This window comes from Argopecten irradians, chromosome 11 (assembly GCF_041381155.1).
Source record: "Argopecten irradians isolate NY chromosome 11, Ai_NY, whole genome shotgun sequence".
Taxonomy (NCBI): domain Eukaryota; kingdom Metazoa; phylum Mollusca; class Bivalvia; order Pectinida; family Pectinidae; genus Argopecten; species Argopecten irradians.
Window position 1 is genome coordinate 38,271,953 of NC_091144.1, and position 72,089 is coordinate 38,344,041.

General features: G+C 34.2%; 1 protein-coding gene across 1 annotated transcript; it reads right to left on the reverse strand.

Moving 5' to 3' along the window:
• Positions 1–4,725: 4,725 nt before the first annotated feature.
• Positions 4,726–27,321, reverse strand: LOC138335497 (G-protein coupled receptor dmsr-1-like). The gene is made up of 2 exons (XM_069284611.1): positions 26,828–27,321; positions 4,726–8,843 (listed from the first exon to the last, which is right to left on the reverse strand). Exon 2 carries the CDS (start codon positions 8,451–8,453, stop codon positions 7,194–7,196), a length of 1,260 nt encoding a protein of 419 aa, XP_069140712.1. The 5' UTR covers positions 8,454–8,843; positions 26,828–27,321; the 3' UTR covers positions 4,726–7,193.
• Positions 27,322–72,089: the final 44,768 nt, after the last annotated feature.

Sequence of the window (72,089 nt, forward strand, 5' to 3'; positions counted from 1 at the left end):
GTCAGGAATGATATGCTACTTTTATCTTTTTTTAAGTTTATATACCTTTGTTCATATTAATTAGTTTTTTTGTAGAATGTAGTTTACATTTTATCTTAAATACGCCTACTTAGTATTTTTTCGGGATTATTTTGTTTAAGTTTTGCTTTTTTCTCCGTGTTGAGTGTATGTATATCTGTGTAGGTAATCATTATTTATGTTGTAGAATGATGTTAACATTTGATGTTAAACTCAAATACTTTATCATCTGTAAAAAATCTGTAGTTATTAAGCCTCAGAACAGTAAACAGGGTCTCAACTGGATATCTTAAAACTGTTATTCTGTTCATTGCTGGTTCAGATCTTAGTCATTTTAGTAGCAGTTGCTTGTAAGACAACAAATAGTTTAATATGGATTAATGAGGTAAGTTGACGATATTATTGAATCATCCATATTAATCATCTTTCATGTTTAAAATATTTTGGAATTTGATAATTTTAAGTTATCTTTTATTCTAATATTTTGCTGGCTTTGCTTGCAAAATTTTCACATGATTTTAACGTTAACCGATATTCCTGCATGTTTCCGAAGATTTTAAAGATACTCCACCGCAGACAGAGCATAAATGATATTCATCATTTGATCAATAATTGATGTTTAATCGTGTATATGTATGCCTTATTATCACACAAAAAATAACATAAAATAATTCATTTCGCCGTTGGTGCATGCGCAATCATTACTTCATTCTACATAAGATATAGTGCCATATATTTTTTCGGGATGCAATTATTTTTTTTTCATATTTTTAACTTGATGTAAAATTAGAAGCTCAAACTTTTCAACGGTGGTAATGGTGTAAAATAAGTAAGTTTTGTAACTGAAGAAAAATACAAAATTGTCTGCTCCTGTTTTTGATAGTGAAAAAATACCATTTGTCAGCGATGGAGCATCTTTAAAAGACCTTAATTAGCAGTTAGTAGTTTTAATGTCTGTCTTTTGTCCATAAAGCCTTCGTATTGACACTGAATAAGAGCCATAGTAATCCCAAGATGTGTTTTGTAATAGGTTTCTGCAAGTCTGTAACAACATCTAATTTTAAACAAGCCACAAACTAGAAACTATTAGTTTCGAAAAACACTTACGAGTGTGAATTCAATATCATAATGTGAGAAAGCAACATAATTCTGGAATAATGAAATTTCGTTCACACGCAATAGAATGGCTTTCCCTGATAATGATATTGATTTAAAGAGCACTACATTAGTTTATTTTTTGTTAGTGCGTCGAACAAACCATACAAAACAATAACATAAACATTGTTATCGTTGTAACTGTTGCAATTTATGGGGCGGGCCTGTTATTCATGGAGCAATGTTTGTCACACAACCAGTGGCAGTTTAATGTGTGAGTGACATTTTGATGTCTATCACGACTAATACATGTACACCGTGCAAGCCCTCATCTTCATCAGATATTTTCGATGACTACTGCAATGTGCACACTGACAAATTCATAAGATATCTCGAAGATTACAATACGGTTTGTACACTCACTGTAATCTTCATAAGATATTTCGATGAATAACAAAATCTGCAGGCTCTCATCTAAATCAAATATTTCGATGACTTGTACGATTTGCACGCTGTCATCTGCCCAGTAAAGTGTTCCAAGTCATTTTCATAAGATATTTCGATGACCAGTACTGTGTGCAGATCGTCGTCTTCATCATAAATTTTCTTCATAAAAGATTCATCGAAATATCTGATGAAGATGACAGCGTACATATCGAACATACACTGGTTGTATCATAACCATCCTTAAATATGCTCCACCTCCGACAGAGCATAAATGAAACTAATCATTTGAACAAAGTTCACAAAGTTTTGTTTAATCTCGTTTATATATGTCTATTTAACACAAAACATATAATAAAATAATATATTTTGCCTGTGGTGCATACGCAATCAGTATTTCATTCCATATATGATATAATGACACGGAATTTTTTCGGGATGCAATTTATTATTATTTTTTTTGTATTTTTAGCTTAAAGTAAAATTAAAAGCTCAAACTTTTCAATGGTGGTAATGGTGTAAAGTTAGTAACTTTTGTAACTGAAGAAAAATACTAAATCGTTTGCTCCTGTTATTGATAGTGAAAAAAAAACCATTTGTCAGCGATGGAGCATCTTTAAATAAACCATTCTTCCCACTGTGAGCAAAATATATTTAGATTTTAAGCCTGATATGATTGTCAAATATCTAAATTAATGTAGCTCGGGATTCGTTATCCATTCTGATCAACTGCTACGTAAAGGATTGTAATTTTAAGATTCTGCAGGGATTTAAAATCACGTATAGATACCAAGCCTCTACGGCTGTAGCGTAAGCATTGTGATGTGTTTCGGAAATAGCCCATCTATGTATGTCATCCGTGTACAACTGCAGTTGTAGACTATTGTCGGTGTTCGACATCTTCTACATCACTGAGATATGGGGACAGACGTCGATAGTGCAAGAAAAAAAAACAACGAAAGTGTTAACCATAACTATTACAATACACAGTAAACATGTCTGGCTTTTGACGATATTCGTTCATATTGTTTAGCGTCTTAAGATGTTGAGCTTGGGATTGAGATTGGACAAATGTTAGCTGTACTGTATAGTTCGTAAAGGAGGAGTGTCTATTTGGGCCCTGTAGGGGTCAATGCCACAGGAGAGCCCAAATTGACATCCTCTTTTCAAAGAATTTTGCGATTTACTGTTAAGGAGTTGTCTTTGTAGCATTTGAAAGCGTCATTCAAATGGCAGGATGAAATGTGTAAAAGATATGATTTGGATAAACTTAGCGATTTTGGATAAATCTGCGAAGTACAGTGAACTAATTTATTTTCGTTGAGCCCAATTATCGTTGATTATAATGTATTTTTTTCGCTAGAAGTTAAATTCGCAGAGAATACCTTATATAGTATATATAAGAGAACAACCAACTAAATAATTTTACATAGACCACAGTGTTAAAGCTTGTCAAAGTTTTGTAATGTATTATTAAAACAAAGGAATTTTAGTTAGTTATTGTGTTCTATAGTTAAAGTCTAGGTTCTCATATTACCATAAATAGAAAAAAAAGGTCCTTCAGCTCAAACTCCAAATAGGGTAGACATGTTGAAATCAGGCGCATTTTGCACTGAAAAGTCCTGAAATCCTAATGTTTTTACCTATTCATTATCAAAATTGATATTTTGAACCTAAATCTCAATTTGAATTTCCAAATTCATCTCAGAGTTATCTAGGAATAATTACCTGCCAGAAAACATTTTTTTTTCCTTTGAAATTAATAATTAGCTAGCCAATCAGCGGCCAGGTTAAAATTCTATCCAGGGCTCAATCTTGTATACACAGGGGCTATTTCGAAGGTCTTTTTTTCATTTAGTTGGTTGTTCCCTATAATGCTGATGGTAGCAGAGTGGTACTCATATTCAATCTGAATACCTTAAAATTATACAGTATATGATATTTGTTTGGTAGAAGAGTAGTTTCCATTAGTATATTTATAATGTATAATGGTTAAGGAGAAATGACTTGTATAATGTCAATGTTTGAAGTTACAGTCTGTTTGTATTGCTATATATTCAGTATTACTGTGTGTTGAAAATTCTTCCTTTTGTCTTTTAAAGAGTTACATCCATTGCGGTTGAATATACATTGTATATGTTACGTCATTATTTTTTTTATTTTGTGGGCAAAATTCAAGTTTCGCAATCCAAAGACTCTCGACATTCGTTCGGTTGGTTAGCAAAAGTTATTCGTTCGGTTGGTTAGCAAAAGTTATTTTGTTTTCTCTGAAAAGTATGACGTTACACTCGCAAACACATGACGACACCATCAATATCAACTCACATGGGCAGATAGTTTGTGACATGCAAATATATAATATATGGCGTGTTTAGCCGTCATAAAAAGTAGGTGGTTTTGGTCGAAAACGAAAGGCAAGAAGATTAAACCCTTATGGATTTGTTTGTTTATTTGATTAATTAACGTCATATTAACAGTCAGTGTCATGTAAGAACGGCCTCCCATGTATGTGGAGTATAGCGTGCATGAAGTGCGAGGTGTGTGTTTTGGGAGACAGCGGTATATTCGTGTTGTGTCTTCTTGTATGAAAACTAATGACTTTGCAGTATAGGGTAAAATGTTGAATACTTAAACAATTTGTTCTCTGTGACCACGAAATCCAGGGCAAGTAGAAGTATCTAAGAATACGTTACGCCTCAGTCTTCACGACCAGACGCATATGTAGTATTCCTCTTCCAGGATCGTCTTAAATGCATTCTACTGATATCGTTATACATGTACTCTGCCATTCAGTACATGTGTACTTTTGTTTCTGGTATCTATATATGTGTATGTAATTACATGAAGATAATTTGGTTAGAATACTTCATTATCATAGTTTTTTCATCGCAATAACAAAATTTGTTGTTGGGTTTATATTTTGTTGTTACCTCCGTACCTTTACGGAACTTTAAAAAATATCAATTTTTGTTTCTTTACATTATATTATAATTTCCTGCTTATTGTCTGCGGGTTTTGCGATTTTTCCCAACCAGAAGATGTCTAATGCGGGCTATCTGCCAATGTGGGCTATATTGTACTTTAAGTCGCTGTTTGCGAAAGGTAAAAAGACAAAAATACCTTCAAAATTGCTTTTACAATAATAACAATATTTGTAAACTCATACAATCAATTGAATTATGACTTTAATTTCAAGATTACATCAATATTCGATTCATTCTTTTCTTTAAAATCAATAATATAAATACACAATGACTAGGACGAGGAAAAACCAATGCATTTATCACTGACATTCGGACGGTAATACTCACCAGAAATTTATTGCATTTTACACTAACACAAATACTTAACATTTGTAAAACAACTTTTTTCGCACCTAATAAATTTCGCGATATTTTTTCATGAATGTGTGAATTGAAAATTGAAAAGAAAATACATTGAAATACCTTTTGATATCATAAAGAATATATCTATTTGCGATATACACTTTCATGGATTTATTTGATCGCGAAATGCGCGAAATAAAATCACATGCAAAAGGAAATAGTTTTACAAAATATTTATTTTAGCGGTTTATGTAACTTGCATTCTACAACATGATAACGCGTTTGACATTGTTTTTCTACAAATTATTACACTAGCTTAGTTAAATGACATTTTCATTAAAATCGGAGAAGAACTAAAGCGAGCACATTTTAGAAAAGACTGAGCTGTCTTAATTCAGAGAACTCCTTTAGATTGCTATTTTATCCAAATTAAGATAACATCAACATCAATAATCTGATGCAGAATTAACGGCATTGTTGATTTTTCAGGGGTTACTATCAATGTCGTTAAATCTAACACTGACCTATATCTTAGTATAACTTAATTTCTGTCATACCTACGGGTGTAATACTGGCTGGTCTAGGGCAATAAACTCATGCCGCCTGAGGCTGTGTTGCATGGCTACCCATGCAATAAAGCCTCGTGACGTCACGATGTCAACAAAATTTCTATTACCTCGGTAAAATTTTAACAATTTTTTCAAAACATTTACTGGTTTCACTATAAAAGATGCAAGCAACGGAATTTTTGTTAAAAATATCACATAAATTTCATGTAAAAAAATTGAATTTCAGCCGTGGATTTCTTCGAATTTATTTCAAAATGGCGGGATATTATAGTTGTAAAATTGAAATAAAACGTCGAGGTATGAAAGAAAAATACTCTTTCATAAGTGGATATAAAGGATAGGGATATTCTATCCTCGGGATCACAAAATGTTGCAAAACCCTCGGCAAGCCTCGGGTTTTACTGCATTTTGTGACCCTCGGGTAGAATATCCCTTTCCTTCATATCCACATATGAAAGAGTCTTATAGTATTTCAGGAGAAATAAACTGACCAATTAGAGGCATACAGAGACTTCCATTTAAGATCATATATAGAGAGCTACGCCTAACATCAATGTCACACAGTGTACCGTTATTTTATTTTTGTAATAAATTTACATTAATGGACCACACCACCTTCATTCAAAATATTCATTTTTAATATGATAGAATCCAGGGATGGATGGATAAAACGACAGCCATGATAGCCCATGGAATATCGAGGATGCGCTAGCGGTTATGCATTGGCTTAGCTACATTTCCCATGCAAATCTTAAACTCGTTAGAGCTAAAGCTAGAATACAGATCTTAGGTATGATACAGCTATCCAACGTATCTTACGTCACTGGTAGTATTTACGTTTATGGTAGAATTAAATACACTGGAAAATCAAGTTTGCAATCAATTGCTTTGATATAACTAGTATAAGGCCTTAACAGAGTTATCAAACACTGAAAACATTCAATTTTAGCATAATCTTAATTTAGCGTTTCGCAAAAAAAAAAAAAAATGTGTTGAATGAAATTAACGCTAAAATATTTTTCTGAATTATGATAACAGTTACTATTACATGCATGCGCCAATTCCATATTATGTATATCATATATGTTAAAAAATAGTTTTGAGATGAAATGCAATTGCGCCAAAATAAGAACATGTTCAGTATCTAATGTATCGTATAGAGTTAACATACATATTTTATTATGCAAACTTGTATGGATATAAATCAGTCTGATTAATTCCAGATATTCGATTACACTCAACTGGAACGCAGGGTATCGGAGAATGATCGAAGACCTAGTTTTCATCAGATTGGAACTTAAATAGAACTAACGCCACAATGTTATACTCAAGAAAACCGGTATGTGTTGATCTTAATCATGATGAAAATGCTAATGGACAGATCTACACTTACAACTAAGATAAATATCAACCCATATAGAAATAGCACACGAATTTCAGCTGTCTTATATATATCATGAGTTAATAATGTACCATCATTTAATATAGTACACATATCTCTGCCAAAACAGCTAGCGTTTTACTCCAGAGATGACACAAATTCAAGATTTAGCTATAGTGCAACTATCGTTCTAGATATGACTACCAATATTGCATGAAGTATATAGTGCATCGAAGTTTACGAAACAGACCAAAACCAATATGAAAAGGCAATATTTAATAACTTGGGTGGTTTGAAAGCATACCAAGAAATGAAGACGTTTTTGTGAAATTTTTCCTTTAGCGCACGTGCGTACGAGCGTCACAGTTTGGTCGTGGTCGTTGAAAGTGAAGTGTTGGTTGTTGTTGGTGTGCATCCGTTTTTCTCGGCAGTCACCACACCAAGTTTTCGCCACCCAGGTCTCCTCTCGGGTATACAGCTACAGAAAACTTCAATAAAAGTCTTTCGAAATTGAGTACTCATGCCGCAGTACAGGACGAAGTTGATTGCATTATTGCAAAGAGCTACTATGTCAAGAAGATCTCCCAACGGCATATAAACAGACTCAAAGAATCCTTCGATAGAGCTGCTTAATATTGTCAGAACGCCCTGTGGCAACTCTGTGATGAGAAAGAGCACGACCACCGCCAGAAGCATTAGGGTTGTTCTGTTGTGCTCGTTATGTTTGTCCGAATCGTCCTTCTTGCCTTGATTCTTTAGAGCCATCCGACGTTTGTAGGCGCGATGCATTGCGGTGATCAGAAGAAGTGTCAGTAACGTTAACATTATACATGGGACGAGTTTGATCAGAAGTGCCTGTGTCCAGTAATTCACCGAATTTATTGTAGCGAAAACTCCGTCTTTCCTCACTTCCAGCGAATAGATTGCTTCGCGGTTTCCGCCACAATCGTAAGTCGTAATTTCGTTTGACATGTAGTTAGGTATGCATATAATGATTGTGTACAATATAACGCACAATACTGCTCGCTTGGCCTTCTGTTGGTTGCAGTACAATGCTCCTTTTGTTGGAAACCAAATGAATATAAAACGGAATATGGCTAATTCTATAGTCAACCATATCGCAATCGTATGACACACGATGCTGAAACTTGCGTGGAACATAAGAAAACAAACCCATCCGTATCCTTTCGTCATTGGAAACGGAAGCATCGGGTCCTTCAAGATGTAGAAATGAATTGCGAACGGGAAATAGTCCAACATTGTGAATAGATCCGCCACGGCAAGCCATGTTAAAATATAATTTGTAGATGTGATCATTTTTTTACGGGTAAGTACGACAATATTCGCTGTGTTAGCCAACATCCCGAACAGACAAACGAACACACTAATGTAGCCATGCACCCTAGCGTAGTGAACACTGAACTCTTCCAGTGCAGTCTTTGCAGAGGAGTTAGATGCCATGAAATTGGGACAGTTGGACTCGGCAGATCCGTTCGTCAAATTCCAGACTTCAGTTGACATAATTTCAGTACTTCCAATCAATGTCAAGTTTGCATTGTAATTAATCATTGTCCTATTTTCGGTATAGTTCAGCATTGTCAGATTTTCACTGTAATTCATATCGAAGTCTATCTTATTTCAGTAAACAGAAGGTAGATACACTGTAAGGACCATTTTCCTGGAATGCATTTAAGAAATAAATCCTTTGGAATCGTAACGTGTATGTATAAATGTGTCTATGTAAATAGATGAGGATTCATTATGAATTGCACTCTGTAGGTATTGTAACGTACAGCGACTTTCTTTGAGAAGAAAGCCACTTTCGAACGGATTGTCTTGTCACATCCAAGCTATTGCATCATTAGAATTGCATCACATATCCGCTCTATTCCATTCGATCACAGCATCCACCAAGGTTGCATCGTCTCATCATCAAACCAAATGGCACCATTCCAGAATTAATGTACTCTTAAATGCTTCGTACATTGAACATCAGTCTGAGTAATAAGCCTGCAAAAATGAAAGAAAATCAAATAAACAAACAGCACGTTTCCTTATCTTTTCATCATAAAATACAAAAAATTGTCAATTATTAACATTCATCAAAAGTAACCTGAATATATAATTGAACATCTAACGTAAAATATTCCGGTCTAACGAAGTAATGAGTATTAAGATAAGCATTCTAATTTGCTAATTTTGCAATGAAATCGCACATGTTTTCTTTCTATAACAAGCATGATTAAACGATTTCTGGAGAGGGTTTGGTAAAATGTACCGCCTATCTGCTTGAGCAGCGCCTATATTACTGTCGGGGTTGGTGGTGGTGGTGGGGTGGGGATGGGGGAGGGGGTTGACTTCCCCACACCATTAACGCTACTCATTGAAACTGCCTCGAAACCCAGAGATAACTGACGGTATCCCGGGGATTCCGTAAAATGTTCACTGACAGGTTGTCTGATCAACCATAGCGAAGCGGTCGGTGCTTTTCTCTAATGCTTATCGTAAAGAAAACATGGAATTGGCATCAATGCTAATTGACCTGGAAGTGATGTGTATTATCGAAGTAACAACATACACACTCCCAAACAACAAGTATCATCTCGCATCAAGCCTATTTTATCTGATAAAAGAAAATGTGAGATAATGCAAACAGAATTTTACTTGTCTACTTGTGAAAGGAGAATAGTTCCTGCGAGATATAGTAGACTGCGTTGAATTGTGGAGTAGATAAATTTCTTGTATATGTATCATATCTGTGGATAACAGACAGACATCTACGTTAAAAGACGTTAAAATAAAATACCAAGAAAATAAAAACCTAAAAAACTCCGTCAGGCATAAACAGGGTTATATGTTTAGCTTTAGATATAAATGTCCACTTATTTCAATAAAATGAAACGTCCATGGCAAAACAATGCAAACGCTTTCATTCTTTTACACTACAGAAATAAAACATACACGGAAGCTGTTTTTTATTGTTTTGTTAAATATAGGAATTCATGAGTGTTCAGCAGCAATATTTTCGGGTTCGCGTTGTTGATGCAAATGAATACTGTAAACAAATTTTCTTTCGCGTGTTATTTAGTTTCGCGAATTTCGCGAACCAAGTAAATTCGTGAATTATTCGTGAGCGTATTTCCGCGTATTAACATGTACATAATTGATTTAGACATTTCAGGACATATCAGACATTTATTGAATCTGCGAATGTTAGGCTAATTTTCGCGAGCTTGTTTTTAATGGAAATTTAGTAGCCGCGAAAAAAAGTCGGTTTACAGTAAATGTTGTTTAGATAATTTGTACATCGAGAGCTCTTTCTCGCCCAGAAAATTATTAATTCTTTACGCCCTATTTCAGAAAAGTAACATTTATAACAAGATACTAATTTACGTTTTGATAAACATAAATGCTACTGAATAACTGTGCGATTATCATATCTGTTAAATTTGTATTAATTATATGAAATATCTTCAATAATTTCACAAACTCAAATTAATGAATTATAATTTTATATATCTAAATGAGTTCAACCACGAGCTATACCCACTTCAAAGTCTAATTAGCTTTAATTATGTTTTGTAAAAATATAAATGATTATTCTATGTGTATGTACAATTGTTTCGAAAACTGTTGACAAATTGTTCTATGACGATTGCATTAGAAAATAAATGGGTAAATTAGAGATATTGATGATTACCTTATCCAAAATTGCCCTTTAGTTAGACACAACCACTGACAAAAGAGATTATAATTTAGTAGGTATCAACCAAAATAAATGTTGCCGCCAGTAAAGGCGACTGGCAGCCCTAGAATACATGTCTTTTTTCTTTACAAGTGATATATCGCCTGTGTTGTAGATAATAAAAACCACGTGATCATTGACCACGTGACCTAGGTTTTCCCGATAATCATTGATCTTGTGAGCTTTTCATTTCTCTCTATCCATTGATTCACAACAACTTCTACAATTACGCTATAAAATAGTTGCAAGAGATTTTACGAGAAGCATCTACCGTTCTTAACGGAGACCCAGCCGAAGTGTAATCCTACTCCCACTGGCGGTTGATACTTACAGAGGATAACATCTACGGAGAGATATGTGTTTCTGCCTAAAATGTTTGTTTTACAACTTTAGATTTGCTAAGTAGATATACAGTTTTGATGTCAGTATCTACCATTGGTATCGCTTGTCTATAACTGTAAACCGCACGACCAAATGGAATGCAGTTCTCTTTTGATTGGAGAAAATGTTTCTTTTAAAACATATATTTTAGTTATTTTTATCCGAACTGAAGCATACCGCTCATTCAGTAAATAAGTAAAGCAAGTTTCTTTTGGCATCCGCCTGACCGACACATTAGTAAGAAATGGATGTATGTATGATCCAGTAGATATCATCAATACAGATTTTGTACTAATCTTTTATGTTTTCAACCCTAAAGACGCAAGTGAATCCGTCCGATTCTACGGTTTGGAACAGTCTATTATGAAATAATAGGTGGAAATTAGTAAGTTGCATACCCAGTGATATGGTCTTGTCATTACTAGATAAAGAAATCGTACATGTATATAAATAAATAAAAATAAATAAAAAGTAAATAATACATGACATATCAAGATTGATGTATCATGTTAGATGTTTTCAATATGTGATTGATAAATTTGTGCCATAAGAGATATGTTACTTCTGAATTGAATATTTCAAACACACTTCAGAAGAATAGTTTTTTCATCAAAGATATTGGTATTTTGTTAAAGATATATTTATTCGTTTGAAGTGAAACTAGAAGAGGGGTAATATGTATTTTATGTCTATGTAAATACAACACTGATACAATCGGAAAGTTAAAGAAAGATGAAAGCGCGCAATATTTTAAAAGCGAACAAAACATCACTCAATACCGCATAAAAGAGAGAGACAGAAATAAACCCGCTAAGATTGTCAACGTTTTTTTTTTTATACATGTTTTATATTTATGTACGTTTCATCAATTCAATTAGTATTCGGTAATTAAACATTCTGCCATCATATAACCCTCATTATATCAAATCAATTCTCACATGCTATACTTTAGCATATGTAATATAGACTACAGTGCTTTTCCTTAGCATAGCCGGGCAGGAAATCCATTGCGAAGTCATGAGTTAAAAATTACGTGATTTCCGGCTTTGGGGAAAGTACGACAAAAAGGCAGCATGCGCAATATTTGCAGCACATTTTGACGTAGAAATTAAATGTGGATGCTTCAGTTGTTATATGATGTAAATGATATGTTGAATATTTGTTCATATTCATTGTAAGAGATATAATATTTATCACCAATGCCTGCAAATACACTTTGTATATCATATAAAATGAACATTCATTTATTAAGATCATATTCTGTATTTGTTTATTACAGAGGTAACTGCCCTTTGGGGTAGATATTCATTGTGACGTCACGTATTTGCGAGCGTAACGTCATACATCTTAAAGAAAACAAATTGAGTTTTACTCGCAAAATAATGACGTCACAATGTATATTCTGTAATATACTGCAAAAAAACTAAATATGCAGTACATCTATCATATATAATACCCGGTGTGCAATACACATATCTACTTCAAGAGCCTTTTAAAAGTCTATGATTCTGGTTCATTCGTAAGCAAAGGTGAGTTAGTTAATTGCGCTTTACGGTAGTCAACGTATGTACATATCAAACTGGATGATTCAAACCGTATTGATTCAACGACATACCAATTCAAATGATATTGATTACTCATGGCTATGCATCATATTACATCGCAGCAATCTCCAGCGTGCTATTTAAAGCCATAAGAATACAATATACACAATATTCTGACTTTGATTAAGGTAATCGTACAACAGAAGTCTGAACTGATTAATGCACAGCTGCTGTGGCTCTTTATAAACAAACTACAATCGGTCATCAATAGCCGCTGGTAGGTTGAAGATCAAAACAAACTTTTTTAGAAGGTCAACGAGGGTATGCGATTCTACATGCTCGCAGGGCAAATCTTGATGGAGTGTTTCTATTGTAGTGTATATCTGCCATGTCTTTGATTTTTTTAGAAAACGTCAAAGACGGTCTTTTGTATATCAAACCTTACATGTTTTAAGGGTGAATAATTACGCAAATGTTTAATTTCGCGGTTTGCATGCATTTAACTTTCGCGGGGTATTATTTTCACGATAGATACTATGTCTTACTTTTGACAACAAATTTGATACATGTACATAATCTTACGCGATGGGGGTTAGAGGAATATTCACGATCAAGCGACGTTTGTGTAATTAGCGAAAATGTTCCCCTCGCGTAAATTTCTACGTTAACAGTATGCACCTACAGCAAGTTTGTATAGAAACTAAGTTCTAGTTCTTAAAAGTCAATAGTATACCGTTGTGATAAAAAGATGTGTTGGTTCTTTGTAATTAAGCACTTCGATTGAAAAACAGGAAAACTATAAATATAACAGATGTTCATTTGAATTTTTGAAGTCATTAAAACATTGAATGTCATTTTATTTAAATCTTGGTGTGTTGCATACATTGGGTGTTCTGATATACTGTAAACCGACTTTCTTTCGCGTGTACTAAATTTCGCGATTTCCATTTAAAAAAAAAACTTCGCAACTACTAACATTCGCGGATTTAAAAAATTGTCCTGAATTATAATTTCCTTGGTTCGCGAAATTCGCGAAAGTAAATCACACGCCAAAAAGGCTATTTACTGTATCTAATGTTGCGCCCTAGCCCTGAAATCTGGTGAAGGTATTAGTATGCCAGAGCCTAACTGCTTATGTAAATACTGGGAATTATCATGGGTTTAGTAGTAACATCAATGTACAGTAGAGTGGTGATGTAAAAATTCACTAATGAAATAAAAAAAGCAGTTTGAGTAGAGAATAATCTCTAGCATTTATGTGGGCCAAAGATGTTATATGAATATTAGGTTTATTCTTGATAACACTTTGTCCTTTTAAAGGGATACTGAGATACGATTGAATTGACATGGTGAATATATAAAAAAGAATTCAGGGACCAACAATATTTCTGTCAAACTTTTGAGTTAAACTGTCACTTAGTCAAAGCACACAGAACACCTCAAACGATCACAATATATGAAAATATGATTGAAACAAAGGAAGATATGTCGAATATTGCATAACAATTAAAAATGCAATAAAGCAGTCGATGAGTTATCGCCGAAGGCCGCTGGTTCTAGCTAGACTGTTTGTTAATCAGCAGAACACGATAAGTATTGTAACCTAAAATCCCTATAATTGTTGTCTATGTCTTGTGCCTATGTGGTAACCATAAACATAGTCTTCGTTGCCAACATAGTCACCAAATACATTGATAAACTGTCACCACTGTTTCACAATCAGCAATAACGCGATACATATTGTAACCTGAAATCTCTATAATTGGTGTGTATGTCTTTGGTGCCTTTGAAGTAACCATAGCCATTGTTGCATACATAGTCACCAGTTTTTGACAACCAACAGAAACACGATGCATTTTGTTACCCAAATTCCCTATAATTAGTGCCTATTTCGGTGTTGCCTTTGTGGAAACGAGAGACGTTGTCTTTGTTGCATACATTGTCACCACATACATTGATAAGCTGTCACCACTTTATAGATTATCATTGTATACGACAGACCACGCTCGATACATCTTTAATTAACAGCTCGTATAAACCATTGATTTGATCTTCTATTGACATAGTAATGTTTAATCAATTCGGAAACAAAATGTATTTTAACGCCGCGTCCAATATTTGACTGAGTGAATGAATCTAACTCGGCCATTAACTATGAAAAAAAAGTTTACATACATCAAGCAAACGCTGGTAAATGGACCGGAACACGTTTTCAACCATACCGGAGAACGTTCCAGACACACAAAGGGACACCGGAAACTCTTTTGCTTCATTTTATTACGCCCATCCATTACGTTTCAAACGAAAAAAGTATGTAACCATTTTAGCGCGGACAATCTGTAACCGTTTGAGCTTAAATATTTGGTTAGATAGTATTTGAACAGACATGGTCTTGATGCGTTTGTCCGCTCAGTGAGCAATTAGTTTAAATAGAAAAACTACAGAATTACAAAATCAATAGTAATCGATGGCGAATCAGCTATTTCCGGCTTTATGTCCAGACACATTTGGTGGTGTTATTTTCCGTACATTTTCGTTGTCATGTAAGTAGATGCGTTTAGATATTAATTAAAACGATCCGGTTTGAGTACAATCCCTTTAACTTTTACTGTAAAGTAAGTGTTCAAGCACTGTAACAAGAGACTGCTGACGCCAAAATCAAACAGGATGTCAATTAAGCTTTAAGCATTGAACAATGTATTTTTCTGATGATAAAGAAGAAACGATGGTTATAATGATATGATGGCTCCACCAGAAAACCTGTCTGAGCGACCACCTCTGTATAAAGACAACCTACGTTATATAACATTTTCTTTGAATTACGAACAGCTAGTTTCAATACAATTTGCCCTTTTTATAAAGATCATCTGGATATAAAGGTTTTTTTTCCTTTTGGTTTCTTTGCTGATTATTATAGACAGGTTTGCGCCACTTTTGTACAACAATATTAGATGCTGTCAACCAACTTAATTTCGCGATTTGCGTTTCAAAGCATTTTCGCGGAGATTAAGTTTCGCGCTTTTGGAATTGAATCAAAATCCTTCAATTTTGCAAGAATTGTGGAAGATATTAATTCTCGAAGATAAACTTTTGCGAATTCATCTTAATGGCAAACTTCGCGAAAACAAATAACAAGCGAAAGAAAGCTGGTTTACAGTTTACTTTAATAGGTGATATATCCTAGTATACTGTGGGTTGATAACTTAATCTTCAAGGTTTATATTAATCATAGTGCACGCTTTTATCTACTGTATAGCGGATGGCAGGGCGAGGGCGTTATTTTATTTATAGTTGAGGTTTTCCTGAAATCTGTGAATTCAAAAACACCAGCGAAATACTATGAATTTCACTACTGTATTTAGGAATCGGTTTACGGCGAAATTAAAACCCCGCGAATATGTTCCGTTGACGAAACTGCAAAATATGCGCCTCACGAATTAAAAGCGCTATACAGTATCCAAACAGTGTATATACTAAAGCTTATTTCAAAATGCGATATTGAAAATGTTAAAATTTATCGTTTTTATGTTCACAAACGGCATTTCTTTCTCACATTTCATCAATATTTCTGCATTTCAATTTCAAGTCATGGGTTGTTTTATTTGAAAGACAATAACATCTAGCTTTATATTGCTGACCTAGTTAGGGTATATAACTTTAAGACTATATAACGGAAACACGTTTATAGGCTCTTCGACCCATTCCTTTTCAATGAAATATTGTTGTAATGGATTGACCTAGTTAGTTTGTGAGTTTCAATAGAATATATCATTTCCATCAACTAATTTAAGAACGGTTGACGCTTGAGTTGTTTGTAATTTCCGAATACCATTTCCGATACTTGATTTGATCTCTTTTCGGTGTAGAATTTCCTTACTTCCATTCAATTAACAAGTATTTATCTTTCCTAGATCATTGACGAATCTTGAAAAGCAGGAAACAATCATTGCAGGTTTCATATTATTATGTATTTTGTTTCAACATTAGTAAGATACGCGTTGTGAAAAAAAACACGACGGTTTTATTAACCGAATTCCGCTTGCATGTCATTTATATATTCAGACATTTATAGCAATAATGGCCCATGGAAGGCATTTATATGTTCAATAATGTCATTTGAAATGTACAATGAAACAAATGATACAATGTAGACATCACCATCTAAACGTGACTACATTTAAAGCTCTATGCAAATCCAAGTTGTAATCATGCCGCTTTCGTGTTTGATGTTTTTAGGCTATGATATAATTGTACGAATCATGACTTTATATAGTCTTTATAAAAGATATAATGCAAATATACATTTTAGTCAAACCTGTCTATAAAGACCATTCAAGCTATAGAAGAGAGTGGTCTTTATAGTCAGGTGGCCTTTATACACAGGTCAAATTGTGTTGAAATTGATCATTTGGAAACCTAGACAAGTCTTTTTAAGCAGGAGGTCTTAATACACAGGTTGAATTGTGTTGAAATTGTTCATATGGGACAATAGAAAAGTGGTCTTATTAAGCAGGTGGTCTTTATACACAGGTTGAATTGTGTTGAAATTGTTCATATGGGACAATAGAAAAGTGGTCTTATTAAGCAGGTGGTCTTAATACACAGGTTGAATTGTGTTGAAGACCCTGGAAAAGTGGTTTTATTAAGCAGGTGGTCTTTATACAAAGGTGGTCGCTAAGACAGATTTTGCTGTTTATTTACTTCATTTTTCATTTTTTTTTTCATATGGAAATAGTTGATGTGATTCACTTGCTATGGTACATTTGTATGTCAAACATCCATTCTAAAATCCCATGTTTGTCTGAATGTTGTCTAAACAATACTCAGTACTTACGAAAGCAGACATACCATCAAAGGATAGCCCATAAGGAGTGTCTACTTAGTACACGTGTACCTGGTCATAGAAAAAATCGTTTACACTTAAGTGTAAAATCAATTGTAGTTTATGGAGATATTTGTGTAAATTGAATAGTACGTTTGTTTGTTGTTCAAATTGAACATACATATACGTTCGGTTGTTGTACATACGTTGTTTCGTTTATCTGGAGTACAATTCATCCTATTGTTTATGATGTTTATTGTGATTCTAACATAATTTGTCTATTATCATGTAATAATTTTAAACTCTATAAATATATTTTGATATATATTTTTGAAATTGGTAGTGTGTTCATCAATTTTCTGCTTTCAATTATTTGTCTATAATTAATCTTTATTTTAATCTTGTTTTGTATAAATCTTTATATATACATATACATTTTTTTTTATTGGTGGTGTATTCATCGATTTACTACTTTTAATTATTTGTCTATAATTAAATTTAATTTCAGTATTTTTTTGTATAATATCTCTCTTTATATCCATATCTTTGAAACTGGTGGTGCATTTATCAATTTTCTACCTCTTGTTTAACTCACAATATTGCTGTTGTGTTTATACTGGCTTCATGTGAGCAGACGTCAAGCTATTAAATGAGTCGGCCACATGAAAGCAACACGCGGTGTTTGCCAGTGGTTATTGAATAAGCCCTCAATAGTCCTATGAAATAAACATCTGACTGTGTTCAATCTAATAAAATGTACGTATATGAAGTATAAATGTCTTATTAATAAGAAATAGCATTAACATGAATGAATTTATTACACGTATGATCATAAAATGTTTAGGTATTTAGGAGAAGGGCCTTCTGCCGTCGCCAGAGGGGGCGATCATTTACATTACATTTGCCATAAGTCATTCGATAACTGCAAAAACATAAACGTCATAATTACAAACCGATGTTCCCCAAAGGAATTAAACTCTAACATAGTGTAGTCGGTGTATTGGTAAAAACACCGATACAGTCACTGTAATATAATGTTTATCTATACAAAATAGTTAAAGCGTCGGCTACCTAGTGAATTATGTTTTTGGGCGCGGTGTCCGAGTGGTTAAGTTTTCCTCTACGCCTTCACTTCTGGATTACGAGTTCGAAACCCACATGAAGCAGATGTTATGTATTCACCGTAGGTCGGTGGTTTTACTCCTTAAATAAAAGAATACAAAAACCTCAAAAAAACCTTTCCACATATGGTGATGACCTCTGTGGCGGAGTGGCTTAGGTATCTCTACACTCCGATACGAGCGCATCTTTAAATATTTTGGATATGGGTCAATGTAGACAATTTTTCTGTTATTTATACTAGGTCCGTTAGGCGCTGGCTTTCTGGAGGGAACTAGGGCTTTCGGCCACTCTTTAAAAATCTGTTGTTACGCCCTAGATAATATAAACCAGACTAAAAACATTACAAAGGATTATTAGTTTAAAATTCTATTAACAACAAGGGTCATTTACGTGCCGAGTTTGTTGGTTGAGTGGACAGTCGGAGTACCTGGAGAAAAACCATTAGCCAGCGGTAATTACTTGGCAATTTTCCCATATGGGATTCAAACACACGCGATGTACACTAATGTACACCAGTGTACGTGCCAGGTTTGTTGGTGGAAGAAAGCCGGAGTACCCAGAGAAAACCACCGAAAATGGGTCAGTACCTGGCAATTGCCCCACATGGGATTCAAACTCGCGTGTGGACCAATGTTACAAGTTTACTTGCACAGCAAACATAACAGTATTCGTGTGATTAAATGCAACAGACACATTTAATCTCACACACTCGTATTATGTATACAATTTCAGCATCGATTTCACCTCGAACATCAAATGAAAGCTGCACACTTTTATACTTGAATTCTATTATAATTTCAAGCTGATTGATACGTGAGCTTAATTGTTATCTGGAATCAGTCCATTAGCAGGAGAACCAAATCCCATTTCTGTGTACCTCATTCCGAGGCGATTTAATTCTCTATCTGCAATAAACAAGTGTATGTGTAATTTAAAATCCTGTTGCTATGCTCGATGAATTTGTTTCTCTGTCTACAATGTACAGCTGCATGTATTGTTTCTCATTCTGCTGATATATACGAAGAATCTATTTCGCTATCTACAATATACGTCAGATGTAATTTCAAATCCTGTTTCCATGTTATCAGAATTTATTTCTCCATCTGCAATAAACAGTTGTATGTGGAATTCTATTTCTAATTCCAATTCCTATTACCGAATAAAATGAAAATAGTTCCACAGTGGGAGATACGATATAATATCAATAACAAAATAGTCGGCGTGGGATAATTACAAAAGCATGTTTGCATGTAAATGCTCATTTATTCCAACTGTATATCGGCCTTGATCACATTTAATTTACTACTATGTATATCTATTACCTACATTCTGTCGTTATGTAATATTTTGTAATCTAAAGCAAATGAATGACTGATTAGCACTTCTCTGTGATAGACCACTACATCGTATACTCGCAAATCCAAAGATTATCCATTCAAGAAAATATACATCAATGGAAAACATTTCCCAAACGAATATTGATCTCAATTACGATGAAACGCGATAACCTCATTGAGCACATCTTTACCTACCATGTATTTATCGTCAAATAACATGATACCCTTACGGTCTACCCAATGTTGATGGGAATGCTAACCCAACGCCCATTATTTAAACGAGGTTTGTCCCTGAAGCGATTTACCTACAAACCCCTTCGCTAAAACGTAACAACTACTGTTGAGCTGGACTTTTCTGCTTCAAGTTGTAAGGTCGAAAGTTGATTTTAAACAAGACACCAAGTCATTCGAGGATAATGTCAACAGTGCTATTAAGGACGCAGAAACCAAGATATATCTGTATAGCAACTAGGGAATTACATCAACAGTCAAATGAAAAAAAAGTTGACCGGGTATGAATAACTGTTTTTCAGTGCTTGAATAATTTGAATATATAAGTCTGATAAACATATTTTGTATATCAGCTATGAATATTATGTGTTTTGTTTAAGGTTCAGCATGAATAGTTTTTATGTGAAACTAAATGATATGAAACTAAAATCTTACCTGAGTGTACCGTGAAAGGATTTATAATAAGAGTATTTATATACATTTTGTTATTACTCTATAATATAATCTAATAAGGTTTATACTTATGATTAAATCAAATCGAGTAAAGAGCAAGATTTATCGAGGGATTATTTTCTCTGAGATATCACTCCGCCGCTGCATTAATTAGCCAATCAGATGTTATGTTACAAACGCCGATATCATGTGTGCGTTAGGATGATAACTTATTTGTTAAGCCAATGAAAATGCTTATTAGACATCAAAGCAAGATTTAATAATAAGTACACAAGTGAGTGTTTTTATAAAGAATCAAGTATTGCCATAATTGTGAAAAATATCTTGTGGAAAATACGTTTCGTACTAGACCAAATAATTGGCAGCACGATGTACATATTGTATATGAAGAAACAATTTTATCGATTTCGATTTTAATCGTAGAGTCTCAGCCAACGAGACCACCGAAGTAAATACTCTGATTATTCCCTAAGTCCCAACTATCTGGTTTTTATTATCTTGTTTACGTAGTTTGTTCCGAACAAAAAAAATAAACAACACATTTTCTTCAATGGTTTGTAGTTACGAGCGTCATGTACATGTTCAGGTGTACTATTAAACATCCTCTTTGTTCCGGAGGCTCAAATTCCACAAAAAATAAATATGAACTAGATAAGCTGTATCACAAAACAATTCGAAGAATTATAAACCAAAGAAAAAACCCAATAATGAAAGTAAACATGCTCATATACAGGAAAGAAACATGTATTTTTACAATAGTGTTCTAAAAAATAAAATAAAATGTAAAAAAATCATGGATCAATGTATTTTAAAGGAGTAAGCATTCATATTGATGCTTTTCGTCTGAAAAACCTTTTCGATTAAAACATTGGTTAGAAAAAATATGTAATGAACAAGCTATAAAAACAACAATTAAAATTGTTAGATATTTTAAAAGAAATGTTGAATATGGTGTTCTTCATTTGTAGAAAAGCATTTACAACAGTCTTAACACAGACACAATTTACTGGTACTCACATTATGTACTTCGTTTGAACACATAAACTCCCGGCTTGGTAATAGTTTTAGTATAACTAGGCGTTATTTCAGTGAAAATATCAACCGAAAAATAGTCTTCTCCGGCAACTCTTTTTTAACCATAGACACATGAGGACAAGCTACGATAGTGAAAAATGCACCAAATATATTACCTTTGCAAGGTAATGCGTTCTACGTTCAAGCAATATAGAATACCCGATGGTACTAATTAAAGTCAAGCGTATGCTTCAGCGAGACATCGCGTTAGCAAGAGATATACATCAAAGGATTTTTTTACTGTGATGTACAAGCAAATATCACTATCAATCAGATACTCTTAAAGTAATATAATGTACATAAATTGTTATACAAGATGAATATAGTAACCTTTTTTCTAGCTTACTGAGCCGCTCAATGAGATAGCCCAAGGTAAGCAAGGTCTAGAATTTCAAACTAATTAAGACAGTCATTAGCTGTTTTATGTCAGGTTAGTCAGATCATCGTCACTGGTGACATGCTTCAGTGAAATAGCTCTATAAAAAGGACAAGTGGTCCACTATTATAAGGGGTCACCCTATACGAGTATACTGCAGTCTCCCAAAACACACCCGAATTTCACACACATACCAAATCGCATACATGGATGGCCGTTCTTAAATGACCCTAGCTACATGTTCAATAGGACGTTACTCTAACTAACATACCTGAACCAACTAAGCGATATGCTTGCTCTTACAAGGTCCCTAGTTGTCCGGGAATACAACATAATGCTTACTTATATTGTAAGATTGTCTTTATACTTTCTGGTACTGTCCTGATAGTTTATCATGATGGAAGGGTTTTGGTTTTATCAGTTTATCCTATTAACATCCAGGGTAATGAAAGGAATAATGGTGTTCGAACTCGAGACCCAAAGATAAAGGACACCGCGGCCCCTTATCATAATTAAAGACCGTATACGTGTTCTGGAAAGCAAAATTTTAGTTGGTCAGTACTTGTCAGTGTTACTGTACACCAACATATTTTCGTGGTGACTTTGTTTCCGCGTTTGTACGTCACAAGACTACTGCGCGACAATTTTTGTTACGATTTAGATTTGTATATGATAATATTCTAAACATTCAAATCATTTTACTTGGATTGATTTTTAATTTCGGGCGAAATAAGTATGTTTACAATATGAAATTATATTTATGACAAGTTGATCTTGTGGCAATTTCACACGGTTAAGAAATGACATAATGGCATTATCCGATAATGCGATAACCCGGAAGTCGATACCCTGAACAAAACACAGTCTGGACGAAATTATCAGGGAACAGATTTGACTAAGTTCACAATTCGGACAGGTTTAACTGGGAACGCAATTGTCCGGTTTATTGATAATTCACTTTATGAAGTATTGTGCCGTTATGTTCTATGACTTTTATTATATATTTATTTGCCGACAAATACTTACGAAAGCAAATACAGATGTAATTGAAATATGCCAGATTTTATACAAAGAACAAGGTCTTCCAACCCGTTTATATGATTACAATTTCAAAAGTTATTCTAAAGTTATTTCCATAAATGAATTAACAGATGTGAAACACAATATCTTTGTGAGAAACTGCAACAGGTGCTTCCAAGCAAAACCGTATCGCAGCGTTTCTCTTCGCTTCAGATGTAAACCTTTACATTCTTAGGTTTTTTTCTCGCACCTTTTCATTTCTTGGTCAGAAGCAAATACACTCGGAATCTGACCGTCTAAATATACCACACTAATATAGAGTCCAGACTAAAGCTTCTTGGTCTTCATTTTCGTTCAAAATATATGAAGGTCTTTCATATACAAACGTGTGAAAACTATAATAATTGTTCTTTGTCTGGATCCTATGATTGTTTTATATACTGTAGAATTCACTGTAGAATGTTGTGTGTAATTTACATTCACGAATTTCGCGATGGAAGAAATTTCGAAAATGATGTTATATAATAATAATAATAATAAGCTACAAATGTGTATATAAAGAATTAATATCAACATTGCCTATATTGAAATATAGTTTCATTCTATTCAAATATCCCCGAAAGAAATCTTCGCGAACTTAGTTTGAAATGGAAATCGCGAAATTAACGGTCCGCGAAAGAAAGTAAATTTAAAGTAGTTCTTATACTCTTAAGAGTAGATATTATAATAACCGAATATAGTGTTGTTGTAATATTAAAATGTAAAATTCAATCTTAATTCTTCAAAAGACAACGCCTAGTGTATATATAGACAGTTCTACAAATAACTCTTATAACACTATATATTCTGGACAATAGATGACAGGTATTAGAGATAAGAAATATATGTTAAAATCAAAATAGATTTAACTAAGGCAATATCCACCGAATTTGATAGACATGTCTGATGTCTTCTACAGAAAGTGCGCTTAATCTAGTACCTTTGGACAGCTCTCGCAACATATTCCCCTTGTTCTATTTTTCAAATTGTCTACGCTGCAGTTTGACACATTTTGAGTTAATACAAACCATACGATACGGGGATTTTCAAAATAATGGAAGGGTCTCGATGGACATTTATTTTCAACAGATTTTAAGTGTTACATTCTTTCTTTTAAAAAAATGGTGAATGATTTATAGTAACATTAACGGCGTATGATAACCTGCCGAAGTGAATGAAATTTGATTCCTGTCAGAATGTTGATCGCATCTCGTTCTTTTATCTATCATCAGACATACTGAAGAAGCATGAGAGGTTTTAGACAGAAAAAAAACGACAAAAAACACCACTGCTTTAACCACTTTGCAGTTTTAAAAACTTTAAATTTCCATCCGTGACGAGATCTCCCTCGTTTACCTAGATTTGTCTATTTCTCTACAGGTTTTCTTAATAAATGTTTTCTAATTCAATTATTTCTAAGCATAAAAAGTAGAACTTAAATAATACCGCAACCTAATTAAAGTTACATTAATATCAATACCACATTCAAGGTGGATTTAAAGTAAATGCAATAATCATTAATTAATATTTAATATACTCACCTATATATCGTTTCCATTACTTTTTGTCGTACATTATATTAATAAGAGTATTAATGACCAAAATATAATACCGAATTCGCTATGTAATGATCGAAGTCTTCCTTTCCATGATAAACGGACTGCGATAATAAGTTACAGACTCTACGCCAGCATATTACGTTAAATATGTGACTGAAGCTAAAAAAACTTACAGAAGATAAATTTTGTGAACTACTGAACATTTAGTTGATGATATGAATTACAAACTGAATTGAATAGTAAATGTGTTCTGTTACTGCCACTAGAGGTTTATCTGTGAGAATAAAAAGTATCCTTCTGGTGGTTTGTATTTTTATCGCCATAATCATATCAACCCTTTAGAACGTTTGGAAACGTATTACACATTCTTCACTGCCAGATGCGTGTCTCGATCGTATTCCCATTACAACCGGATGCGTGTCTCGGTCGTAATGCCATAACTTAATGTCTTGCTAATATAACGTGTTATATAAACCATATCATCTTGCCTGCACCATACTGTAAAACAATCTACGTTCGCGGCGTTTAAACATTATTTTATTCATATAATAATACATATAATACAGTAAATAAACACATTTCGGGATCGGAAAACAAGCTTAATTTAGCGTTATCAAATCTATCAACAACATTTTCAGCGTGAATCTAGTTTCGCGATACACATTACATGTATTTATTTTTAATTAATCCAAATAAAAAGGTTAGGATTTTGGTAGAGGCGCACCAAAAAACATAGACACTAGGTTGTGTTAATTATTTAGATGCTGGTACAGTGTATCAAGGAAAATATTTCTATTATCGCCTGCGATATTCGCTAAAAATAATCGCACTCGAAAATAAGCTGGATTACAGTAAGTCTGTGAATGAGAAAGCGCTTGTACTGTGCTGTAACATCTGTTCTAACTACCGCTGTAGTATTGACGATTTTCAGTTCTAATCAATATATTCGATTTTGTATTATGGTTTTACTATTCTTTGTTCTCTTAGCACCTTCTAACAATATAATAGCATTGTCTTAAATATTTTCTGGGCAATTTTGTTTCATAATTGCCTTAACTGAAAGAAATCCTTGTATTAAGAATTCTTCATAGGAAAGCAATACTTGAGGTAAGGGAAACTCCTTAGGTTAAGGAGTCTTCCTTAAAACCAGTTAATTTAAAGGGATTTCTTAGAGTTAAGAAATGTTCGTGAAACTGGGCCCTGTTCGATAGGTTGATATTGTGATACAAAAAGGTTTCATGAAAATGGTCCCAGAACATACAATACAGTTTAGCGTGTGAGAATAGATAGTGAGTGTATCATCCGAATAGACATTTCACAGAGTGTCCCTGAAGATTCATAAACTGTCCATGACTTTTGCGATTATGACATTGAGTATCAAATCCAGAGAACATCATTTATTCATTTGATGTTACTACTCTTACGCTCAAAATAGGTTTCAAACCCCATTCAATACAAAACAAACCGCCCTCATTTTATTAAATAGCTTAGCAATTATAACATAAATGTTTGATTTCCCTGTGTGTATATAAATACGAACTAGGATAAAAAGGCAGTGTTAATTACTCTATTTCGGCTAGTAATAGCTTAAGCGTGCTGATACTATCCCTACCATAACACCAATTAGCTAAAAGAAACATTTAATAACGGTTTGATTCCTATTAATAAAAAAGATAAAGAGAGGCGAACCAATCCCAGACGGCTTGTACCGTTCGCTCCCCACTGATTTCTGATAGTGAGCTCTACACAGAAACACGAGTGTTTTATAGAGATTAACATGGTAAAGACTTGTATCTGTAAACCATATCGTTCCATATTCAAGCCACAGGAAGAATTAATACAGCACATTAAATGGTAATGACGAGACCTAAATATACCAAGCGCACAACGGCTAATAATTACCCATACGCCATTGTTATGTGATATATGGAGTCTGGTTTAGTTTACGTAGCATTACTAATTAAAACTCATTATATCGTTAAATTACAACATCGGATCTCATATGAGATAATAATGAACAACCACAGTTGTTACTTCATTAGTTTTGCATGTTGCTGTGGAAACGACGATAAGATTTTGGGAAAAATTATGTCATACTATTTTCCATTATATGAGTAGCAATGGTCGTTCCATGCCATGTCATGTGCGAGGAAAGCTGGAGATCCCAAAGAAAACAAATCGACCATTAGGGTCCAATCATCTGGCAGCATAAGTATTACATTCGTAATTTCACAATAGAAAAAGGTAGTTTTACGAATATTGATAAAAATATATGTGAATTTATAACTTACCTTACAATGTTTCAAGTTAACAGAATCCCAATGCAACAAGCCAGTGGGGCACTGCTGTTCTGATAAAGCATCTATCAAATGTATTGAAGCATGCTTACATTACATCTCTTTCTTTAACAACGTTGAAAATTCGAAATGAAAACGAGGTGGCGAGTTGCAGCTTTTAATACATACACAATACTCGCGTACTTCACCAATCCGGCGCCTCAGTATACCCGAGTCTCACTCAAGCTGCCTGTCAATCATTCATCGATCCCTAAGCCAATTAATTTGAGCTCGCTAAAACACTAGTATGTAATACAATCATGTTGCTGTTGTGGGAGGCTGTCGACGTAGCATCACGCGCCAGCACGTGCTTCCGTCAGCAGTTTTAATTACAGGTTTAATTGCCAGACGTTTTCAACTGACCATTCCTGTAATATTCAACCATAATGGTTGTTATGTATCAAACATATCATTGTGTATCCACACACACAGCAGAAGCCTCACAGCGTATCTACGATATTGACAGACCGCGTGCGAACGTGCTCCGTCTGCTGTCAATGCGCACGTGCCACTGGCTAATCAAAAGGGGAACGGTTTATAGCCTTTGCACGGAGTATTCATATCTTATAGATATTGCCTAAGGCAAATTACAAAAGTGATGCCCTAGAACTGTGACGCTACGACGTCAATGTATTGGAAAATATTCGAGTCTACATTTCCTCGGTTTATGTTTGTTGCTAATTTATCCAATATAAGAATTATCAGGAAAACGAGTCTTCATTTCCTTCTTCATTTCGTTCTATTTTGTAACACATTGTAAACAAATAGGATGAGAATAGTTCCTTCCTATCTTGCTTCAGCGATAGCTAATACCTAGTCCATTTTTGAAATGCAAATGAAAAACTGCCAAAGCCACCGAAATGTTAACGTTCATGTTACTTAATCGCTTGAAATTCATCTAATTTTCCCAAACAACAGGTGAACATATATGTATATAGTTGCATTCCTGTTGTACATTTGCTCTGTAACATTACCTAAGGATTTTTGCGTTTGGTTTTGTATGAACGTTATTGTGATGCGCAGGAATACATGTACCTTCAGAATGAATGAAAATGAGGCACAAATGAAGCACATATTTGTTTCCGAATTTTATATTTTTTCAAAAGTCAAATATATCATAATGAGAACTACTGATTCCAATGTAAATCAATATCTAAAATTCAACGTGAAATTATTTGAAATATTTCATGAACACCGGAAAAAAAATATGACGTCATTGTAGAACTCATTTTTGTTGAGCTCCGGAAATTAATACGATTTTCTGCGTTGGCTGTATTATTATTCAATCAGCTTTCTTGCTATTCGGACCGTAAGTTGCTTCAAACAGATATCAAATATATCATCGAAATTTAAAGTATTATGATAAAAAAACCCACATTTAATGTAAATATGAGAAATAATTGTAATTGTTTGGTGTTTTCTTGTGTATAACATCTGTTTTTGTCTGGTAATTTAAATGACGCGCGTTAGAATCATTTTTAAATTGAAGTAGTTATTTGAACAAAATATTGTTAAGAAGGCAAAAAATTTACACAAATTATGATGTATATTTGAGAGAATTTTTGACGAGTTTCTAATATTTGTTTTTATGGAACAATACATCTTGATTAAAAATAAACAAATATACACCATTGTTCATGTTAGGGAAATTAATAAATGATCTGATTTCCTAAATAAATCATACATTTATATCAAATCATATAAAATCTGACGACGTAATGATATTGACAAAGCTTTAGGAACCATTCTCCCCTAAACAGTCACATAAACACTTGCTGTAATGCAGTGCGGGGTTCGTAGTTTATGAACGATTCTCTGACCCCCTGATGAAGATGATGATGGTAAGGATTAGAATTCGATGATGATGATGATGATGATGATGATGATGATGATGATGCACTTAATGAGTTAAAGACGATAATCGATTTCGTATACCAAGATGACGATGACACCATTATGGTGGCGAGGTTTATTGGTGATGATGAGATATATTCTAATTTATGATGATGATGATGATGATGATGGTTATTATTATTATTATTTTTTAATTATCATAATTTTTTAATAATATGATGAATAATGATGATATGATGATGATGATGATGATGATGATGATGATGATGATGATGATGATGATGATGATAATGATGGTTATTATTAATATTATTATTTTAATTATCATAATGATTATAATGATGATGATTATGAGATGATGATGATGATGATGATGATGATGATGATGATGATGATGATATTAATGGTGATGATTATGATATGATGATAATATATATAATAATGATGATGATGTGATGATTATGATGATGATAATTATATTAATAATGATGATGATGATGATGATGATGAAACAAAAAGACAAAAAAGCCTCTGTTTTGTTTGTCTTAAATTAAGGACAGTTTTCTGTTAGGAGTTTATGAATCAATAAAGATAAGTTTTGTTTATTTTCTTTTGTCTTCATTTTTATTAAATGTTTTTTTTCTTGTTAATGTATCTTTGTGACCACCCCATTTTGCATTTTAATTAGATCAATTTGTTTTGAAGATATCATTAAAAATCTTTTTTTTCAAAACCATATAGAATAATTGAGTTAGTGACGCAAGGACGTAATTCAATTCAAAAGATTTTAACAACACTGTAAGCCATATTGGTCATCTTATCAAAGCCGTTAAGTTCTGATATTATCGTTAATACTTTAGCTGTAACGAGTGTGTTCATTTAATGCGTCTTTAAACGAAGTGAACATGTTTGTTTCATTACTAATTAAATTCAACTTCTTTACTTTTGCTTTTTAGATCGATGGCTCTTGAATTTTGGAAAGCAATTTTCTGAAGAGGAGTGGATCATAAATGAATTGAATAGCGTGTTGGTTTTCAAACTTTATTAAATTCACATTAATTGTTAAAATGCTTGGAAAACATTCCATATCTTTTCCATTCTTCTTCTTTATCATGTCCTATATTTCCCTAATGGATGTCTTTGAATGCATTTTTGAAACGCGAGGCTACCACAGTGCTCATTTACTTATCTTAATTGTCAAATTTTCTTTAGCTCTTAGAAAATAAATAGGTGTTTAGATATGATAAAGTGCTCTTATTTTTTTTTATTCTTTGAAAGTTATTTTCAGTCTTCAATAAACAATTTCTAGATTATTCAGATAATCGAAATTTGAATGCAATGATAGCAACTATTACACGTGCGATTGTTCCATTGCCGCGGGGAAAATTATCGGTTCAAATAAACAAACGTATCATGTGACAAATATATCACGTGGGCGGGCAAGGGGCGTGGTCCTTCAAGCGACATTGATAAGAAAAGAAAAACAATACAGGGAAATGAACGTATTGTAAGGATTTTTTGTTTGTTTCTTCATCACAGATTACAGCAATAGAGATGATAAAATCCCCTTTAACAATATCATTTGGACATGCATTTCCGATAACGGCATTTAGGTAGAAACCAATAATTATATTTCTTCGAAAACTCGCGGCAAATGATCTGTCGGTTTTTTATGTCTTTTTACATTTACTAAAAATGTGCTTCAGCGGGAAGAACTTCCTTATTTTAGTGTTTTCTGCGATATTGATTTTTTTTGTTATCATGTCTTTGATCTGAAAATAGGACTAAAATAAAGCACGCACACTGGAAGATAATGACTACAGCTTCTAGAAACCAGAATGTAAAACTGTATTCTGAAGTAAGCAATATCTATACAAAATCATCACGTTATACTTTCTATCTATCGAAAGAAATTATTGTGTCGGCTATCGTATTGGCCTGATTATTAAACTATTTTAACAGTCCCTTCTTGTTAAAGATGATCTGTATTATTTTGCACGAATATTATATAATGCTTTCTCTATGTGTGATAACGAGGAAGCACTGTCTACCATACAGAAAAAAATCCCACGGAAACATACAGCCTTGAGCTTCATTGAGCTTGATATACTTATATCCCTTGTTTGTCACATTACACTTGCAAGAGGGGCAAAAGCTGAGCACTTATCATTGACACTTCTGTCTCATCCCCAATATTGCAGGAGTTAATATCACTATAGTAACATCCAATTACCCACCACTGAACTATGAGCATATATACAGGCCTTTTGGTGTTCCACGGTTAGTAGTAAAATGTCAGACACTTCATTATCTCAGACACTGCAATTGGGAGGTTCAGTGACAATGGTAGGATGTCAGATACCCCATTGCCTCAACTTCAACAATAAGGAGGTTCAGTCACAGTAGTAGAATGTCAGAAATATTACCACCTCAGCTTCTACAACCAGAAGGTTAAGTGAGAATGGTAGGATGTCAGATACCTCATTGCCTCAATCTCTACAATTAGGAGGTTCATGGAAATAGTGGAATGTCAGATACATCATCGCCTCAGCTCCTACAACCAGGAGGTTCAGTGAGTGACAATGATAGAATGTCAGATACCTCATTGCCTCAATCTCTACAATTAGGAGGTTGATGGAAATAGTGAAATGTCAGATACATCATCGCCTCAGCTCCTACAACCAGGAGGTTCTACAATGTGACAATGATTAGAATGTCAGATACCTCATCACCTCAGCTACTACAACCAGGAGGTTCAATGACAATGTAGAATGTCAGATACCTCATCACCTCAGCTACTACAACAGGAGGTTCAGTGACAATAGAATCAGATACCTCATCACTCAGCTTCTACAACAGGAGTTCAATGACAATGGTAGAATGTCAGATACCTCATCACTCAGCTACTACAACCAGGAGGTTCAATGACAATGGTAGAATGTCAGATACCTCATCACCTCAGCTACTACAACCAGGAGGTTCAATGACAATGGTAGAATGTCAGATACCTCATCACCTCAGCTACTACAACCAGGAGGTTCAATGACAATGGTAGAATGTCAGATACCTCATCACCTCAGCTACTACAACCAGGAGGTTCAATGACAATGGTAGAATGTCAGATACCTCATCACCTCAGCTACTACAACCAGGAGGTTCAATGACAATGGTAGAATGTCAGATACCTCATCACCTCAGCTACTACAACCAGGAGGTTCAATGACAATGGTAGAATGTTCGATACCTCATCACCTCAGCTACTACAACCAGGAGGTTCAATGACAATGGTAGAATGTCAGATACCTCATCACCTCAGCTACTACAACCCTACAACAGGAGGTTCATGACAATGTAGAATGTCAATTCATCACCTCAGCTACAAACCAGGAATGACAATGGTAGAATGTTCGATACCTCATCACCTCAGCTACTACAACCAGGAGGTTCAATGACAATGGTAGAATCAGATACCTCATCACCTCAGCTACTACAACCAGGAGGTTCAATGACAATGGTAGAATGTCAGATACCACATCACCTCAGCTACTACAACCAGGAGGTTCAATGACAATGGTAGAATGTTCGATACATCAATACCTCAGCTACTACAATCAGGAAGTTCAGTGACAACGGAAGCATGTTCGATACCTCATCACCTCAGCTACTACAACCAGGAGGTTCAATGACAATGGTAGAATGTCAGATACCTCATCACCTCAGCTACTACAACCAGGAGGTTCAATGACAATGGTAGAACGTCAGATACCTCATCACCTCAGCTACTACAACCAGGAGGTTCAATGACAATGGTAGAATGTCAGATACCTCATCACCTCAGCTACTACAACCAGGAGGTTCAATGACAATGTAGAATGTCGATACCACATCACCTCAGCTACTACAACCAGGAGGTTCAATGACAATGGTAGAAGTCAGATACCTCATCACCTCAGCTACTACAACCAGGAGGTTCAATGACAATGGTAGAACGTCAGATACCACATCACCTCAGCTACTACAACCAGGGTTCAATGACAGTAGGAAATGAAAGAACTCATCACCTCAGCTACTAAACCGAGTCATGACAATAGAGTCTCATACCTCATCACCTCAGCTACTAACCAGGAGGTTCAATGACAATGGTAGAAAGTCAGATACCTCATCACCTCAGCTACTAAACCAGGAGGTTCAATGACAATGGTAGAAAGTCAGAAACCTCATCACCTCAGCTACTACAACCAGGAGGTTCAATGACAATGATAGAATGTTCGATACCACATCACCTCAGCTACTATAACCAGGAGGTTCAATGACAATGGTAGAAAGTCAGATACCTCATCACCTCAGCTACTACAACCAGGAGGTTCAATGACAATGGTAGAACGTCAGATACCACATCACCTCAGCTACTACAACCAGGAGGTTCAATGACAATGGTAGAACGTCAGATACCACATCACCTCAGCTACTACAACCAGGAGGTTCAATGGCAATGATAGAATGTTCGATACCTCATCACCTCAGCTACTATAACCAGGAGGTTCAATGACAATGGTAGAATGTCAGATACCTCATCACTTCAGCTACTGTAATTAACTATATATAGGTGGTTCATAGACAATATTTGAATGTCAGATACCTCACCATCTCAACTTCTACAATCAGAAGGTTCATGGACAATTATAGAATGTCAGACATCTGAATAATTAGATAGACGTAATTCCGATGAAAAAGTTAGGTCAGACAGTTTATTATCTTAATCTTTGGAATTCCTATTAGAATCCTGGGGTAGCGTTAGACCTCAACAGGTAACGTTTCCTCCAACATAAATGGAATATCATGCCTAAGCGCTATGGTTTCTTCATGAAAATGATATTGAACAACGGGATTGAAAGAGTTATATCTCGGAGCCACAGCTCCGTGCACTCATAGTAATCCATCTCCAGACAATCCGATTTAAAGGTGCGTGTACAAGATAAACGATAGCACTGAAGCGTAGGGAATTCTTCTACAAGTGTTTTCCTGTAGTTTTTCAATTCAATCGCCAAGTGCAAGTTTGTTTCTTGCTGTAAAGAAAGCTAAAATATCTATTCATCTCTCGCTGTGTCCAGAATAAAGTGTGGGAAAAGGTTATTGCTTTAGATTCAGTCGCTTTTTGCAAGGCTATTACTTTCTTTCAAAGAAAGCGAACATTTCTGTTTGTCTTTACCTGTGTCCAAAATAGACGATGGAATATTTTGTTTTTGGTTTCAAGCTCTCATCAATTCCCAGCTTTTACTGTAAACCAACTTTCTTTCGTGGCTACTAAATTTCGCGGTTTCAATTTCAAAACAAGTCCGCGAAAATTAACTTTCGCAAACTTTGAAAATTAAATGTAAGTAAATATTATCATAAGTGAGGTTTATATGCCTTCGCGGAGATAAACATTTGCGAATCTACTGTGATCGCGAAATTTGCTAAAGTAAATCGCACACGAAAAAAAAAGTTTGTCTTAGTGTGAAGATCAAGTGTGTTTAGGGAGGCTGCGGTAAGGTTTCATATATTATAGAATAAAACACATAATTCTGTCGAAAGATGCCGAATCGGACTTTGCACTGACAATTTTTGGTATAATCAATTAGCATCATGATCAATGTGTCGTTACCATTGCATATTCTTAAGTTTTGGACACTGGCGCGCAGATTCTGAAACGGTGCTTTGTATAAACCTATCGTGCATAATGACTTGGTGAGTTTAAAAAATGCGTTATTTAAATAACTCATATCTCATTTACAAAATAATGCCGTGAAGCCGGTTATTTTCGTGGGGATGATATTTTCGCGATTTTGCGGCACTTTGCTTTGATCGCGAAAAGTTATCCGCGAAATGTTGAAAAAGATTAAACCATTTGTACAGTAATAGCCGAAATTTTAAAACCGCTAACATTTCAAATGATGGTGGAAAATTTAAAACTGCTAACATTTTTAAACTATTTAATTGAAAATCGCGAAAACTTTGGCACGCTTAAACAAGCAGATCTGTTTGGATATTGTTAAAATCGGCTTTGCCTCACGCTAAATCGATTTGGGTTTTGCAATAAAATATGATGAAAATGGAACAGTTAAGAAAAAAAGAAGAAGAAAACAAAAAATCAAAATCGAAACGAATGGTGTAATAAAATGTGGTAATGTTTGGTATACCTTAATCTACTACGTATATTATCAGAACGAATTGAACCCAATGACGACATCTACATACGCTGTTCGCGAAAACTTTGGCACGCTTAAACAAGCAGATCTGTTTGGATATTGTTAAAATCGGCTTTGCCTCACGCTAAATCGATTTGGGTTTTGCAATAAAATATGATGAAAATGGAACAGTTAAGAAAAAAAGAAGAAGAAAACAAAAAATCAAAATCCAAACGAATGGTGTAATAAAATGTGGTAATGTTTGGTTTACTTTAATCTACTACGTATATTATTAGAACGAATTGAACCCAATGACGACATCTACATACGTTGTTATCTATCGATGTTAAACTACAATTGCATATACATGCACTCACAAGTACATAGTAGGAGTAGTAAATACCAATTTTAACGCACTGTGTTGTAATTCTCTTTCTCTGGGGAATGAGTTTATACAGTACAAAACATTCAAATCAGTGCGATATGAATCCCAAAAAGATGATGAAAATATCCTTTCAAAACACAAATTTATTTCCTTGTGCCCTGTCGTATTCCGTCTTTGCATATTACAGAGTTAGCTCCCTTGCGGGTAGGTATCGATTGTTACGTCATTATTATGTGAGCGCAATTCACGTCGTTTTCTCCGAAACGTATGACGTTACGTTCGCAAACACATAAAGTCACAATCAATACCTACCCGCAAGTGCAGATGACTCTGTAATATGCAAATTCGGAATAGCCGGTAGTTTCGCGAGTATGATGTTTTCGCAATTTCACGGGATATTACTATTATCGCAAAAAATTGTGTTCTGCTAAATATTGAAAAATTGTTAGAATATATATAGACCGAGATTCAGATGCTGACATTTAAAATCTTCTAGATTTTAACTTTCTAATTTGATTTTAAATTAAGAAAATTTTGACCCGCAAAAAAACCCCAACAACATTATACCGAATATATTGATTTTCGGGAAAACGATAGTTTCGTCAATGTTCATAATAACCGAAAAGAGCACAATTATTGAATTGTTAATACGATAGTAATTAAATATAAATTATTCGCCCATTAAAATCGGATCACACAAGCCGCTGTGTCTCATGTGCTGCGAACAGTCGTTTGACGAGCGTTCCTTTTACAGATTCGTACTTGTTGCATTGAATTAATACGGCACCGCCTTATGGAACGCGATTTGGTTTTTTTTTCCAATATGGCGGCACCCATACGAAAGCTACGCTTCAATTTAAAAAAATATTTATTAGCTATATTAAAAGCATTACAGATATAAACGCGATACCTAAAATGTTTTATATTGCATTCAAATATATAATCAAATTTCAATGAATTATTTGCATCAATTAATCTTTTTTACATCAAAAGGTAAATTTAGATGACATACGAAATACATCGGATTCGCCATCTTGGATCCAAGTGGTACACTTCAAGAAACGAACCAAATATACAGGTTCGGTTCGTCTGACACAGCGCGTTACATTACAAATGGCAGATCCGTACCGGTACAATTGGTACGAACCTGCAAATGGAACGCACGTGCAATTTGGATCTGTTGCAGTTTGTTTTTCTTAGCGCGGTATTTAAATGCTGACACAAGGAAGTTCATTCGTCAAATTTGTAGTTTTATAAAAGCATTAATGTTGAATGCTCGTTATCGATCTTCGGTAATGTACTGTGATGTACTGACGAACATAGAGCGATTGGATTACGATCTGACGCCTGAGTGTTTGTCTGGGAGTACACAATGAAACGTGAGACCGAGTATCGTGTTATGTCTTTAACGACACACAGCATGTTCTAATTAGCTGTACAATCCCCATTTACTTTAAAACAACTCTTCATTATCGCGTAGATCATGAGTAAACACGATACTGAAATAGGTTAAGTGAATACTCATGAATATGTAACAACTTTTTAACCAGCCCTGTCGCCAGAATCATTTTCATTCTCGGATGCTACAAAAGCGTCTTCCTGGCAATATACATGGTGGATTGATGTTTTCGCATTTCCACTTGTAATTGGTACACCTATTAAGATATCGTTTCCAACCCGATAAAAAGTGAAATTATCTTAAAAGCACTTTAAATGGTAAGTTGTGTATTTTAGCAAAAGGTGTTAAAATGAAATAGGCTGGGTCAAATCTACTAACCACTTTGATTGAGTGAACACATGATAAATCAATACACATTACATGAAAGTTAAAACGAAATATCAGAGAAAAAATGACCTAAATTCAGGAAACTCAAAACATCGAATGTGAATAAACTTATCATACCGAGTTTGATTTAAACATATTTTATTGCAATAATTTGCATTTTTTTCAGTTGTAAAATTTATATAAAACCTGTTTTCCAAATAATTTCAAACTTTTATATTACGCACAACCAAACTAAAAATTCACAATTATACCAAATCCATGCTAATCTGATCAATTTCACGATCGAATGAAGCATAATAAATCAAGCACTGCCAAACAGTCAAGCTGAAGTTGTTGAAGACCAATATACCACTGCATAGAATTCACCCATAATGATTACGGCTTTTATACTTTAATCTCTTAAAAATCAAAGCAGCATAACATCGCCTCCAAAACACACACAAATATTATTTCATTCATACGTCAATAACCTTTCTTGTCCATTTCTGTTTAGAGTCCATCTGCTCAATTACACCACTTATCAAATTGCCATTTTTAACAAATTGTGACCTTTACAAATGTCATTTCTGTTAATTTATCATTATGAACTGTCTTCAGGATCATGAAACAGATTTTAGTCCAAAACTGTCTTAATTTTAGTCTAAGCCAATTAATGATAATGTCACGAAACGTTACATCATTTATGATTGGCTAAGCTAAAACATATAAGTCTAAGATTCTTTCATGGTCCTGGAGACTTGTAATAGATTAAACAATGCCATAGAGTTAAGCGGAGGTTGTTGAAATACTCTTAATTTAGGTAAGATAACCACCTGTGTTCCGGAACTGGGTAAGTGTGAGTTCCATCAATGTCCAGTGGGCTCCTGTTTCCTCTCCAAAGAAAATAAACATCCATCTCAGAAGTAAACACGGTTCTGAGACTAGCAGGTTCTCTGGGAAACTCAACAGCTATGTTTACATCTTTACATATGTATAAACTGCCGAAGATATACTACTTAAATCCTGTATGTAAATACCGACCCAGTATTGAGGGATATGTTTCGACTCGTACTACATTGTTCACATACTTCCTTCGCGTCATACTTCCTTCGCGTCTTAGATATCACCCTATCATAAAGTTTAAATAACATCGTTGGTCTCAATTAGCTGTGTGTTCATCGCACACCTGGTGCGACATAAGCTATGTTTTGCATAGATTGCATTGATATGATACCACTATCTGTTTTAGTTTTAAAGGGGTATGAACAAAAACGTGTTTACAATCACAAACATTTTCAAATATTTTTTATAACCCGATGAAATAAAAAAAACTAGTAAAATAGTAATCAATGATTATAAATATTCTTAACCTATTTGATAGAATAAAATACGTTTCAATGTACGATTTCAGTGATTATTCAAATAATTAATTTTACGAAACGATACGCAACTTTAATTGTGACCTCACGATAACAACGTTTTTTGTGCTAATCACGGATTTATGTTTTTTCACGAAAAAGTGAAAAAATAGAATTGATCAATTAAAAAGGTATATTTAGAATGAAAACAAAAAACTGAATAAATATTCATAAGATATCGGATTGAATCGATCAGTCATTAAAATATTTATAAAAGTGGAGTTTGAAATATGTTATTTTCTTGTCGAATAAGCAAAGATTACATATACATGAAGATATACCGACTACGAAAGACCTTGTCAATTGCCTTAGCAAACAAATGATCGAAGGCATTTATTTTCTTTTATTATCTTCAAGTGTTGTCTTAATATTGGTTTAAACTGCCACAGCCTGACGATTTAACGTTTTTAATGATACTATCTAAGTCAAATAACTGTCTCCTTTTTAAATAAAATTTTCGAAAATAGCCTCCATTTCAACGAAATCGGCGAATGTATAATTCAAACTGAAGTGTCGTCTGCTCTTCGCAGTTACTTAACTGTCATGATCTAACAAGTAGTTATCTCCCTTTGGGGGAATGAAAAACGCACCTAAACACGAACCAAATAAAGTATAAACTATACGAGATGTAACGAACGCATATCATTGCGTCTAGACAACATAAATCGGAAACGTGTCCGAGAGTTAAGGAGACGTCCCTCGTAAACATGGACAATTGCACACATAACATTATATCAACCCTGTAAGGCAGCCACTGGCTATGTCTAACTTTGTCACCTTGATTTTAGACTTCTTTATCCATATCGATTTGACTTTTTCACAAGTTTAAAGTTTGACTGGGATGATAAAAGGGGAAGGTTCAACATAAGTAACACATGGTTTAGTAGTTTGGTTCAAGATACATTTTTAAAAGAATTATCTCGATACTTTTTTAATTACTTTATTTCATTAGTTTGAAACAATTTTATTGTAGGATTTGTAAACTTTAACATGAATTAATTAATGAATATAAGATTATTCTTAAGTATGAATAGAAAATTAAAACAACCTATCACTGCCACCAAATACACACAAAACGATTACGTCATCATTTTGTGTTCATAACAATATTAGAAGATTGAATCAGTAATGTCGCTGCTACACAAAGTATCAAAATGAAATGAAATCGGACACAACATACTTTAGATGTTGATAACATTAGATAAATATAGAAAAGGTTAATCGGACAGCGCTGAAACAGGAATGAGTAAGGTCTTAACGACTAAATTATAGATCGAAGATCAAAAATTAAATTCCGGATCGAATTCAGTAGGTCATGCCCATGAAGCCAAAACAATTAAATCCACTTCCGTTGGTATTCCAATTACATGTATATGGAAATCGTTGCAGAATGATTACACTTGAACTGGGTCCCATGATAAGATAAAACGGTATACATTTTAATCTGCGATGTTTGATGCAGCTAAGAAATAAAGTGAGAAATTGTCTTCTTTCTGTCCTCAAGAACCTGTTATTGTCTCACGTACATTGTTTTGTTTGTGTATCCGGCAAATCTAAACTCAAATACAGTACTATCTGTAGGAAACTTGTCTCACATGAACCCGACTATAAATGTATCTTTAACACTTTCCCACATATGACCTTGACATTGATTTTTGTCAAAGAAACCTGTCGTCAATTGATCTTTGATATTTGTCCTCACATGACCTAGACACTTGGTGTCTCTTTGACGCTTGTCCTCAGATAACCCCGTCGAGAGGTCGCCATTTTTGTTTTATTTTGTAAAGAACTTTCCTTATTAAGAAAGCATATGATTCAGTATTTTAATGTAAAATACCAAGCCTTTGAAAGAGAAAGAGTTTGTCAACAATACATGTAGCTCGAAGCAAGTTGTCTGCATATCAAGAATCACCTGTTGAAGCTACCTCTATAGAGAATCTATCGATCTCTGTCATTGATTCGATGTGATTAACCATTACGTCCTAATAATCACATTCTCTAGACGATTTTACAGTCCAAACAAGGCGACATGTCTTCATTAATACTGTGATATAACCGTCTAAACACTTAAATGTATAAGGCTCGTAAGTGTTCCTATTGATTAGGCCTCAATGTTCTTGTGGAGAACAAGCAATTTAATTACCGAAAGTCACGCAATGTCAATCCTTCTAGTTTAGTCCTTAGCTCAGGATGACCCTCAAAATAAACAATATTGGCCTTTGAAGTCACAAACTTCAAACATACGGTCTACTTATGTAAATAATGCAGAAAAATAGAGAGAACTCACTTTTGTTCGATGGACTGCAATTCTATTAAAAACCATATCAATCTCACACTGTACGGATATTTAGAGAGTCATTCATAGCTTCAATATATTTGGGTCATATATGCCTTTCAACAAAACTCTGACTCGTCGTTCAGCCGAAATGCAAAACGCTTTCGACATTAGCTTTCATCGATTAAATGAACTGAGATGTTCTCTGTACTATCATCAAAGTATCGATACAGTCCACAAATCGTGTTGCTGCAAAGTTCATCTATTAAGTCAAGGCACGTTCAAAGTTTGTGCAAAAGATGGAAAATTTTCAGAAAATGACAAACAAATGATTGTTTATAACTTACATTGATATGTGACATCGTGAAAAACGTTAGAAGACGGGGATTTATTTTTAAATGTAGATTTACATTTTTTTCTTTTGTTTTCATCTTAAACGAAACTTGATCAGTTTAAACGTTTAAAGTTGTTTAAAACCTGTGACTTGTACTTATTGTTCGCTCTCAAGTTACATCAAATTTATTATTACTGATTATCTAGCTATGTTCAACGTCTCATAAAATGCCAAATATTGTGTATAAACGACCGAATTCAAATGATCGATCCTGTTTTCTGGAGGCAGTTCATGGAGAGATTAGATAAACCTTTGTTAGATTGACAGTTTACAATCCATGTAATACATCTTCAACATGCAAACGACACATTTCTTTAAATGATAAATGAAACTCAATTCAGATCCAGTTTCTTGCAAGGCCATTTATCAGGCAGTTAGAATATGCAGTCTTTAGATCGAGAAGATTTTTAATACGAACCAATTGTCAGGGATGAAAATGGAATGCTATGTTATACATGTAGAAGATTCCGCGGGATAATACAGCCTTCAAAATAAATCAATGTAAACTGCTTCCCTCTCGGAACAACACTTCGTCATATGCAATATTGCAGACCCGGAAAATGTTGACGATGAATGTTTATAAGTGAACTCTGCTATAAAATATCCCATTAAGAGTGGCAGGGTAGCGAAGTTACATTCTTTTAAACACATTTGTTATGTCATCCGGCTCTTAAATGAATTTCCTTCTGTTAAAACCCCACTGCTCTTTTGTAATACATGTATTCCTGATGTTTAGAAAATGGAAAAAAAAATATTTGAAAGTTAATACATTGAAAATACGACATGAACAAATAAAACTTGATATACAAACCAGACTAAAATTTCAACAGGGAGCCAAGTGAATTTCCAAGGTGTGGTGACGGAGGGTTGTATTTAAGCCACTGTTTTAGCTAGTAATAATTCATATGACTATATATCACTTCTTAAGCATTCTTAACTTATTTGATAAAACGTGTGTATGCATCGGGGTTAACCTAAGGTATTACTGTTGACTCGTAAATTGTTGTGAAGGGCGAAGACTGACGCAAAATATGCGAAAATGCACATTTCAGGAAAACAACGTCACAGGGATGACACATATTTCACGCTCCAAATAACCCTACCACTTGGTATACTAGTGTTTATACTTAGTACAAGGGAGCGATTGTAGATATACACATCGAGTTCGTTTTTACCGTTTATGAAAATGGCGGTGGTAAATTTTACTCAAGGATACTCAGGATGTCAAGAAGACAACGCAACAAAATAATTGGAGTAAAAGAGTCACGGCGACGCAAACAGGCGGTGTCATACGGGGAAAGAATCGTAATTACACTTCAAATTGATATGATACTGGTACGTGTAGCATGGATACATTGAAAGCTGGGGTGATATATAAAAAAATAACTCATTTCTATATAAAGAGAGGGGTTGGTTGGTAATTTGACATATTACAAAATAATTACTGTGACGTACAAATAGCATATCGTTACCCAATTTCTGCATATGGAACGTGCCCCGGATATGCCATAGCATTATCCTAGCAGAGTGACACGAATGTGGCTTTGGCGTTCGGCATACGGTTAAATTGTTTACGCCACTTCTAAAAACAACGCAAATTAAGAGCTTGTCTATTCGTTTCATTAAACAACCATATTTCTCCATAAACGAACTAATCTGGATTGTAACGATTCTTTTCCTTTTTTCGTGCAGCGTTGGTATTTATCAAACTTTTTATTAGGAAATTTTATTGCACTTGCCTGAAGCAATTTCATGGGGTCCCGACATAGGGTAACATACTTCACTTCTGTATATACTCGGCATAATGGCACTTAAGGATGCCGTCGAGAATCGGGACCAAACCCGGAACTATTGACTCTCGCGTGATTACGACAGAACAGCATTGTTTTATGATAGCCCACGTTTATCTTTATAACTGTGTCATTCTTGCTGTAGCAGTTTCTCCCAACAAACTTGGGCTATTAAGTCAAGTTTACAGCCGTAGAGGAATGGATTGGGAACAATCACAAAGCTTTAAAATATCACCCGCAATTACACACAGGATATGTTAGCATAAAATCGACATATAATAAATAAAAACAATATTTTGTGCAAGGATGGTTATAACATTGGCGCTGGTACAGGATTTTCGTATTACTTCATAAAACTTATTTCTGTTTGCAATCATTGTCGATGGTTAAAGTATTAAATGTAATGAAGTAGCTTGGCATTATTTAATAAAACCATATTTGGCGAAACGACTATCAATAGTTATATATGTCGGCGATTGTAAAAGGAATATGGATCGGACGAAAAGTGTGAATGATTTACAATCGGAATATTTAGTGAAGATGGTGGGATGTTTGTTGTGTCAATGGAGGCATATGGTACCATAAAAACAGTGAGACGGTCGGTATGTTCTTCTGACGTTACAACCTATCGCCGAGGCAAATCAACGGTATAAAACTTTTCCCAGTATAACTGGGATTCAGGAACTTCAGATGAAAGAAGCAAAAGTTGTCTGTAGTCTACGTTTTATTCAAATATATTATCATTAAAAGACGCATAAGGTTTTCTTGTACTTACTAAAAAGGAAAACTGCCAAGAAAAAAAATTGACTATTTCTCAAATAGGTCCCTTACTTACGATTCAAAAATGAAGATGTTTTGGCAAAATGCAGCAGCACTGCGGAATATGATGCTTTAACACGAAACTAGAAGACTTTTACTTTTGAAGAGCTACATAGAGTATAAACAATAGGATAAGTTGAATCAAGAAATAGATTTCAATTATTGTTAAACCTCACTTTCATTTAAAATGTTCTGATTGATTGGATTAAACTTGATCACATGTCATTGAATAAGTTAGATGGAAGGTGAGGGAAATAACCCCAGGGAAATATTCCCCGAAGGAAATAACACCAGGGAAATAACCCCTTGGAAGCTCCGCACGTGACCGGAAGTTGACGTCATCTGCAACGTCAACCAACAATGGCAACGCTGTTGCTTATTTTTTGCAGCCCAACGAATTTAGCAACGTAGAAATATCTTCATGGGTTCGTTTAACAGAGATCGTTTTCTTTTAATTTTGTTCGGTATAAAAAACAATTATGCCCCTATGTGTCGGGATGCATCTAGAATTGTCTCCCTGGAAAGAGTTATTTTCTTGAGGGCTTCGCCCTCAAAAAATTAACTCTTTCCACGGAAACAATTCTAGATGTATCCCTCCACAGAGGGCCATAATTGTTTATTATATAGTAGATAAATATTATCCACGTTCGCAATATAAACAGAGAGAAGAATATGGAAAAGTACAAAACACCAAACACACATTTCGCTTTAAGTATTTTGTTTAAGCATATATGTTTTGTGTCGTGTATTACGTTGCGTGTAAACACTATTAATCGTTCTTTCTTTACAACTGGTGATTTCTAAATATAGATACGCATATGCCCCTTGGTGCGTTATGCTTTAATCACTTTGTTTCATCTTTAGATATTTATTTGTTTTGTTCTTCCGCTTGTAAAACGTTCCGCCCGAGGGAAAAACAGAATATGGTGAAAGTGTACCTGATGATCTGACCGAATCGTAGGTCCTTCATACAAAACATGTTATTTAGGTATATAAAACCTTTCATCAACACGAAACAAAAAATCAAAAATTAAAAATCATCACTTATTAATGATATAATTATCGTACCAAAATATTGGTTGTCATACAATTATCATAATTGCTTTATATTTCTATTCAGCATTATTAATGTGAAGCATTGATTTGAAGGGGTACACATCTTGCCATTTTCATTTCAACAAGTTTTATTACATGGAAATGCATATACATACATGGATTAGATAACAGGCTAAGCCTGTAAGATCTTGCTATCTTGCTAATATAGTAAGTATCTTATCAAAACAATGAATACCCGTTTTATCAAGAGTACTTAATACCCCCTCACTAATGTTTATCTATATTTTTTTTTATTAATTTCTGTTCATTATCCATATAACAGATAATAGCATATGTGACGATTCATGTAGAACAGACGAAGCCCGATGACGTGGTTTATCTTTAAACATCAATATTATTCCTGTGGCGGGATATTCCTAAATTGTAGATTGTCTATTGATGTGTTAAACAATTAAATATTAGTATTGTGTTTTAATTAATAAAATTGGTAAAATCTTTAATGTCTATGTAGAAATGTAATATTAGTAGTTTGGTAATTCTTAGCAATTATAATACGGAAATAGAAAAGTATTGTATGTAAAGTAAATATGTAAATTCTCAAAATATAATTTACAATGATATATATTTGTATTTCAATGTATTATAGATAAAATTACTTATAACTACGAATTAAGAGTTGTCGTTCGTGCTGTGGGAGTGTCTGTGAGAGAGTACTTGAATGCTAGTCCTGTATATATTTTCTATTAGTTTTGCAGGGTGTTTTACACCTGATATAACAGATTTATCTAAAAGAACCCTCTGGCCTTGTCATATTTGACACCACCATGCTACATTACACGTGTGATATACATACTGTAAACAAAATTGTTTTCGTGTGCAGTTAATATTCGCATATAACCCGATAATTTAATAAAATCGCGAAAATTAATCAACGTGAAGATGCTTTAAACGCAGATAGATTTAACCCATATAGATTTCACCGCTAACCAAATCTAGTCATTAGACAAGGAAACGCGAAATTGAATTACCGTGAAAATGAAAAAGTCAAGGAAACGCGAAATTGAATTGCCGTGGAAATGAAAAAGTCATTATGCAAGGAAACGCGAAATTAAATTGCCGTGGAAATGAAAAAGTCATTAGACAAGGAAACGCGAAATAAAATTGCCGTGGAAATGAAAAAGTCATTAGGCATGGAAACGCGAAATTAAATTGCCGTCAAAAATTAGGCAGATTTTAGTAGGTAGGCTAAACAAGGCTTATGGTCAACACTAAAGACCACTTTCTATTGTATACCAATCCCCATTTTAAACACATTTTGACCTTAAAGATAATTTTGACCTTAAAGATAATTTGGATCGTCTTTATGGACAGAACTTGTAAATGAAAGTTCCTACACGCCAAAACGTTCCAATTGAATGTCTTGTACGGGAAATACAATATTAAATTCCTATAAGAATTTATCAATCCCTTATTGATTTTTTTCTTATCTATGAAAAATTATCAGAATCACTTTATACATATATGTAAAAAATAGCCCTGAATGCGTGTCGAACAGCGCAGAAGCAGGCATGCGTTAAGTCAAGCAAACTTAATTAAAGGTACATGTAGGAGCAAATGCTTGACCGAGTAAGTCATGTCTATTAAGCAAAAATATCTAAATCCTTTTACGTTGGTATTGCAACTACGTATATATAAATCGTTGCAGAATCGTTAAACTCGTGTGTCGTAAAAGACATAAATGTGGAATTGCATTGCGGAAGTCTTACGAAGAAAAATGATGGTATAAATACGCATCTATGTAAAAAGACGTTCCGAAGATGAATAGGGCTTGACAACTTATCAGGGGCTTGATAGATTATTTTCACGCTCTCAAAGACATTTGATTGCATATCAACTCCGATAGCAATGCTGTAGACGAGTGATGCAGTATTGCACTTCTGAGGGAAATCTTAAATTAGTGTCACCTACCAGCGTGTAAGTGAGTAAGTATGAATCCAGGATACATCCGGCAGACGTCATAGCCATTGTCTGAAACACGAAACATAACGACCTTGTACATTTATATAAATGGATAATGAATAGAATATATCATTATAATGACTGTTGGGCTTGTTCAATTCACTGTCAACAAAATTCTTTTCGCGCGAAAAAGTCGTCTGTCTTTTAATCACGAATGAAAGTATTCCTAAAAATATTTATATGTTAGATAAATCTGAAATATAAGTATATCACTTTGATATCAGTGTTACTAAAGGAATAGTTCATATATGTGGCTTAAGTTTAATGATTTATTGAATAAGCATAGGGAGTGAGTCCCCTGAGATTGCGCTTAGTGCGAAGTTAGAAGGCGATTAAATCACAATTTACAAGTCAAACCTGCTTCATCATGTCTGCAATACATCAAGCGAGACCATCAAATGTAAATAAACGGAGTTTGCAAATATTTGCGTATATTCTCACATGAATTATTTACTATTATGTGGTATACTATACCATATCTCACAAAATTTTAAAAACAAGCAATTTATAAATAAAAATGATTATAGAGACATCTTGATCAAGTTACCGAAATATTCATTTCATTCGTAACCATTCCTCATTTTCCGTGTAAGCAGATACTGCCTTTGCTGTTCCTATTGACTGGTTTTATGTGCTAATGTTCATGCTTTGTCAATTTAAGTATTCCTTTATTTATGGTATTTCCAACAAATTCGCTCTTTCAAGGCAACAATTTGAACGATATTCCGCAGAAGACTTCGGGGTCCACTGCTATAAGACAGTGTTCTTGAAAGCAAACGAACGGTAAGAATTATTGAATATTTCGTACAACACATAATTGTTAAGAAAAGCATATCAGCCAAATTGTGCATTTTATACGTAAAATGAATGTGTTGCACACTCAAGATTATTCTATATGACAAAAGATTTATGTTTTAAATAAAGATTACTACAGTTGAATATACATAAACTGAGAACTGATTATAAAACAAGTTTCGACAAAATTATATCAAATAATGTCCCATTTGAATATATTTCACGTTATTTGCTATACGCAAGAAATGATGTATGACGTTATTAAATTTACATAGAGCCTCGTGGAGTGACAGATTGTGTCTGCTATTATATTACCAAATAATGTTAACCTGTTTACATTATTCTTACACCAAAACCGCACACGGACAGAATACAAAGGTATGAATTTCTGAACAAATTAAGCACCAGTGAGACAATGCGAAGACAAAAACGTTTGGATATTTTGTTAACAAATCGATTTCAGAACATCAGTATGATTCGTTTGTGCTTTCACGCGATTTTCTCCAATAAATAAAATAAATCGGATAAATAACAGAAATTAACTTGCTTAACAAGGGTGGTAGTTATATCGAGATTTTGTTTTACGAAGAAAATCAATATCTGGTTTTACTAGAATAATCGATATATTATTTTACTAAAACATCGATATATCGTTTTACAACAAATATCGATATATTGTTTTACTAGAATATCGATATATTGTTTTACTAGAATATCGATACATTTTTTACTAAAATATCTATATATTGTTTTACTAAAATATATCGATACATTGTTTTACTAAAATATATCGATATATCGTTTTACTAAAACATCGATATATCGTTTTCTTGCAAATATCGATGTATTGTTTTACTAGAATATCGATATATTATTTTACTTAAATATCGATATCTTGGTTTACTTAAAATATCGACATATTGTTGTTTTACTAAAAATATCGATTCTTGTTTTACTGAAATATCGATATCTTGTTATACAAAAATAACGATATCTCGTTTTACCAAAACAAATCGATATATCATTTTACTGAAACAAATCGACTTATCATTTTACTAAAACATATCGATTTATTATTTTACTAAAACATAACGATAAATTATTTTACTAAAATATATCACTATATTTTTTTGATAAGAACATATCGATATATTATTTTACTGAAACATATTGATATTTTGTTTTACTTAAACATATCGATATATTGTTTTATTTAAAACTTTTCGATCTATTGTTTTGCTAAGATATCGATATGTTGTTATATAGAATTATGTCGTACCTAATTAATTAATTAATTAGTTAATTAGATTAACATCCTATTTACAGTGTCATTGAGGATGGTCTCCGTGTATGCGGTATGCTGCATTGGTGAAGTGAGTGACTGTTTACTGAAACATGCTGGCAGACACAAAACAAGCACACCCAGTCCAGACACATGTAACTGAACAAAGAGCAAACCAGTCCTCCCACTCCCTTTTTGTTTAGCGATAAGTAGAAACAGAAACTACCACTTAAATTATAAAAAAATGGTGCGTGTTTGGGCTTGGTTAGCCGGTGTCAAGGGAGACGTTAGGAAGACATACGTTGGGTAGGAAGAGTAAAAGAAAGATAAGATCCAAAATTTAGCCACCTTTAGGAGCATGGAACTTCAGCAGCAGGTACAATGCTAACACCCTACCTACGAGACAGTCGTCCCATAATGACAAGGAACACACATACACTGTTTTCATTTGTTAGATAAAGATGAATAAGGGTTCATTCAAAAAGATTTTTTGAAGTTTCAATTCGACTACTATGTCAAAATATTACACACATTGAAAGCTGTCGTGCAGTTTGATTGTCGTGTCACAATACTTATTTTCCACATTTTTCAACCAACACCACAGTCCCTTGTGATTAGCTTTAAAACAATGATAGGTATTAAAGTCTAACTCAATGACAACAGGCAATTGTATTTGAGGCTTCAGACGATCCGTGTGAATCATGTACATTTCCTATTGGCAATCGTTTCAAAGGCTGCAATCACCTTTCTAAATATTTTCCTAAAGGTATTCATCTCCTGTCTGCCTTTTGCGAGGTTTCTTTAACGATGTGTGTAAAAATTCTATAGAATTACCATCACCGGTAGACCGTAATATACAGTTAGCTGTCGAAGAAACTATAGGGTGCGTAGAGACATTTTTACGACATTGTCAGCGAAAAATATGTTTGTCTTGTCGATCATTGTGTTGCTAGCGTGTTTTAACAAGGAATATTTCTTTGTCTAAAAATTGTCGTTGTGTTCATGGCTGCAGTTAGATTGACGAAATTACCTGTACACAAGGTTGCAACCATTTATTATATTCGTAGCCATGAATTCTGCTTACCACCAAATAAATTGAATGTTATCATAGCCTTGTTGACCATTGGAGCAGCGATTTTAATGATTTCTAAAGCAAATTCTTTGTTTTATATATAAAGAGGTTTCAAAAAATAAACAATAAATCAATAAATATCATGCAGAACGAACTTTTACTGAACATTTATTTTAAACATTATTTTTGGATACGAAAACTTATTTATCATCATTAACATTCCTTTAAGTTATTTGTGAATTAGCAAACATAGCACCAATAGCATCAAGGCATCTATGGGTCTTTTCTCTTTCAACTACATTAGTGGACCTAAAAGTCTATTGCAGATAAAAGTGGAATGCAGCCGAAAGCCATATCATTAATGTTTATAACAATCGTTATAGGACATTTGGCAATGAACAAGTACTTTTTAACACACACTAAAACAAAAGGAGTGCAAGACCATCAGATTTTATACAAAAGCTTTCGGAGTTCTCCGGATATCTATGTAAAGTGTCAACACAAACGCTCCATGAAAATCCAAATCAATCCGAAATGCTTCCAGGCGGTATGTTAAGGCACGCAAAATGGCATTCTCACTCTAGTTATTGGTAATAATGTATAACATTGTTTTATCGGATGAAACAAAAGAATGATTCACTAATGAAGTATAATGGATACATCACATTGTTTATCACTGTATGGTGTCTTATCTGGTACAAAAGTCTTTGAAGTAGTTTTTTTTTTATAAAAACCCCGTTTTTACCAAAAAGAAATCGGTAGATTATTTGTTTAACACATTACAAAATGTTTTTTGACAAAAATGATATCAATAATCAAAATATGGCAACGGTGTCATAATGCTGAAGGTTATTCTACACTATATCAGATAATTTCTAATTTTCCACTATTTTCATTGGCTAGTACATGGTCACATGGCGTTCAATATATAGCATATTGACTCGGTGTTTCCATTTTTTGATAAACATTGAGTCAATTTTCCTTTGCGAACGTCATTGCCAAAACGCTGCACTCTTCAGCATTGCGTTTAATATACGCATTAGAAATTGCTTTTGTCATTTTTAAAGAAACGGCATAGCTATTATAAAAATTAAGGTCCTTTGTTTCAGCCCATATAGTGTGATATCATACATCTTTTTATATCATTTTTGTAGAAACTGAAAGAAATAATACACTACGCGGGTTATATATCATTATATATGTACATACGCATTTATACCAGCAAGTGCAATTCTTTGACACGTGATTAATTAGACTAAAAATGAACAGCGTAAACACTGTCACACCACCAACAATAGGTACCTTTCAAAACCTTTCTTATCTTAAACGGACATTGGTGGCTGAAACATAATTTAAGCAAAACAGAAGAAATTGAAAACCAATTCGATCAAGTAGATATTGTAATAATTGAAAATAGGGCTGTGAGAGTGGAATGAGATTAGCTTATTTGAATTACATCATACCTGTTTCAGCAATCTATCAATTGATTTAGAAATCTGCTTCAAATTGCATTACGATTGAGTGCTAAAACCAAAACTGTATATTACAGAGTTATCTACACTTGTTAGGTATTGCTTGTTAAGTCATGTGTTTGCGAGCGTTACGTCATTCTTTTCAGAGAAAATGATGTGTGTTTCGATCACAGAAAAATGACGTCACAATTAATAACTACCTACAAGGAAGGTAACTCTGTAATATGCGAAGACGGAATATATAAGTAATGTAATGTTCAGATAGTACGCATTAATTTACATCTCAACGACGTATCATTATTTTTTTTACTTCATCGGATCATTTAAACATGTAAAGAATATCACGAAGCAAATTCAAATGTAGACGGAAGTAATAAAAAATACCCTTCAAAAGCCACAAAGGTTTTAATAGAAGAGGCTGGTTATGACTGACACGAAAACAATTCAACACATGATGCACATATTGCATGTTATCGTGGCTGTACCAGTCCGGCTTCGTCAACTACACCATTTTGTCTCCGTACCGGAAGTGATGGCAGTCAGCCCCGTCTTATGAGCGCGTGTTGTCGACAGTTGCTAGGGGTAACCCGATAAACGCTAAATGCATAGGCCGCACGCCTTATTTGTGCTAAAAAACCTGAAACCACATCTCGTTTGGCATTATTTTGCTACTCTTTAATTATAAATATTGTACAAGCTATCATTTAAGAGTAAAATGAATCACTGTGTTACATTATATCACAGTATTAGTCAAGCATTTTGCCACCAAAGAGATACGTACAGTGTATAAGGGACGTCGGATAGCACATCATTGAAAATCAATTGCACCGTGAAGCTGTTTCTTTTCATCCTTCTAGAAAACGCCATTGCTAGGTGGAAAACGTATCTGAACTACTATTACTGAAACTTTGAAATGAAAGGCCTACAACATGAATGGCAAAGTAGAAAAGACTACAATTAACACCAGTGTTTTCCATTTAAAAATTAGAGAGAAAAAGAAAACCCAAAAAGTTTACTGTTCGAGGAACGAATAGCCAAATTACTTTATCCAATGCTGTCGATATCGATATAACAAGCTCTATCGGATTAACTTGTGATGGGTGTCTTCGGAAGTACACCTTAAGTTTTTAGTGTCTTCGCCACAAGTCACACGATACCCTTTCTCACATATGCAGAAACGACCTGTCCTTGAAAGGCCATATTATATGTCACTTTTAAAGGTCGCTTAACGTTAAAATCCAATACGGTGCATACAGCCGTTGATAAAGCCACAGAGGCAGTAGTGGAAAAGCTACTCAGAGTATCTAGAGCATGGTTAATCAGTTTGACAACCCTAAAGTGCTATATGCATTTATTTCCGCTATTGTGATGTGAAAATCGTAAAAATATGCTGTTACGAGCACAACCATCAACAGCTTCCAAATGAGCCTTTTGTCTCCATCTCACATTACTTTTTGACTAGAAATTCCACAGTTTTCAATCCGACTAATGTTTAAGACGGGTAATGTGTTTTAGGTCCTTGGCATTTGTTGAGCATATTCAGCATTTTATGTGTGTATTTATTTTACTTTCCAAATGCTAATATAAGACTTAAATAAGACATTATACTTGTCAATGCCGAACTTGAGATAATACAATACACAGAAACATGCGTTCCGGAAGGTAATCGTTCTGTGTTTCTTGATCGATAACAAGCTTTATCAAATTTACATTTGGTGATGTCATCGCCTAAACGAGGATTGACAAGTGACGTCATAATGTAAATCTTATTTATGTTATCTACAAATCTTAAACCTCATCTGTGTTCCTGTCAGTTTCGTTTTTCATGACCAACCAATATAAGCATGCGTATAGATATGATATTTATACCAAAACGAAAATGTTAATATCATCAACCAGCTCATCCGGACTGTGAACTTATCACGACTGCATAATCCCCCATTCCTTAATACCAACGTACAGTTATAATCCCTTTCTTTTTTGAAATATCGTAAGTGCGTCATAACTGAATTATTTTCCATTCATAAAAATCGTTATGCTTTGTTTGCTGGCAAGTGAACAAAAATTTAAATTCCAACAATGTTACAGTAAAACTTCATGTAAAAGTACTTTTTATTTGAATTCACAAACTTCTTCACTTCAACTGTAGTCATTATTTACATGTAATGTTGTTGAAAGTTAGGCGAAATTCTCATAAAAAGCATCGACCTACCTCGCACTTTATAGAAGTTATAGAAGCATATATTCCGAAATGGGAGTCAAATCAAATAGAATGCATGATAAGGTCCTAAATAGGTCAACTAATAAATCAATACATGACAGTTATTCCATTTGGATTTATATGCTTTACAAAATTTTGGGTTAAATATTAGATTTACAATTAAGTATGTATGTCGAATTTGTTAAAAAAGTATTGATAAATATTTGTTTTAAGCCCTCAGCATCCCCAAATTAACAGTCAGTCTCGTTTAAGGACATACCGGGTTAACGAAGTGAAAAAAAGCTGGACTACCCGGAGAAAAACCACCGCCCTTCCGCCCTTATTGTGATAAAACCACCGTGGCTCTATCACATCCTTCAGGTTTGTTCGTCGCTACCCTAGACATTGATTCTCCTTTAATACTCCTGACAAGCTTCGGTTTCCAAATCCCCTGGCAAACAACTATCTTTCATGCAAAATTGTCCATACGTTTAATTAAATACATAACTTGATTTCACGCAGACTAATATGATAGCTCTAGGGATTTCACCGCTAAGCCCGTGATCCGCTATGAGGACTGGGCTCCGGGATGTAGTCTGTGACAAATTTCCCGTTATCCCTGACTCTGCTATTGTTAAACGTGTGGAAAGTAAAATGAGGGTTCTAGTTACCACGGTTTCACCATGCTATATCGGAGATCACTGTATTCCCCGTGCCTTAGCTAAGGATAGAAGATTTTAATAGTGTGTCTTAGGGCCAATATTCCTATGCCATTTCTTTTAGCAATATCGAATATATTTTTCATTCTTTGATTTCTGTCCGTTTTCATTCGAATTAGTGTTTGAGATATAAAGTGTTAATATTTTGATTGAATCACGTTTTCTCATTTGTAAGTGCAGTTAGGTCCGATATAATACAGTGAAGACATGTGCTAGGTGCACTGATAAAACAAATTTATTAGTTGGCGGGAGGTTAATTTTCTCATAATTCGCGGTCAAGTTATTTCCTACAAAATTAAATGCCCATAAATAAAAAGTAAAAAACAAAGTGAAAGTAAGATAACATGTATAGCTCATTGCTGTTAAAAGTTAACGAATGCACGAACATTTCTCCTCGAAAATTAATTGAAAGAGGACATCGCGAAATTCTCTCCTCGCAAAAATTAAACAAATATACAGCGTGCGGATAATAAAGAAATTCAGGAAGAAAAACTAGTACAGACAAACACAAAAAATGTAGAATGTATTTAAGCATTATATCCATTCATGGGCGAATGGCACCATATCTTTTATACTGGGACTGAGACGTACATTGTGAACACGATCGCGATAACAGGGACAGCCAATGGACTCGATCTAGATAAGAAATTAAGGCAATGTATAGGCTCGGATTATCAAGACTTTCAGTCGCTGAATCATTATGTCACATTAATTTCCGTATCATTTAGATACAGGAGAGCTGTTTGATTGCGATGCTAGCTGGTTAGTAGGCCATTTCCATAAGTACGCGCTTATCTGGAACAATAAATGACATTTGTCTTTGTTCTTTACTTTGGATAATTCTTTTTAAAAATAGAATCTTTCCTTGAGAAATCAATGACAAAAATGCTAATAGAAAAGAATGTGGCCAGATTCGTAAAGACAAGGGACTGCGTAAATCTTAGAAAATTATAAGAAAGAAAGATTGGCCATAAAATATTTTTAAAAGTTCACTTAGCGTTATTTTTGTGATAACTCGAAGTTTTAAATCAATTTTGTCGACTTGGGCATAACCAAGTTTGCGTGTATGTGAATGTGTGAAACTGAAGTTAAACTGTTTCATATTCAACAGTTAACATCTTAAAATATTTAAGTACAAATATGTAGTTATATCATTTTAATAATGAAAACGACCGCAACATGGAATCACCAGAACTAGGACAAAAAGAAAACTAAGTTTAGTGACAACCTTGGAATATCGATACATTGAACGAAGCATTACTCATACTCGAATCGAGAGAAAATGAAATAACAATATGCATTGTAATAATTTCTCATGAAAAATATAACATTTAGAAAAAAATCATTTACCTTTCTTTTGTTTTAATAACAACAACACCAACTACTATTACTACAAACATACTCCAACTGATGACATAATTAATGTAGAATGTGTGATTATAATTTAATAGAAAAAGACATAAATAGACGTACTGGGGTACAATCAATTTGATGAACCCACTATCAAAATAACATCTTGTTGAATTTGAAACTTAATTACTCCAAACAAGTCCAAGATATATAGAACCTTGTACTCCTAAAGTGAAAGCGTCCCCAACATCGATGGTAACCTTCATTTCAATGTAGGTCATGTTCAATTGATCATAGACTGAAACGGAAATCGGCAGATGATGCCTGAAATACACATTAAAATATATCGCGAGTAGTAGACAGAAATTTTAACGATATCGTTGAGGTACAAACCAAATTGACCCGCGAACAATCTGTTTTCCGAATCTATCTTCCATTCAAGACATAAGTCAGAATCTCATATTCATAGGTTCAACCTTGATGGTACCAAGACAAATTTAATTTGGCATAACAAAAAAAGTATTCAATAGTCTGTCTTCAAATCGGAAAACTGAATATTTCCAAATCAAATCATCGTCTACAGAGAATTTTCAATGAACGTATGTGGGTATCGAAAACTTGATATTTCTTGCTCCGTCGATATCTAATTTCTGATAAATGCTCCTAATATGAAGTACGATGTCTAGGATATTGAACATCTGGTACATTTAAATAATTGAGCCCATGTTTTCGCGACCTAGAAACGAGATTTGGACATTTTAATAAAAATGCCTCTGTTACTATTCAATATCTGTGACAGAAATCCTGATGAAGGAGAACGACTTCTAGCATATCAAACCATCTGGTTTATTGAAAAAGCGTAGGCTGATTTATCTCGACCAGAAATCAAGATTTGAACTCCCTGACAGATATGTGTCATACGAAGCCAGAGTTGTCGTTCGTTTTGCCCGACATCAGATATTTTTGCATTAAAACAGAAATGTTCTAGCTTGATTTTCCTATGACCGATTTATATGAAATTTCTGTCAGACCAACACCATGTGAAAGCTGACGTTCCTCTATCGAACCGGACTTAAAACTTTTGGGATGGAGTTCAAGCAAGCATCATGACCTCCATATGCAGTGATATGAGTTACTGATCACAACAAGAGCTACCTAGGATATAAAGTGTTTGACAGTCTTCATAACACAGTGATGAATTTAGCTATTATTTCATACCCCCATTATATATTCTTCCGCCTATATTTTACAACCGTAATAATTATCTCACATGGAATCAACAGACAATGGATAACGAAGATGAATGGTTTATTTTCCGCACGAGTGGTTTCAGAGGTCGGCCGTTGAGTGTGGATACATGGCTATTGCGTTTTCTAAGTCGACCGCTGGGACTATTTTTCTCGGTCCTATTAGCATTGTTATCGCCAAATGTCTTGTTTTCCATTCGATATGCACGCTTGATAAAGTAAAATGCATCAAATGAAGCAATCCATCATTGGCGTGTATACTAAAAAGCCGTTATCTGTCATTGATTGCCAATGTAATGCGACTATGTAGGGCTCGGAATGGATCGTTAGGCTGTGCCGGTCTCATTACCCGAGCCATTTAGTTCCAGAAGAAGAATTCATGAGGCTACGTCACTGATTCATGTGCACATATATACAATTTTGCATATTTGTGGATACCCTTGATGCCGTTTGTGTTCAATTATTTATAAAGACTGTAGAATTTGTTGCCAAAATATTTCATTCTCTTATCCAAAGTGGTATTTTTTCTGTTATGTGTGACGCTAATCGATGTAAAATTTAAACATAATGTGTTTCTTGTAGCAATGTTTTGATTTTTATGGCTCCTTGGGAATATGCAGCATAGGAATACTTATGTAGAAAAACAGGAAAAAATCCTTCCGAGTGTCCCTACCAGGATAAACCCCGTGTCTTCAGTGTGGAAAAACTACAGCTCTACCAGCTGAGCCAAAGAAACCTGCTCCGACAGCTGAGCGACAGGAGCTGTATTTAACATTATATAAAAATCATACCGACCGGCGATTTTTACAGATACGCTGCATATCAAATAAGAGCAATGTACAACATCGTTGTACGAGAAGGAACAAACTGTTAGGATGATAATTGTACTGTATAGCTGCTAATATTCGCGAGTGTTTTGATTTCGTGGATTCATCCAAATTTGCGAAATTTGATACCTCAGCAAAATGTATCAAAATCATAATTTTACATATTGCATCACGTCGTAAGGGTTATGAATGACACTTGCAAATGCTACAAAAATAATTCGCGAAAATTAATTAATCATAAAATCTAACAACCATGAAATTTACGAATTATCCAGTATTAACCAGTGGTACAGGTAACAACAGAGACAATAAAAATAAGCTCATTGAATATTGTCACAATTGGTTTATTTGTGGCGAAGAAGTATATTGTTACTAATTCAAAATAACGAATGCAGTCTATTTTTAGATTAGGTGCGTTCGACGGCATATATTTCACTTGTCTCCATCATCAATACTCCAGGGATTACTATCACCGCCATCTTATAATCCTGGATGACCTGTCCTAAATACATTACACGCTCTACCGGCGTCAGATTGGGCCTGTGTGATGTCCATGTTTTTGAGGTTAATAGCAATTTTACACGACACAACAACGACCGACCATTGTCTCGTCAGGTTCCACGTACATTTCACTCTACACCTTTCCATTTCTACGACCAATTGTATAACGCTGTCAACCGTGCAAATGTCAAATTTCGGCTCCTTACTCGTCAGAGCAAAGTGTGGAACGGCAGCATTTACATAGAAGAGACATTTAAGTGGAGTCTTTGGAGCCGAAATAGTGTGCCATTATGACGATTGGGATAGAAGTGTGTCTCTGGTAAATGAAACTGTGAGAGTGTTCCAACTTAATGAAACCTCTTAAAATGTACATTTCCGATGTTATTGTAGAAATAATATATTGTGCTTACTGAACTACAGTTTGATGTTACTAAACAAGCAAAGCATTTTCATAAAAAAGAAAATCAAACTGTCATGGAGAGTTGAATGCCATAAGATAATAATGTAATACGTGTCCCGCGGACCTTTGACACCATTTACTTTTTTCTCTGAAATGTTCATTTCATCGAAATTTTACCAGCATTACAAATGCAATCTCATTATAAAGGCAATACTGCTTTCCTTGAATTTTTATTTTCATTCACAGTGATTCTTTATTTATCGGATTTTACAATTAGTTTTTTTGATATCCTATTATCCGACACCGTATTTACTTCTGTTTTATTCGTTTATATGCAGTCAGTACAAATATGTGCACATAAAATAGTGACGTAGCAACAATTATTGCTACGTCATCGTTCTTCTCCATTGTGTTAAACTTTGTTTACCGGCGTAGTTACATCACAGTATCACTAGAGTGAAGTGTAACGACGACTGTTTTATCACGTGGAATTAAAACCTGCTACAATTTGTATATATCTAAATGGATGTTTGCTTTGTACCTTAATGTACATTATGAGTGTAAAATTCGGCTTCTAAACGACTTTTCATTTATTGGTTTGTTTAACGATATACATTTGCAACACAATTGATGCTTATATTGTATAATGTTCAGAACCCTTGAGAAATAATGTATCGAAATATTTCAATCATCCTGAAATTAATTAATACTATACGCTACTAAGTGCACCATTGCAACCGACGTAGCCTTAATAAATGCTCGTATGATATGTCTCAGAAAATGGTCGTCAAGGTAAACATTATGTTACCATGGGGACCGCCGACATTACGTTGACGTCAGAAGACTGGTATTGTGCCAATAAAATACTTCAATTAAGCTGAGTACAGACGTTAATTTACCACAAAGGGAAAATGCAACCTATTTCCTTTTACTAATTGTTTTATATGTGGCATTAATGTTGTGCAACATTTTTTTTCTCAGATGAACCAATCGTTTTGTGCACGACAACCGTCTGATAACAAGAAGTAATATGCCTATTAATAAACGATTCCAAATCGACATTAAATGCAATTAAATTATAATCAGATTTGACCGGGTGTAGTGGAGACACGATTCGGTGCGTGGTAGACCTTCAGACTGAATAAGTGCCGTTTCTGTTATTTCATATGGTAATATACCAGTCATTGACATTTCAATCTTTTTCGTGAACATATTCGCTAATATGAAAGGTACTGGTTGCGTAATTTCATTATAAAAATAAATTGACGACTCATGTAAGTCCGAAATGGCAATAAGACGCAATCTACTTTTCTTAAACATCAATTATACAATTCGGTCAAACGTGTTAAATTAAATCATTTCTCTAATTAATACATTTCGGGAAAAGATACAATTAATTAACGTTAACTGATATGTATGCATTAACAGGTTCGCGGAATCAATAAATGTGTGTTCTGAATGTGATTCCAATCAAATGCAAGGTAAATACACTCAAACTGTAATCCATACCTAGTACTAGTACATTACTGGCAACATATTATTGCATTATTTACACTTTTTTAGTATGGCTCTATATTTGATAACTCCTCGATGCATTTTATTATAAACTGCTTTAAAACAGGCAGTTCTTCAGGCTTAATACATAAACATACAAAAGTTGCATCCGCATTCTGAAAATTATGAAAATATTTTACAAAACTACTCATAAAATTTACAATAAGTTATTAAGACCATTTGAGTCGACAGAAACGGACATGTAGGTATATTTTTACACTATTTTTACACTTTTAAAAGTTCTATCTAATAAAAGCTACAAAGGAAATAGTGTCAAACCATCTACGTTAACTCGAAGCTGACGAAGTCAAGAGTTACACGCCGAGTTATTAGAGTTCAGTCATAATCTCGCTAAAAATCGGGTGAAAACCTTTCTACATATTGAGAAACAAAAAATAAGTACTTTCTCACATAAAACAACGGAATTAAAATCAAACTGCGTTATCTCGAAGCCACCGAATAAGAATTCTTGAGTTTTTACTTGAATGTGTAAAAATGTTTAGTGGTGCCCAATAAATCATAAAAATTTTCGAATTAAACAGGGTGTTTGATTTATATGTTTCGAGTTAACAAGGTTCGAATCTAATTGATTGCCTAATGAGATCATCATGATCGTTCAACTCTTAGAACATTCGTCACTTTCTATTATAACTGTTCGTGAGCATATAATTTCCGTTATAGTGTAAAAATAATGCCTAAATTTAATCAGAACAAGAAAATTGCATGCCATATAGGACAGAATTAATCTGATATTTCCTCCATTTAAACAATAGAATAAATATCAACTACAACAACTACAAAGAGCGTTAGAAACTAAAAGCACAGAATGGCGATGATTTTCAATTTACATATTTAAATTGCTTATTTAAATACGCAGTATAAAATAAATGTTTGATAGTGACGTTTATAATTTTCTAATGTCTGTCTTAGCAAATCAAACCTTAATAACCACTATCATCATAAACTGTGCACTTTGAACAAGCAAGAGAACCGAATTGATGCTTACTGGTATGCCTCAAAAGTGCAAAGTATTAAATTCAATACAATTACATTAATCTTCGAAAGATATCGCTGAAATTGTCTTTCATCGGAATGTGGAATATAAAGTGCAAATGTGTTGGTATTATGCAGGTAATTGTTTGTTTTTGGTAGCAAAATGGATGTTATTTAAAACGAATTGTGGAAAAAATTAATGTTAAATGTAGCACGATATAATTCATTTCCCCAACATTTCCATTATCCATAGATAATTATTTTTTAAAACGCCCAATGGATGGAAATTTGATTTTTATTTTGTATCCTATTTGATTGCTATCAGCGGAAAGGTTCTTCGATAACCATTCGGAACTCCTTGGTTGTACTAGGCAACACGTAGCGACATCCAAGGAGTTCCGAGCCTTCCGATAAAAGCACAATGGACTTCTTTCTGGTTATTTCAAAATGAAACATTTCGCCCTGAATATTGCGACGCGTATTCAATGAAGTACCGGAGTAAAACACCTACTTTCCGCGGATACTTATTTCGCGTTTTCTTGCTTCACGACTTTTTTCACGACAAATTAATTTCGTGATTTACACACTCGCATGGTTCTTAAAATATACTTATGTTTGGAGGTGTACACATGTATGTATATATTTAAGCATTGAACGTCTTTCAGTGGGCTTTTGAATCTAGAATGAAGCATTCGTTATCGTCAAGGATTGAAAAGCCATTCGAACAGCCGTTTTCCGTGATCTCTGGCACGACAATTGTGATGTCACAATGATAATGATGTCATAATAAGCCCTTGGAGTTTATAGTCTTATCCTTTGGACGGCCGTAACGTATTTATACGTAATTATTCATTTGCCCCATTTCATGCACCCTTCTGGAGCCCCACTGAGACCGTTGAAAACTAAATACTAGTTTTTTTGAAAAGAAGATATTCATCCTATATAGCATGTCAATATCGATTCGGTCATTGCATTAGTGACGTCACAAATCACCTTTGAACATGCCCAAATAAGTCAAAAATTGAGGTCTGAAATCCGAATTTTAGTGTGTGCCCGGAAACCTGTCGTTGTGAGCTTAATTATCAAGCAAACCATGGGCTTTTGAATCTAGAATGAAGCATTCGTTATCGTCAAGGATTGAGAAGACATTCGAACAGCCGTTTTCCGTGATCGCTGGCACGACAATTGTGACCTCACAATAATAATGATGTCATAATAAGCCCTTGGAGTTGATAGTCTATATGACTGCAAACTGCACTTGGTAAGATTACATAGTTGGACGTCAGTGGAAATGTATATATACATATGTAAATTCAGTTGGAGTCATTTGGTTCTAATCTATGCGTGATGATTCATTTTTTGTGATATGTTTTCGGTTCCGAAATTCGCGTTTTGTATGCAAAATCAGTTGTTTTACAGTATTATTTTTTTTGCTGCCTTCAAGATATCCACATTTGCCCCAGAATAAAACACGTAGTTTCTCAAAAACTCATAATTAACACTTTAAATTGATTACGATCGCGCTCAGGACTTTTTCGATAAGACGTTACGTGTCAAGTGACCATAAATGACGTTGGCACATTCATAGGGAACCACTCTACTACCTATCTATTAAAAATAAAACAAAAAAGATTCGGTCAATATGAGTCTGATCCCTCTTCTAGGATTTTATGTCAATTTTATGAGATTTTAATTTATAATGCGAAAGAAGAATATATCTAATTTCAAGAAAAAAAAAGATGATATAGATACAAAACAAAAGGGGAAAAACCGGAAAGGTCATAAGCACGGGCAGATTTTAAGATATCAAAAACACATAATACAAAAAAGATTTTCTAGTTTCCATAAATAAATTGATAGGTATTTGTAACGATATCAAATTTCTAAGAACTACTTTACTATGAATTCAAAGCGTCACTTTTATGAAAGTTTTTTTATAACGCACACGTAGTTCAAATGTCTTAATAAGAAGAATAAATACATGTATGTATGCTGAACTTTATGTCTTTTACAGTAACAAGGGATTAGCTTATAATTAACAAACATAGCAAGTGTAAATAAAGCTTGTAAGTAATCTAAACCAATGTAATGTTCTTTTTTATGTTGTAACTTGGAAATGATTAATAGCAAATTGTTTTTGTGACTTATTTTCTTCTTCGCGTCATTTGACTATCGGTATCACCAAACACTTCAATTGAGGAAAAAGTATAATAAAGTTCGATTTATTTTACACATAATAATTTTACTTTCAAGAGAGTGCTAATATCTTCAAATAGTTTCTTCAATCTTTAAAAAAAAAACCTAGTATATTCACAGATAACAGCTGATATTGTTAGATGGGATGGAATGGGCTGGTGATTATTGATTTTATTCCAAGCCTTCCAAGACAGAGAGGAAAGGCATGGTTTCCAATGGAACACCCATAAAAACTTGGAGTAACGACCTTTTCGGTCCAGTCCCTAATTAACTCGCGTTCTGGAACACCTGACCACGCTGGCCGAAATGGGCAAACATCGCCAGTCTCCCCTGAAAAGTGATTCTTCACAGACGAAACTTACAGCTATTTTATGACCTGATCAGTCGTAAAACATTATTCTTACTAATGTATTATATATGGACATGTAACCCCTTTAGCTGCTTACTTATCAGGGGACTGGCTGACCTACTGTTAGGTCAACTCAGAATGCTGGTCAGTGTTAGGGTGTTAGAACTATTCTGCAAATGACGAAAATGTAGGTCATTATTTTTTTTCAACAGTTTCATCCACTACGCTTGTATATGAGTCTAAGGTTATTGGTTTTAAAGTGATCGCATGGACTACATGGTTCACTGACATTTCATTAAGAAGAGAAACAATTCTTATCGATCAGAGTTTGTTCCCTTGTTAAGGTACACTATCATATAGCTGGTAATTTCATTCTTCTTGATTCTATGTATATTGTTGAGTTCGCGAGAATGAAATCCGCGAACAATAAGTAATGAAAGTCGGTCGCTATTGTGTTATGCTATCACGCATCCTGAATAAATGCAATGAAAGACAGCTTCGCCGTAAGTGAAAGTAAAGTGATATTGGTGTTTGTCTTGAATGCATCTTAAACTTCTTACAGCAATACATGTACATTAGGCCCTACCCTAACCATATTGAACTGTATAGCTACGACAAAATCTCATTACGGTATAGTTTTTATCTTAATGAAAAGACGCGTATCCAACAACAATGTAGTGATCTAGTAGAATGTTTGGGATTACAGTCATTAAAAACCTTTCAAGTCCTGATTGCATATATGACTCTGATGAAGCTTCTATGAAGCTTAACATTTAATGGAAGTACAAAATACGATTACATTATAATCCCATAGCAAAATTAAAAACCACGGATAAAACAAGCAAACGAAACTTTCAGACACCCATATAGCTTCGAACTTAATATAGATGTGTTGCTCAGCATCAAAATTTTTGTTGTTATTGACGAACATCGGTAAATGTTACATTGTTTTAGAAAAGTGTTTACACTATTGTCGACTCAAAGGGTAGATACCCCATTTTCTAGGAAAATTATATAAAATATAAGTATATGTTTATGCCGTTCAATGATAATATTTTTCAATTTACCAAAACTATGGTAATAGCATTGACCATTTCTAAAGGACATGATGATATGAACAAATTACTTATTTCCGTCACTGATGTTATTTCCCCTTTCAGGTTTTGACGGCAGGGGGGATGTTGGCAAGCATAGTCTATTCACGGATGCAGTATGCACAAATGGTCAATACCGTACGCGTAATGCATAAAGAGCCCGCGCCTATGCTCTATTTGCGTATGCGTAATTTAGTCTGACATGGTTTGTTCATTACGTCCTGTCAAAGCCATACTGTAATAGGGTAATATTATTCATTAGATGATGCAAAAGGTTTTTACCATAAAAACCGATTTTATTCCATCATGCAATATTTGTTGTTATGAGACTAACTATGACGTATTTTATTTCATCATATGGTGAAGCCAATTATTTCCGCGGTTCAAAGTTTTCACGATTTTCGCAATCTGTTAAAGGTGATATAATATTCCACAATTCCTGAATAATATCCCTTGATCCAAATTTCGCGATCGAACCAATGTCCCGCGAAATCGCAAAAATATCATGCCCGCGAAAATTACCAGCTATAACGGTATGCTGTTATGAGCATAACTTTTAAGACATAAGTTCTGGTTTGGTTTACTTTATTTATGTCCTATTACCAGCCAGGATTATTTAAGGACGGCCTCCCGTGTATGTGGTGTCTGCTTGTGTGAAAAACGTGGAGCGTGTTTTGGGAGACTGCGGTATATTCATGTTGTGTTTTAAGATAAAACATGTACTGGTGATTATAGTATCATTTTCTGACATGAACCTGTACTGTTAAAGTGTAATATGTTAGCAATTATTTGTCATGTACTGTTTTGAACCTTTGATATATCACAAAACCCCGCTAACTCGAAGTTGATCATGCAAACACTTTCTGATTTCGTTGAATTCGAGTTAAGCTTACTTCAACATAAGATCAAAGTTTACTCAGGGCATTAAATGATTTGATTTAACGGGATCCTCGAGTTATCGATTATTCGACTTACGTTTCGTTGAATGTATGATGAAAACGAATACTTCTAATCTAACTTGATATTCGATACTTGCTACTCGGGCTACTTAACAGGGGTAGGCTGCTCGAAATAAGGAGATTTTATTCTTGACTGTAACAGTATTGTTATATGATGGCTTCATTATGAGTATTAATTAAAGGAACATGTTGCAAGTTATTGGCTTACCGTAAATACTACACTCATCACACGTTAATTAACAATTCAAAGAAAATCATTAAATGTTAAATTTCATAACGTGGGTCGTCTTATGTTTTCGCCGCCGTCGTCATAATTATCATACAGTAGATTATCACTCACTATACCACACGACAAAACAACGGAATAAACTTCCATTGTTGATATATATTTACATAGGGATTCTTGCATTTGTTTGGTTTCATCTCAGGCCATCAATAATGATGTACTGATTTCTAAGTGTTATTGATAACGCTGTGGGTAAGTGGTGATTTCATTAAGTATTTGCTAATTACAAAATATAGAATTGAAATTTTAGTGGTTACTTAATCCCATAGATTCCCAATTGTGCACCGTGCTACACTTTGTATTTGCCAAAATCAAGAACCATTAGCGAAGCCTAATGTGTTTCTTTCACACTAATAAATGACATAAAATCGATACATGTTATTTATGTTACCTTAAAAGATTCGGTACACGTAATACTTTATATTAGATTTACATTTTTTTTTAAATTTCATTTTCATTTTATTTTTTATATTAATCATTTCATGATTTCATGAAATTAGATCAGTCGGTTTTACTGTGATATGCCAGAAAAGCCCATGGTGGTGAAATGTTAAACTCGCTCGCTATCTGCCATTACACATTGTGGTCGAACATCTTGTTTGCCGAACCCTGTCCCTTGCTCGTAGAGTAGTGCAACTTTTGTTTAGAACTGCTCAAATCGCTCTCACAGTAGTGTGTTTACCTTACTAGGGGAATTATCTTGCCTCAAAATCATTTCATCACCTCCTTAGTGGTTATGTAGTTCATTTGTTAAACGTGCGTGACTTTGGCTCGGGTATGGGTACAGCGTCCATATTGTACCTGCTTAATCGTATTGATCAACGATTTGTAATTACAACGGTATCAATTAAAATACTAAACATTGACGTGGAATTTGTTAATATTTTGTGTTATATGTTTCATAAGAAATGTAGAACAATACGTTTATGCCATAGTTTGCTTCTTGGTTATGTAAAAGAATTAACCCGAGTGAATTTTCTCTTTAATTTATTTATTTTGTAAAATTAGGCAGATGCCTATTAATACGCTATTTTAAAGGATATTTAAACATGGAATCTTGAAGTCATCTATCAAACACTTGTTTGAAATATTACGGATCTTTTTTACTTTGTCATACAATGTGAAATAACATACGACATGACATATTAAATAACATTGAGCCAATGATCACCCCAGATATTTAACTGTATATAATAGGTGTTTACGATAGCAGTCAAAGTAACATATAAATGATCGATAACTAACAACAGTGGAAAGGAAACAGCTCGAAAAGAAAATTAATTAATATAAATCATGAAATAAATATTTGTTCTATAAGATTAAGTATAATCATTTTTTGTTGTAATTTTCAAACAAACAATGAACAGTGTAAATAGACAGAATTTTTGGTAAACATCACGTGATTTAAAATAAATTCACGTGACATGTGATCACTTTCAAGGTAAAAGTCGCTTGTCTTAATGATGTCTGCAGTATTATCAATTTGTTCATCTTCTATCCACTCGACTGATATTGTAAACACACAAACCACGTGACCTGCCCGAGTTATACCTTGTGTGTAATAATGAAGATACACCAGGAAAGTTCGCCGAGTCCATATTTAAACATTACAGGAAGACATTTTTATACTAATATTGATTTATTCGAATTCATAACACGACATATTCATTACAAAAAGAACGATTAAAGCTATTTTTATATTTATCATAATGTTATATCTAATCTTGTGTATAATTTGAGTATTGCGATTTGGTGACTCATTCAGTTTTTGATAACTCATATAGAACTAAAAATGAAGATAAAAATAATTGTGTGAAATTCGAGTATTACGATTCGATGATTAATCAGTTTTTGATACACCATGCAGATAGTGATTTTGAGTAGTATATATTTTGTCTAGTATATTTTAAGTTGGTCTTCAAATTATGTCCTAGATAATTCACAATTCCAACTCATCAGATATGTCCTGGTTGACTGCTGTGTTGGACAATTAAGAATATGTAACCTGAATGACCCCACCAGATATACCGACTGACCTGTGAGAAACCCTTATTGACCAGTCGAGTAATCAAATTAATCACGTGTTTGACCACCAAGACCTTCAGATAAAATGGCATATTAAGTCGAGCCATAAGGATGATTATAATCATAGTGAAGTGACAGTTCAGGCTTTTTTTCATTTTCTTTTTTGAGCAATTCATGAAACAAGCGTCACAAATATTGTTTGCTCGCGTACATTGGTCGAATTATCGCAATATAACAAAATAGCCATGCATAGTTTGTCATAGGTCACGCGAGTGTCTGCAGATAAAAAATATGTGTACGTCCTGGCGTTATCTAAATATAACCTGTCACGTACTTTGTTATCAATGATTTTAGAAAAGTGAACATTAAAATTCTTACCTTGTGGTTTTGCACCAGACTGCGGATTATGCCAGACTTCTTAAAGACGCTGTCTTTGATGCGGAACAGGTATCGGTCACGCACGGAGAACTTCCGTGCCGTCTGCTCCGGGCTATCGTGACCGTTACTTTGACATATTCCTGTAACATCCAAAGAGATGGAGTTGATTCTAGTGGCTGAGCGGTCAGTGGTCACGAGCTATGTCAATCAGTGAGAAAAAACCATATAAACACAAATGACCGGTCCAGGAAATTCGACTGGGAGATAATTCAAAGACGACACTTGTCCGGACACAACATTCGATTCACCGTTATTTCAAAAAAGCCATTCTAGAGACTGGACCTTATAGGAGTTTGTGCGGTTTCCTATTGTATGACGAGGATTTATCACTACAGCTCCTACCAAGATGAATTATTCTGTTGAAATCGAGCGATTCTGGAATCAATCAGATAAAAACAGTTTTACATGTGAATAATTTGTACCAAAAATACAATACAGGAGATGAAGGGGGACCTATCGACCACGTGTTCGTGGTGGATGCAAGAGAGGACAGTGAATATTCATAGTCCTCGCTGTCTGTCTCATATACATTAATTCCTGCAATCATACAGACATACCGCTGTCTTTTGTTACGCTAGCAACCGGAGATACACTTCTCTATATCCATCAGTGAACAAACGATGCTTCAGAGATGAGATGGCAAACATTGTTAGATATAAATATTTATAGCCCGCCGCGATACCGTTCCGTTGCGTTCCATGTCCAGGCGTTTTAACCTAATTGCAAACAGTAGAAGAACCGCGATATTAATCAAATGTTTACTTTAAGTGGCTTTTGCTTAGCTTAGAAAATCCCAGAGAGCGAAACAGGTCAAAGTCATTAAGAGCAAACTTTGACAATTTGTAGAAAATATCCATAAATATAATGCATTTATATTCAAACTAACGTCTCTTGCATAACGGCTTACATGAAACATATTTTGAAGCAGACAATGAAATTATAGACAGCAACATGTTATACCGTGACCCTAATCTCGACTCAAGGCCGAGAAAACAAGGCTAAATATACAAAGTATTCACGGACTCAATGATGAAGCCCGAGGATAAATAGTTAAAATCTCCGAAAGAGTGTAAATGTTATTTGATTTACTGACATTGCGATTCCGGTACTAAATAAGAGAATAACCATGACAAAAATCACTAGACATGGAAATGCGATGGTATATGTTACCGTCAAAATAAACATTATTCCCAATCATGTCGTTTGGGTTTATGAAGTCATAGACAAAACGGAATGACAAAGAAGCAAGGAAAAAGAATGTCCGTCTGTGTTTGTCTATGACCTCATGAACACAAAATATATTGAGAATAAAGCTTACAATTTAATTTGAATTACCCAGTGAAGTACTAATTAAGTATTATTTCGCAAAACTTTTACAATAAAACAAGTTTGAGCGTATTGATATCTTATCGAATAGTTTGGCTAATGACTGAGCCACTTTTAAAAGTTCCCGGGAAAACGTTCTGTATGCATGACGTCATAATACTCGACGTACATTTGTTTCAGTCTATGAAAAAAATCCTGAAAGATCTAATCATTAGAAATAAGTGTAACATGTGAAATTAAATCATATATGAATGCACTTACCATGGCGGTCTAAACTAAAGCGTTTTAACGGGAAATAAGGCAACTTAAAGCATGATTTGAATTTATCTTCGTTTGAAGATATAACAAAGTTAAGCTGTTTACTTTTATCAAGGGTCGGCTTAGCATTTTCGTGTAAAAACCACAGGTAAAATAAAGTTACTTTGATTTCCTTTTTTATTCATATCATAGCAGTTCATTATATATAATTTTATTTTTTTCATAACAATGTATGTGACACAATAGTTTAAGAAATCATGTGATAATCTCTAAAACAGTTGAGAATCATTTTCATATGTACACACTCTGTGCAAAGTGTATTCACCTGCCGTGACTCTTGAGGCTATTTAAAATTAACCCTAGTTTGATAAAATGTATAAACAATAACTACTTGTTTCGGAACCTCTATATCTTTAAACTGATATCACCCCTTTTGCATATGCGATAAATCCCCAGGTTCCACAGATTAATATCTGTCCGGGTTAAATCATATTTTCCTTAAGTGATATCACACACCTCGAAGGTCTTATCACACACCTCGAATTGATATCACACCACTCGAAACTGATATCACACACGTCGAAATTGATATCACACACCTCGAATCGATATCACACCACTCGAAACTGATATCACACACCTCGAAATTGATATCACATACCTCGAAATTGATATCACACACCTTGAAATTGATATCACACATTCTCGAAAGTATGACTGTACTATTTTGTATGATTTCTTATATAAAACAACATTTCATGAATACCAGTCAATAGTTACAAATGTTTTGGCATTATTTAACTATGATATAATTATGCTATAAATATTTCATTTACATGTATCTCAGACAAATCACAGTAAGCAAACATGATTAAAGAGTTTATAACATAACCATTTAGATTTCACACCCTAATCATTCCATAGGTCTTGATATCGGCCCCAGGCCTTCAATCCTCCAGCTGATATCTGAAACTTTGGACTGATAAGGGGGTGATATCAAAATATCAAAAATTTCTAAATATCAAAATGATCATGTAATAATCTCTAAATCTCAAAATTATCATGTTATAATATATAAGTATCAAAGTCATCATGATTAATCTCTAAATCTCAAAATTATCATGTAATAACATCTGTATATCATGTTTTATCAACACATTTAATCTTAGAAAGTTTCGCAAACTTCAACATGATTCATGTATATTAGTGCATTCATGCCTTTAAATAGCAATGATAAATGAACGGATTCACACCATGTAAAATAATTCCAATAATTGCTAAATACTTCTGATATTGATTTGTGTTGCTTGTTATAATCAAAAGGCTATCAAATCATTAACACATGCCCTCTGGGCCTCTTTTTTGTCTTTTCATCAAGTACATAGCTACCATTGAAACTGGACGCCGTTCTATAGGGTTTTCCCACAGAGACCACTGTGGCGAAGAAATACGCCTCCTCATATCAGTGGACAATATCGGTGTTGAAGCCCGTGTGTCCACGACCTGTAGACGATAGCCGTCGGTCAATTTCAGCATTGGATATCAATAAATACGGATCAGATGTTTTCTGGATGAAACCTCGATTTATAATGAATTTCTTGTTTACCGGGAGAAATGATATTATAAGCGCTCTAGTGAAGCAAAAAATGGTCCAATTAGTCCCGGCATAAATTTGATACCAGTGCAGGACACTGGGACGCTCCTATACCTATTATCAACAAAACTGTGTCTTATGCTGATGGGATAATTCTGGTGTCGCTTCCCTTTTGTCTGAAATCTCTTACAACCCTGTGGCATATATATACACGTATTGAATTCTTACTTAAGGCTTGTGTTTAGTATATATGTCTTCTTCGGCTAGATGTGATAGGTCAGGCATACCAGAACAAAGTCTTTGTTTAAGGCATTGTTCTGTGAGAGCCATTGACATTT

Coding starts and splice junctions, on each gene's coding strand:
- LOC138335497 (XM_069284611.1), bottom strand. CDS start 8,453: ATGAATTACAGTGAAAATCTGACAATGCTGAACTATACCGAAAATAGG.